This window comes from Hevea brasiliensis, chromosome 4, assembly GCF_030052815.1.
Source record: "Hevea brasiliensis isolate MT/VB/25A 57/8 chromosome 4, ASM3005281v1, whole genome shotgun sequence".
NCBI classification, from domain to species: domain Eukaryota; kingdom Viridiplantae; phylum Streptophyta; class Magnoliopsida; order Malpighiales; family Euphorbiaceae; genus Hevea; species Hevea brasiliensis.
In genome coordinates this window covers 5,268,383-5,340,471 of record NC_079496.1, presented here as the reverse complement: position 1 = coordinate 5,340,471, position 72,089 = coordinate 5,268,383, and the positions used below count along the sequence as shown (strand labels likewise).

The window sequence follows — 72,089 nt, the reverse complement described above, 5'->3', positions numbered from 1 at the left end:
GACGGTATTCAAGTGGATCCCAAGAAAATTGAAGTCAGAATCGATTGGCTTAGGCCTACAACAACGAGGTGAAGTTTTACGGGTTTAGCCGCTACTATAGGCGTTTTGTACAAGATTTCTCCGAATAGCGGCTCCCTAACTAAGTTGACCAGGAAGAATGTTCCATTCATTTGGACAGATGACTGTGAGGAGAGTTTCCAAAAGCTTAAGGAGTGTCTAACCACTGCCCCTGTGTTGACACTACCTGTGAATGGTGAAGGATACACCGTGTATTGTGACGCCTCCAGAGTTGGCCTAGGATGTGTTTTGATGCAGAATGGAAATGTAGTGGCTTATGCTTCAAGGCAGCTGAAGAGGCATGAGCAGAACTACCCCACCCATGATTTGGAAATGGCGGCTGTAGTCTTTGCACTAAAAATCTGGAGACACTACCTGTATGGTGAAGTGTGCGAGATATACACCGACCATAAGAGTTTGAAGTACATCTTCCAACAGAGGGACTTAAACTTGAGACAGAGGAGATGGATGGAGCTTCTGAAAGACTATGATTGCACCATCCAGTACCACCCTGGGAAGGCCAATGTTGTAGCAGATGCCTTGAGCAGAAAATCTTCTGGCAGTTTGGCGCACATTTCAGTAGAGAAGAGACCATTGATTTAGGAGGTAAATGAGTTGATGGATCAAGGTTTAATCCTAGATCTTTCAGATAAGGGGGTATTGTTGGCTCACTTTTCAGTGAGGCCAGACTTGAGGGACAGAGTTAGAGTTTCCAGACCAACAATTGATGAAGATCATAGAAAGAGTACAGCAAGGTGAAGGTGGTGAGTTTGGGTTTGCCAATGATGGCGCCCTAGTGCAAGGTTCTAGGATATGTGTGCCCGATGTGGACAACCTCAGGAATGAAATCATGCGAGAGGCACACTATACACTGTACAGTGTCCACCCAGGTTCCACCAAGATGTACCATGATGTGAAAGATAGCTATTGGTGGAATGGCATGAAGAGAGACATTGCAGACTTTGTGTCCAAGTGCTTGACTTGTCAGAAGGTGAAGTTTGAACACCAGAGACCGTCGGGAAGTCGCAAGAGCTCCCTATCCCGAATGGAAGTGGGAAATGATTACTATGGATTTTGTGGATGGTTGCCTCGTACCACGCGAGGATATGATTCGATATGGGTAATTGTAGACCGCTTGACCAAATCAGCTCACTTCTTACCCGAAGACTACATACTCGTGGCACGGTATGCGGCTCTATATTCGAGAAATAGTCGATTGCATGGAGTTCCGACTTCCATAATATCAGGGCTGATTCACTTCTCGGTTTTGGAGAAAGTTGCAGGAGGCTCTTGGCACACAGTTGAACTTCAGTACAGCCTTCCACCCTCAGACAGACGGACAGTCCGAAAGGACAATCCAAACACTGGAAGACATGCTTCGCATGAGTGTCTTGGATTTTGGAGGTCAATGGGATGAGCAGCTAGCTTTAGTGGAGTTTGCCTATAACAACGATTATCACTCCAAAGATAGGATGGCACCCTATGAGGCACTATATGGAAGAAAGTGTAGGTCTCCTCTGTGGTGGACAGAAATGGGGGAAGCGAAGGTGCATGATGTAGACCTAGTGCAGTACACTTCAGAGGTAGTTCCTTTAATCGAGAACGATCAAGACAGAAGAGTTATGCACAGACGGAGGGATGTGGAGTTTGCGATGGCGACTATGTATTCCTGAAGGTTTCTCCAATGAAGGGAGTCATGAGATTTGGAAAGAAGGGCAAGTTGGCACCTCGGTATATTGGACCTTTTGAGGTTACGGATAGAGTAGGAGCAGTTGCCTACCGGTTGGAGCTACCACCCAACCTCTCTCACGTTCATCCCGTGTTTCACATCTCCATGCTCAGGAAATACATTACCGATCCTTCTCATGTACTGCAGCCGGATGTGATAGAGCTAAAAGAGAACTTGACATTTGAGGAGCAGCCTGTAGCCATAGTGGACTACCAAGTGAGACAGCTGAGATCAAAACAGATCCCTATGGTTAAGGTTTTGTGGAGGAGTCAGTCAGTGGAAGAATGCACCTGGGAGTCAGAGCGGGACATGCGTAGCAAGTACCCTTACTTGTTCAATGTATAATCATGTCCTTTATTCTGCCTTGTGTAAAAAATTCGAGGACGAATTTTCTGTAAGGGGGGAAGAATGTAACACCCCGAAATTTTAATTTTTATGAGTATTTTGATATTTTAATTTTATTTAAATTTTAGGAATTTTTTTGAGATTTTTCAGATTTTAAAAATCGGGTTCGATTTTCCGAAAATATAAACTTTGATGATTTTTAAAAATTAATTTAAAGACCACGTGGCAAAACTAAAAATATATTTGGTGTCTACGTATTTTTCTCGAGTTTTGAATTTTTCAGAATTTTTGGACCTCGTTTTCCGAGGCGTAGTAAAATTCAAAATTTTGTGTCTGAATCGAACCGCCGAATCGAATCGGATCGGACCGGCCGAATCGGACCGGTCTCTTCTCTTTTTCTTCCTCCGCGCGACGCTCCTCCCCTCTTCTCTCTCGCTTTCTCTCTCTCCACCCCACCACCGGCCACGAAAACGCGCTGAACGCCCCTGCGGCGCGCTCCAGCTTCCCAGCCAGAATCCGGCCGATCCGGCCACCGATTGACCGGTCTTGTGTCCAAAATCATCTACTCGAGAGCTTTCCATAGACACCAAGAACGCCGAAATCCATCGAGCGGATTGTCCGATTTTTGCTCGGGAAGATTTTAGCCCATTTCGACTTTTGGGCTAGATTTCTAAAACCGTGAATCCCACAAGGAAACCGAGGCCACCGACGCTCCATTCGTCGAGAGCTTCAACGACATAAATTTAATTTTTCCGACACCGTTTTGATGGGTCCCACGAAACTTCGCATGTATTTTCGACCATTAAATGAGCTTAGAAAATTCTGAAAAATTTATGTACTAACCCCGTGTTATGGGCTTCGTGTAGGTATCCTCGATTCGCGGAAATTCGGCGATTGGAATTTCGGGCTAAAAGTCTCCGAATTGACCGAGGTTTTGGCGAGCCCCATTGTCGACGTCGGCGCGTTCGAAGCCGAATCGGCAAAGGTAAACCCGAACCTTGTTTTTTCGTAATTTTCTAGTGCTTAAATAGGATTAAAAATCCATAAAATATTCGTGGTAGCTTAGAAAATTACGATTCTTTTGCAATAGCTTAGTAATATTGCTAAGGACCATGGGCAAAGTTTTATAATTTTTAGAGCTTGTTTGGCGCTTTTGCAAAATGATCAATAATAAGGACTAAATTGAAATTTTGCGTATTGTGATGGATGATTGATTTGATGGGCGAGGGGCGTGTGATATGATTGAACTATTGATATATGGATTGTGAATATAGAAGTGCGTTTTTGCCCTTTTGCGGGTTGGGTAGGTCCTAGGTATAGGGAGACTCTGGATTTTCGACTTAGGACGTGATCTTTTTCTTTTTTTGTATTTAGTAAAATTTATTAAATAGAGGTAATGTAATTGTCGTGAGCTGACAACCTTCTTCCTCCGCCCACCGCCACGTAATTTGGCATCAAGATTGTTAGTAAAAAATTAATTTTAATTATAATTTAGATATTATTATATGTTCGGCAAGATGCCCATGCATCACTTATATGAATATATTTATGTAGTTAAACTCTAGGCACGAATTATGTTGCATTCATAACTGTTAATGTGCCATGAGTGTTGTTGTGGTAATTTGGAGCAGTGTGCGTGCGTTGTCGTGCGTGTGATGTGGTGTGGACTATGGATAGGACGGGGTAGTCACGGCTTGAGTTCTTGGACGTTCCTTCGAGGGGTAGTCACGGCTTGAGTTCTTCGCTGGGACCCTCGATTTGGTTTATTAAGCGAAAGTCCGGCTTGAGTTCTTCGCTGGCACCAGGTTGGATTTAAGAGAGCTGTATAGGGGATCAGCTCCCAATATATTATGATTGATGCTACAGGGTGTGTGAGTGCTCCAAATTACCTTTTTGATGCTATGATGTGAATATGATGTTGATGTTGCATTTCACTCTACAGGGTGCATTAGTTACAGATAGTTATAGAGATTATGGTTAAAATTGATGTTTTACTCTCTGAGTCGAACGCTCACTCCTGTTCAAAAATTTTTACAGGCCGCAGGAGGATATTTTATTCTGGGTTAACCTGCTTTTATACTTCGCAGGTTGTTTATCGATATTTGTGTAATTTTATTTACTCCTAGAATTTTCGCATGTGTTAGCAGTAATTATTTGAATTTGGTCTGTAATATTATTATCATGTTGGACCTGTAAACTTAATATTTTAAGTCTGTTTTGATGGATTGGATGAGGGAGCTGAGCTCCCATTTATTATTATGTTGATGAGTATGTGGAGGGTGAGCTGAGCTCCCCAATGGATTGTTTATTGTGTTTACAGGTCGGGTGAGTCAAAAACTCCCCGTTGGTAAGTCCATTTTATTGTCGGACTCTGTCCGTTTGTTTTCTTGAATTTGGGCCCAATGGGCCTTAGAATTGGGTAAATGAACAGTTAGGCTTACTACGGGCCTCGGGGGCTTTAGGCTGGCCCAGGTCCTAGTGCCGGTCCGGCCCATAGGTTGGGTCGTGACAGTTACTTAGTTCACATAAACCATACACTTACACTATGTAAATATATACACTTGCATATAAACAACATATAGTTTATATCTAGTTTTTTATTTCATTTTTTTATTAATTAAGTTTTGCATTCATTTTAGGAATCATGCATAAAAAAAATAATAAATTTCTACCTAATTCTTAGAAGATTGAGAATCATTTTGAAAAGAAATTAAGCTTGCCTCTAGATGAGTTTGATGGATTGAAAGTTTTGGATTGGTATAAGGTTATAAGATTCTTATCTAGGTTTATATCTTCTTAGCCAAGGGCCACCCAATTAATTACATTGAGTTTTAAGTGCTTAAAGAAAACTTTAGAGTAAGAAATAACTAATTGTTTCTCTCCAATCCTAGAACAAGCCTTTTAGACCTTTGGTAGCCGTCGATTCCACCAGAAATTAAATTAATTGAAGTTACCAGTTATAAAATTTGTAATGGCCCGACCCACTAGTGATATTGTCCGCTCTGGGCCGAAGCCCTCACGGTTTTAAAATGCGTCAATAGGGGTTACGAACCACCAACTTATGAACCTAGCATCTCTCCCGTGTTTTGTCGATGTGGGATTTGCCTAGGGTGTTACAATCCACCCCCCTTATGGGACTCAGCGTCCTCGCTGAGGTTTGCCCCACCATCGTTCAAGGTTGCACGCGGAGCAGCTCTGATACCACAAATGTAATGGCCCGACCCACTAGTGATATTGTCCGCTCTGGGCCGAAGCCCTCACGGTTTTAAAACGCGTCAATAGGGGTTACGAACCACCAACTTATGAACCTAGCATCTCTCCCGTGTTTTGTTGATGTGGGATTTGCCTAGGGTGTTACAAAATTATTTTTGCAGTAAGTGGTAAATCCAGGTCGAACCCTAGAGACTGAATTACTAAATTTCGTGTACTTGTGTAATGAAAAAAAGAAACAAAGGTTGGGGGGGGGGGGGTTTGTGAAACTCTAAATCAGAAGAAATTAGAAATTAAAGAACTAAAATTAATTATGAAACTCTCAAATTAAACAAACTTCAGTCCAAGGTAATTCACATTCTAATGCATGACTCGATCATAGACAAAAGAAATACAATTATTTCTTATTGAATACTTAATGTAGATTTACCAAACAGCGAGGTAAAACCCCTAACTTCCCTGTACTCATCAACTCAAGCCCAGCACTCTTATTGACTCTAATTATTAACTGAATTGGTATTAAGAAATCCTCATCAAATTAATAATTGCTTTAAGAAAAGGAAGTAGTTAAGCTGAATAACAATTTATGAAGCATAAATCATTTAATTCATCATATTATTTCCTTAGGTTATTATCGAAAACTTGGATCATAATCAATAAAACCTAATTGCTACTCACGTTCAAACTTACACAATAATTACGGATTATGAAGACAAACTAGCAATTGATCTCATCAAACAATTAACTAATAGGCCTTTTTAGCAAATCATTCAATAGATAAAAACAATGAAATCATAAAACAATAGATATTCAAAAAGACATAAATTAAATTAAGAACCTAGTCTCACAAATCATGCATAAGAACTAGAATCCCTTGAATTGAATAAAGAACTTAGCCGCTCATGGCTTACAGAAAAATCAAGAAATAATGAAGAAATCTACAACTATGGATGTGAATAGAGAATGAAGGTATTTTTGATGTCAAGAGGCTGCTGAATGATGTGTATCAGCTACTGCCCAAAGATGGCTTTATAATTGAAAACCTAATCCCAAAGATAAGAACCAAACTTAGAAAAGTTTTAAAATTCAAAAGAGACAGATTCGCAGCTCTGCAATCACTGCCTTTTTCAGCCACTTCCCTTTTGAATCTGCCTCTGCCTTCTTCAGGAAAGTTGTAGCCCTATTTCTTACCTTTTCAACGGGTACTCATTTGCCCAAATTTGAGGTCTACAGCCCAAGTTATGGCCTAAAAACTGAGACTGATTCTGACAGAGTATCTAGCCCAAAATGACGACTTCATTACCATTTTTGATAATTAAAACGGCCTCATCTCGCTTCCAGCCCTTCATAGAAGTTGTAGAGGCGGCTCTTAAGGTTCAATTGGGCTTGGGCTTGCTTCATTTGGACATCTGGAACTCCAAATACAAAATAAATACTGAAACTGGTTGTGACACATCAAGTCTGGGCTTTTGCAATAGATCCATAGCTCATTTTATCAACCTTGGAGACTGATTTGGGCTTTGGTCCCTCTTTATCATTTGTACTGCTCTATCTTAGCTTTTCAATGGATTAAACAGCACTCAATTTAGAGACCCACAACTTTAGAAACACCTAAAAAATATAGCAAAAGTTAAATGCTGAAAATTTCTCCATTTAACACAATTATTCCAAAAACTATCTAAAAATATGCCTAAATGATAAATACACTTTAATTAACTGAATTATGCATAAAAACACACTAGAAACACTAAATGTAATGGGAGTAAAATTAATAAATTATGCACTTATCAACCTTTTGAGGCGAAATCTTAGTATTCACTTGAAAGAAAAATGATCAAGACATTTTTTGAATTTTAAATCTACATTTTTAGCCTTAACCAACCCCACTTTAAAATTTCCCCTTTGAAACCAATTTGAGCCTTCATTTATACCCCTTATTTCCTTGGTACCCATAGCCTACCTAGCCATAAACCTAAAAACTTACCTACCCCTTATGAGAATAATTTGTTTAAGTTTTTTATTCTTAGTAAAAAAAAAAAACGAGAAGTATATAATAATTGAATGGGGGAAGTACTAAAGTAAAATTGGCTAGCAATCATATCATGTTATAAAAATTATTTGCCACTAAAGTACATAAAGAAATGAGTTTGGGGGTGGATTAAAAAGGGATAATTGCAATGCAAAATTCAATATTATTTATGTAGTTCCTAAAAGAGTTTCGAAAATTGTATGCTAGCATTGGTGATTTATTGTAAAGTTCTTCCTCCCATTTGATTCTAAAATAAAATAGAATAGAATAAAATAAAATAAAATAAAATAAAATAAAATAAAATAAAAGTGTATCTTGATCTTTTTAACAATTTAATTATTCTCATATTTGCTTCCCTTTTACGTTTTCTTTGTTAGCCACATTGTTAACCCTTAGCCCCATTACAACCATTAAAAGTCCTTTTGATCTCTTGATTGTGTTTTGCTACATTAATGGAGATTGGATTAGTTGGTTTGCTCATGGGATTGGCACATTACCCCTCCATTTAACTATTTCCATCATCATTTGAGACACTTTAGTTTATGGATTGTTTTAGAGCCTATTTGAGCATGATTTCTCTATGTAATTGATTGGTTTGGGTTTGATGGAATGAATAATTAACCTGAGGCTAAGTGGTGATAACTTTGGTGAGAATTGAATTCCTTATACCTTGAAGATGGGTATATGGTTTGTTGGTAGCTAGAGGCAAATTTGAAAGGTTGGATGAGTAATTTTCATGAATATAAGAAAAAGGTACCCCAATTGCATATAATTGTTTTTAATTTGCTTAAAGACAAGCAAAGATTTGAGTTTGAGGGAATTTGATAAACCTATTTTATATAGGTATTTTAGGGTAGTTTTGCATCCATTTTGCCCCTTTTTAGTTTAGTAATTTTATGCTTTTTATGCTTATTTTAGTTAATTTGTTAATTTTAGCTTCATTATATTTGATTTTTGAAATTTTAATGTTTTTGATAGGTTTTAATAATGTTTAAAGGCAAAAAGGTCCATATAGAATAAATTCAAAGTGAATTGGAAGCTTAAAGTGGTATGAAAAATTAAGAAAATTTACTTAAGGAAGAAGACCAGCCAAGATTTTCAAGGGCTTTAACATGCCCCGTGTTAAAGGTCGTGTGAAGAAAAGAGTCAGCCAGCAGGAATTCACATGAGGCATGTAAATTCAACAATAGGTCATGTAGACAAAGATTTTGGAACAAAACACGCCGAAAGTTTCAAGGACTTTAACATGCCTCGTGTGGCTGGTCGTGTAGACAAAGATTTTGGAACAAAATCTGTCGAAAGTTTTAAGGGCTTCAACATGCCTCGTGTAGCTGGTCGTGCAAAATCTAAAGGCTCCCCATCTGAATCAACATGAGGTATGTGAAAAATAACTTAAATCAACATGAGGCATGTGGGATGGTGCTGGCAGATTTGCTGACATGGAAAAATGTTCTCTTTTCACACCTTTTGTCTTTATCCATTTAGAGACTATTTTTAGGGCAAAGTTTGAGGGGATATATAAGCATCATATTCTCATTTTTACCAAAAGGAGAAAGAGAGAGAAAAATCAAAAGATGAAGGAAAGAAGGAACCACGCCATTTTTGGAGGAAGAACACCTGCAGAGTGACGTTTTCAGCTTCCATTTTCAGAGATTTAGGTTCTTTTCTTCTGGGTTCTTTTATTTTTAGTCTTATTTTCATGTTTTCTTGCTCTATTTCATACTTACCACTTGTAAATACAAGCATGAGTGAGTAGATACCTAGGATTTCAGAGTTGGGTATAATGATTTAAGTTTTATTTGTGGATTTGGACTAGTTTTAACCAGATTTTAGTATCTATAAGTTTTGATTCTTATCTTGCATGCTTATTTACATACCCATTATTGGTACCCTTTGGGTTTTGTTCTTAATCTTATATTGAAGGACTGAGAGGTAAAAATCTATGATAGATAATCAAGATAATGAATTTAATCACCTAGTGTTAGAAATAAACTAGTAGGTTAAGAGGAATTTCAAGTTGATTAAAGAGCTTAAGGGGTTTTGGGTAATTAAACATCGCATGAAAATGGGGTTTAGTTTCCTTTATTTAGTTTGCTTGAAAGAGAAATTAAAGGAAATCAGAATCAACTTCCTTCAAACTTGTATTTCCCTTAATCTTGATTTTGCCTATCCAAATCCCAATGAAATTTACTTCATAAACCTCAACTCTGAAATCAATTTTTATAATTAATTAATTAAATCTTTAATTACTTGCTGAAATTTTAGTAAATTAGTATAGTGCTTAGAAATTTAATTGCTTAATTCATTATAATTTTCTTATTTTTTCAATTTAATTTTCTACTTCTTTTACTCTAATTTTTGGCACATATTATCGATAGCCTAAATAATCGTGACTTTTATAGTTTGGTACTCAAACAATAAATTTTTGTGGGACCATATCTTTTCTTTATTACTTGAACGACCCGTATACTTGCGGAGTATGCAATCAGTCATATTCACAGGCAATTAAACACGACTGTTGGAAGCAAGCTATGCAATCTGAGATAGATGCTTTGGAGCAAAATAAGACCTGGGAGCTTACTGATTTACCAAGTGGTAAGGTGCCTATTGGGTGTAAGTGGATTTACAAAGTGAAACTAAAGGCAGATGGGTCTTTTGAAAGATATAAAGCCATACTTGTAGCTAAAGGCTATACAAAAACTGAAGGTATAGACTACTTTGATACCTTTTCTCCTATAGCCAAAATGACTACTGTGCGATTGTTATTATCTCTTGCTGCTGCAACAATTGGTTTCTTCACCAACTAGATGTAAATAATGCATTCTTGTATGGAGATCTTCATGAAGAGGTTTATATGGCCTTGCCTCAAGGATTTAAGGCTTCTAAGCCCAATCAGGTTTGTAGATTACTTAAGTCTCTTTATGGCTTGAAGCAGGCTAATAGGCAGTGGTTTTCGAAACTTTCGATTGCCTTACTCTCTCTTGTATATTCCCAATCTAAGTCTAATTATTCTTTGTTCATCAAATCCACATCACAATCATTCACTGCTCTCTTAGTATATGTTGATGATGTTATTCTAGCAGGGAATAATATCATAGAAATCATTCAAGTCAAGCATTTTCTTGATGATTCCTTTAAAATTAAAGACTTGGGTGACTTGAGATTTTTCTTGGGCTTAGAAATTGTAAGAAATTCTAAAGGTATTCTTATTAATTAGAGAAAACATTCCCTTGAGATCTTATCTGAAACTAGCTACTTGGCTTCTAAACCAGCCAAAACTCCCATGGAATGTTCTCTTAAGCTTCAAAAGGACACGGGAGATGTTCTTCCTGATCCTTCTTCTTATCGAAAACTAATTGGGAGACTCTTATACTTAACTACTACCAGACTAGATCTTACTTTTGCTATTCAACAACTTAGTCAATTTGTAGCCCAGCCTACTACTTTGCATCTTCAAGCTACAAATAGAGTTCTTCCCTATATAAAGGCTTCTCCTGGTCTTGGTTTGTTCTTTCCAACAAATTCCTCACTTCAATTAAAAGGCTTTTGTGATTCTAATTGGGCAGGGTGCATAGATACAAGGCGATCTGTTACTGGTTTTTGTATTTTCTTGGGCAACTCTCTAATTTCATGGAAGTCTAAAAAAACATAGCATGGTGTCTTGATCTTCTTCTGAGGCTAAATATAGAGCCTTAGCTTCTGTGACTTGTGAACTCCAATGGATTAGATATCTGCTTCATGATCTCCATGTTCCTTTCACACAACTAGCATTGATTTACTGTGACAATCAATCTGCCTTGTCTATTGCCGCTAATCCTACATTTCATGAACGTACCAAACATATTGAACTTGATTGCCATATTATTTGTGCAAAATCTCAATAAGGCCTAGTTAAGTTGCTGCCTATTTCTAGTTCTACTCAGATAGCTGACATTTTCACAAAACCCCTGGTTTATACGCCATTTCACACTTTTCAACTCAAGCTGGGAATGTTGAATATTTATTCTCCAGCTTGTGGGTGGGAAGCAAAGCAGTTACGAAGCAATGAAGTTGAGAGCTAGAGTTCAACTAGAAGTTACTGAGCTGTAATTACTTTATTCTAAAAAATATAGTTTGTTAGAATTATTTAGCACATGTAGCTTGTGTCTTAAGATGTAATATAGCAGTTAGCAGTTAGTTTTCTTTCCCGCTTTTATTTTTTCTAGCTGGTGTATAAAAACATATCTTTGGACCTTCTATCAACAAGAATGAATTACAATTTCATTTCCAGAAACTTGTTACATGAAGAAGTGGTGAAATTAAGATAATTGAACACCTTGCTGTTACAGGCGATCCACAATAATGGCATAAAAAATAGTTTGTCAAAACTTGAATTGGACATAGCCACTAGGAATATCTATTCGGCGAATAGATTATACACAAGAATTAGGAATACATATATCCACGCCCCACCAGTCCACCAATATAAACTAGTTTTTTATCTGTTATTTATTTTTTGCTTTAAAACATAATTTAATATGTTTTTTTAATATGAATCGCTTTCACTAGCCAGTCTTTGTCCAAGATGAGATTAGCCAACGCCAATAATTATCAACCTCTACCACCAGGACCATTTGAACACCTTTTGACCCAAGCTGATTTCAAGCCATTAAACACAACCCATACTCACCTTTCATAGTAGGACAACACCCAATCCAACGAGGAATTATTAGGTGCACCCGGTGCACATACACCTTCTCTCACAATCATGTGAGACTCACTTCCTATATAATAGGAATGACCCACTTTCTGTTAGAGAGGGAGTACTATTTTTTAGGGGCAATTGACAAAAAAAGTGTAATAAAAAATATAAAATACTAAAAAAGGGTGAGTTTGAGACTAATTACCAAAAAGGGGTAAATTTTGCTGAGGTGGAGAAGGTGAGTGCGGGACGCTAATTATAATAGCGTTTTTAAGGTCCGGACGCTATTCAAAATAGCGTCCGGGGGAAAAAAATTGAAAAAAGAGCTGGACGCTATTCAAAATAGCGTGCAGCTCTAAATTAAAGGTTGGACGCTACTTATAGTAGCATCCAACCTTTTTTTTAATTTTTAATAATTTTATTTTATATTTTAAATAAAATATAAATATTATTTTAATAAATAAAATTATAATATTATATATTATAATATTTTTATTATGAATATTATTTTTTAATTTAAAATAAAATTAAAATTTAAATTAATAAAAAATTAAAATTAAAAAATAAATAATTAAAAAAATTTAAGAAAAGTTGGACGCTACTATAAGTAGCGTCCAACTTTTCTTTAAATTTTTAATTATTTTATTTTATATTTTAAATAAATTAAAAATATTCTTTTAATAAATAAAATTATAATAATTAATATTATATATTCTATAATATTTTTAATTATTTTATTTTATATTTTAAATAAATTAAAAAAAATAAAAAATTATAATAAAAATATAAAATAAAATAATTAAAAAAAATTAAACTATAAATTGCGTCTAATTTTTTTTAAGCCTTTTTAATTATTTATTTTTTTTATTTTAATTTTTTATTTATTTAAATTTTAATTTAATTTTAAATTAAAAAATAATATTGATAATAAAAATATTATAATATATAATATTATAATTTTATTTATTAAAATAATATTTATATTTTATTTAAAATATAAAATAAAATTATTAAAAATTTAAAAAAAAGTTGGACGCTACTTATAGTAGCGTCCAACTTTTCTTAAATTTTTTTAATTATTTATTTTTTTATTTTAATTTTTTATTTATTTAAATTTTAATTTAATTTTAAATTAAAAAAATAATATTGATAATAAAAATATTATAATATATAATATTATAATTTTATTTATTAAAATAATATTTATATTTTATTTTAAATATAAAATAAAATTATTAAAAAATTAAAGAAAAGTTGGACGCTACTTATAGTAGCGTCCAACTTTTTTAAAATTTTTTTAATTATTTATTTTTTAATTTTAATTTTTTATTTATTTAAATTTTAATTTAATTTTAAATTAAAAAATAATATTCATAATAAAAATATTATAATATATAATATTACATATTATAATTTTATTTATTAAAATAATATTTATATTTTATTTAAAATATAAAATAAAATTATTAAAAATTTAAAGAAAAGTTGGACGCTACTATAAGTAGCGTCCAACTTTTCTTAAATTTTTTTAATTATTTATTTTTTAATTTTAATTTTTTATTTATTTAAATTTTAATTTAATTTTAAATTAAAAAATAATATTCATGATAAAAATATTATAATATATAATATTACATATTATAATTTTATTTATTAAAATAATATTTATATTTTATTTAAAATATAAAATAAAATTATTAAAAATTTAAAAGAAAAGTTGGACGCTACTATAAGTAGCGTCCAACTTTTCTTAAATTTTTTTAATTATTTATTTTTTTATTTTAATTTTTTATTTATTTAAATTTTAATTTAATTTTAAATTAAAAAAATAATATTGATAATAAAAACATTATAATATATAATATTATAATTTTATTTATTAAAATAATATTTATATTTTATTTAAAATATAAAATAAAATTATTAAAAAATTAAAGAAAAGTTGGACGCTACTATAAGTAGCGTCCAACTTTTCTTAAATTTTTTTAATTATTTATTTTTTTATTTTAATTTTTTATTTATTTAAATTTAAATTTAAATTAAAAAAATAATATTAATAATAAAAATATTATAATATATAATATTATAATTTTATTTATTAAAATAATATTTATATTTTATTTAAAATATAAAATAAAATTATTAAAAATTTAAAAGAAAAGTTGGACGCTACTTATAGTAGCGTCCAACTTTTCTTTAATTTTTTTAATTATTTATTTTTTTATTTTAATTTTTTATTTATTTAAATTTTAATTTAATTTTAAATTAAAAAATAATATTGATAATAAAAATATTATAATATATAATTTTATAATTTTATTTATTAAAATAATATTTATATTTTATTTAAAATATAAAATAAAATTATTAAAAAATTAAAGAAAAGTTGGACGCTACTTATAGTAGCGTCCAACTTTTCTTTAATTTTTTTAATTATTTATTTTTTAATTTTAATTTTTTATTTATTTAAATTTTAATTTAAATTTAAATTAAAAAATAATATTTATAATAAAAATATTATAATATATAATATTACATATTATAATTTTATTTATTAAAATAATATTTATATTTTATTTAAAATATAAAATAAAATTATTAAAAAAAAAAAAAAGGTTGGACGCTACTATAAGTAGCGTCCAACCTTTAAATTAGAGCCGGACGCTATTCAAAATAGCGTCCGGCTCTTTTTTCAATTTTTTCACCCGGACGCTATTTTGAATAGCGTCCGGACCTTAAAAACGCTATTATAATTAGCGTCCCGCACTCACCTTCTCCATCTCAGCAAAATTTACCCCTTTTTGGTAATTAGTCTCAAACTCACCCTTTTTTAGTATTTTGCATTTTTTATTACACTTTTTTTGTCAATTGCCCATTTTTTAGTGCACCGGGTGCACCTAATAATTAGCCCAACCCAACATTGGTTGCAAATCCCAATAACCATTGACCAGATTAACTCACGAAGAATACCACCACCAGCAATGTAATTTTTACTTTCGAAAATGTAGAGATGGCAAGATCTCCTAATCTCACGGGATCCACTCCGCCTCGTTTCAATCGGGGTGGGTTTTTTAATATTTGACCGAATTTTGGATCGGATTTCGGGATACTCTAAAATATATATCACCGGGAATGGCGTAGTATTTAAACACCCTGCCCCAAAATTCGTCCCAAACTCACCCCAAATATATATATATAATCAATTAATAGTAAAGATATAAAAAAATAAAAGTTAAAAGAAAAGGGACTTGGCGAGGCGGGGAGGGAAGGGGACGAGGATTCTTGTTTTTCAATTTGGTGAAGGGGCGGGGGAGAGGGGACGAAGTATGGGGCAGGATCGGGAACACATTTATTAGTAATGGGACGAAAACATAAATAGTATAAATCACGTTCGATCCGCCGGTTGCTATTACTACAAAAAAATAATAAATCATTTTTGTATGGTTTTGGGCGGACTAGGAGCCTTTGGGTCTTGGGCTTTTATAAAAATCAACCCTTTCAACCTCACATGTTTCTTATTGTATTTTTTGAAACATAGAATTTATATAAAACGATAAATTTTGAAAATTTATATAAAAAAAATAATTCTATTTCATAATCAATTATCAAATTTTACAAAAAAAAAGATTAAATTATAATACATCATGTGTTGTATATATATTTCGTATACCCATTTATTGTGTAAATTTATATTTATTGTGAAAAAATTAATACAAACAACTATCTAAATGCGCATATATATTAAAAATATATATATATAATTAAATAAAAAGTAAGTATAGAAAGATATTATCATAATAAAACTTTTCTTCAACTATGCAAGGATATTAATTAATTAAAGGGAAAAATCTGCATGAGTATGGTAGGAGAAATATATGGAAGCTAAGCTATCAAAATATTAATTAATTTGACATAAAGCTTATTTTTCCAATAAAAAAAAAAAAGAAAACCAAAGCTTAATATTTAGTACAGGAGAATGATAGATCCCAAAGCCAACAAAATCACTGAAAAAAAAGCAGATAGCAGGGTTACAGATGATGGAACACAACCCTTGTCCTTCGGTATCATCATCCCTTCAATTATAGAGTAATTCACGGCCAAGATATAAAATGAGAGGAAAACTTGCGCAAACAACTCGTCAAAACCACCGGCAACGATCATTCTCATAATGCCCACAAAAAATGATGATATGTTCAAGATTATTATGGTAACCAATGGAGCTAACAACCTCGTTGAAGTTTGGAAATGGAATTTTCCTATTTGGTAAAGCTTAACTTGATCATCGTCCTCCACTTATTGGTTGGCAAGAAACTATCTTCCCTCAAGCCAAGAATCTTCATAATAGCATCTAAACTTGCATATACATGGCATGTAACTGACTTTATCATCCATATCCTTTGTTCGTTTATCATTAACTGGATTGACCCTTCTCCGGTGAAGAAGCATTCTTATAGATGTTTAACAAAAGCAGATATATAAATGAACGAGAATATGAGAAAGAATGAATTTGAAACCAATGACAGAAAAGGAAAAGATCGATGTAATTAAAACAATAAAAATGATATAAGTCGACTCTGATATTAACTAGGAATAAGTGAGGTTAAGCCCTAATCTTTTTTTTTTCTTTATATATATATATATATATATATATATATATATATATATATATATATATATATCAAGTGTTTCAAAAAAAAAATGATGTAAACATCAAGATATATGAAGTAAGGAATTGAATTATAGTGAAGATGTTACCTCAGGGTACAAATAGATGCCACTAAGTAGACACAGTTGAGGGATGGTTGCAAAACAGCACAGAGACAAGCAGTAAAAAAGAGGAAAAAATGCACATTCTGCGTAGCACAAGCTTTGATGAAAAGACATTCTTGATGGTCCATATATGAGAGGGCAGTACTTTGAGATGCCAACTCCAAGTAGTCCTGAGCTCCATCTTGTGTTCTGAATCAATAGGTCATTTAAATTTGTAGGCGAAGTGGCCAAAACCTGTGGCCTTGCAGGGCTAAGATACACTGATTTCCAGCCTTTGCAGTGTAATTTTAGCCCCGTCAAGAAATCTTCTACCACAGTATTGTACATGAAACCAACCTGATACCAACCCAAGAAAGACAATGGTATTACAGATACGATTCAAGTCAACAAATAACAATAGATTCCTTTTTATGCATTTACTTTGTCACCCCATTTTGAGTCATCTTCATGCTTGCAAGAGGCTAAAACTTTGGTATCTTCTAGCAATGAAGGGTAATCGTCAGCACCCTTTCTCATGCTTCTAGGCAGCTGGTAATCTAGGCCAAAAGAATTTTTAACCTCCTTGAAGTCTCTAACTGTAATTTGAAAAGCAGGTTATGCATTAGAATTACTGACCCAAAAAACATACTCTTCAGAAAATGCGTTCTTATACATTCTAATTAAAAAGAAAGCAAAGAGGTATTCTGTCTTAAATCAATACCTTCACGAATATTGCTAGCAAATTATGACTCTCTCTTGATCTAAAAGTTGGTACCGGATAAGATTGGGCCCTGCACCCCATCCATGCCATGCCATTGCAACTGAAATGGTGATTAAAATATATATCCAACAAAAGCATTATCTTTGAGTAATCTGAAGCTTTAAATAATTTAAACTAATTATTAAACTCCTTTCACAATCTCAAATTCATTTAATCTAAATCAAATGTGATGCGTCATATTTTTAATAACTTTAAAAGATCTGAACTTATTTATAATTTTCGTACCCTGAACGCTGCTCTAATAGTATTATCATAAATATCATTAGGTCTGATATTGCGAAACGTATGAATGCCATCGAGGAAGAGATTTTGGGATCGAGGCGGAAACACATGGCTTGCCTAGCCGAGGTTGGATCATTACAGTACATGTCTCAGTCCAGTACTAATACGTATGGGGAATTGCTTAGTACACCTGAAATCCTGAGCCGCAATAACATCAAGTTAAAGAACCCGATTAAATATAGAATACAGTGCCATGTAATACACCTCCATATCCTTATAAATCTTAAATATAATAATTTTTTATATTAAAAATATTTAAAAGAAGAAAAGAAATTAGGAGATAGATATTTAACTAATTTAACTTTGATTTATTTTACTTGAGAATAATAGACTTGGCCACCCTAAAGAAAGAGAGGGATTTACAAGGACGTTAAGGGCTCCAGCTTTGAAATGGTGAGGATGAGAGGGCCTTTTCTCACGAGAAACATAGACGAGCAGGGGCAGCTTAACATTGTCTTCTTCCAAAGTATCACCTATCACCTGCCAAATAAAAAATAGTAATAATAATAATTATATTATATTATATTATTAAAGGTTTCATTGTACTATGTGGCATGGATCAATTCTAGCCGTCCATGAAAATAAAAGTTAAAGCAATTAAATCCACATTCACTGTAAGTTGGAACGATTAATCATCGGGACCCATGTTGTCATATTAGTCATTAAATTAAATGATATTAAATCTTAATCGGATCAAGTAAAAAAAAAAAAAATCTTTTTGGGGATCACGAGATTTTGAATTTAAGTTTAAATAAGAATTGAATAAAAAAAAACGTGCTACTTGACTAAGGCATGCAATTACTAATTGTGGACACATCTCAACATCTAAAAGATTTTTAATTACCGTCGTCCTTAAGTTAAAAAATTATTTCACTTTGGTCACTTGCCTTCGATTTGTTATTGAATAAATTTTTAACTTTAACATTTATTTCAAAAAAAATCTCTTTGAACTAGTTTTCGAGTTATAAAAAAAATTAAATTACTTTTTTATTTCTTTCTCATAAATAAAATTATCATTTTATTTTATTTTCATTCTCTTCTCTATTAATTTTATTATCAAATTAATTAATATTTTCTCTATCTCATTTCAAGTTGATATTTTAGAATTTTCTTATCTTATTTTATTTAATATTTTAAAAAATTAATGAAACATTAATTATTTTTATTTTAATTTTATATCTATCTATTATTATTCCTAATACACTTATTATTATTTTTTTCTTATTACCTTCCTGTTATGTCAAAGGTATTGTAAGAATACTTTACTCAATTACGTTTTTTTTTTATAAAAGTAAAAATATTCAATTATTTTCTTAATTATTGTATAAAAGCTTTAAAAAGCATTTAAAATAGAATGGGAAGTAATTATTTATTAATAAAATTATTTTATTTATTAATACAATGATTAATTATGCATGTATTATTTATTGATTACTATTATTATTATTAAATATGTAACAACTCAAAATGTAAAAATAAAATTTTTAGATTTAAAACATCTTTTAATTAATAGTAATTTCTTTTTTTTCTTTTTACCGAAACCTACTGTTACAATTCAAGTGAATTTTTCTAAAATAAAGTTAAGAGATTTTTTAATAATAAATTAAAATTAAAGGACAGAAATGAAATAGCTCTTAAAATTGACAGACAACGTAAAAATTACTCCTTAATGTGGCTTTCTTTTTCTTTCTCTTTCTATATAATTAAAGTGTAAAATAATAATTCTTTAGTTAATTATAAAATATTTAAAAGGAAATTTTATTATTTTTTTCTCTAAATTTTATCATTAATGACACTTAAATTTCTATTTTAAATTATTTATTCCCTAACTTTTACTTCTATTAAACTTTAGGTCATTCTATCTAAATTTTCTATTAGTTAAAGTCATTTTTCATAATGTAATAGAGAAAAAAAAAATTCTTATATTTACCGACACCTCTTCAATACCCTCTTCTAAATCACAATCCCCGTGACACCCCTTATCCATCTACAATATAGCCGAGCAAGATATGCCGCACAGTGTATCGGAACACCATATTTTATCTCAATTATTTTTATCCTTCCTTAATTTATTTCTTCAAGGTTATGAAGTGTAATTTGTGAAATTTAACTCATTTATTGAAATTATAAATTCATTTGAGGTTTTGAAAATTTTATAGAAAATTCGGCAGAGTGCCAGCTAAAAATGGAGAAAACAGTTCTTTGGAACCTGTGAAAAACACTTCCAATACATTTTCAATATAACACCCTTATTTGCATAGCCTGGTATATTTCACTATTCAGGTGACCGGTGTCGGTCCGGATAATTAAGAGAAGTAGAACCACATTTAAGACAACTAGATAAGCCCTGAACATAAATAATTAGTAATTGTCAATTAGTTAAGTATAAATAAGAAAAACAGAACATAAGAGGTTAAATGAGCTGAGAGTCACAGCGATGGGTGACCTTCTCAGGAAGGACTATGAAGTCAATTTAAACTCAAATTTTGAATAGTAAAATGCAACGCCGCGGTCCTTAGGACCATTGTGAACATAGTTGAAAAGAGAAAATCACAAAAAAGAATTGTTAACAGGTCAAATAATTAGGTCATAGGTCTGGAAGAAATGTTGAATAACTAGCAAACCGGATTGAACCGGCGAGGGGCGATTTGGTCAATTCACCCCTAGAGCTGACTCCTGACCTAACTGTTCAATAAAATCAGAGAAAAGAAAATTTTGAAATATAGAATTAAATTAAAGAAGTGAGAAAAAAGAAAGGAAAAAGAAAAGAAAAGAAAATAAGATTAATGACATCACCCCATGACATGAGCATGACCTCATAAATAAATTACCATTTATTTTATTTATTTGACTAAGTCCAACAAAGAATAAAAATAAAATTTAAAAGTTATCTTCTCCATTGTTCCCATCACTTTCCTCTCTCCCTTTTATTTTGTATTCTTTCCACCATTGATGAACCTAAAAGCTCTTACAAACCTTAAATTCTCACCCTAAAATTCATAACTCTCTCAACAAAACTTTGATAATCAAGCTTGGACAAGAGATTGGGCACAAGAGAGAGAAGAAAATTTGAAGAATTAAAAGGATAGAAAAGCTTCACACAAGGTTAGAGATCTAAACTTGAAAATTTGTAGTTAAATGATTATGTTTTAGTTTAATTAACTTAGAAAGTAACTTAAAATCATAACAAAACAATTGTTGAGGGACCAAATAGAAATTCGTCCAGCTAGGATTTAGGTTTGAGGATGGAAGATTTTGATACAAATTATGAATTAGTTAAGTATGAATAAGTGTATAAATATCAAATATGCATTTAGAATTCAACAAATGAATTAAACATGGAAGTTAAGGTTTTGGACCTAGGGCTTTGGGAGGAAAAATGTGAGTGTCGCAAGGGATTTTGCGGTCGCCTGAACGAACCCTCACCGAAGTGGAAAAGAATGAGGAGTTGCCACCTTAGTTTTGAGGGAAACTAAAGAAAACCATTTGTGAAGACAAAGTGAAATAAAACCACTTCAAAACAGAGATTCTAAGTTCGGGGTCCGTAAACGGGTGGGGAAGGTGTTAGGCACCCCACCTCGTCTCTTAATAAGGGTAAGTAGATTTAACTTTGCATTCTTTATAAATTAGTTAGGAGGGCTTGAATGGAAATGTTAATCCTTTTAACAAAAAGGAATATTTGATTTTTCACTAAATTCAGATAACCCAGATACATAAGTAAATGAGACAACCTTAGTGAGTTATTGTTGTATTGTTATTTTGTTTGAAGGGGGCTATTTGGTTAAAATTCAATTTGAGAAACGGATAAGAACTCTCCTCCGATCTCTTTTAATATTTATTAAAATTTTAGCTTGAAGATCGGATAAGGACTCTCCTCTGACCTCTTTTAATATTTATTAAAATTTTAGCTCGAGGATCGGATAAGAACTCTCCTCCGACCTCTTTTAATATTTATTAAAATTTTAGCTCGAGGATCGGATAAGAACTCTCTTCCGACCTCTTTTAAGTTGTTTGTTAAAGTTTTAGGTGAGAATCGGATAAGAAACCCTCCTCCAATCTCTTTTAAAATTATTTGCTGAAATTCTGGTTGAGGATCGGATAAAGACTCCTTTCTGCTCTCTTCTATTTAAACGGTAGTCGGATAAGGGTCTTTCCGATCTCTCTAAATTCTACCTATCAAGAGGACCTAAGGCTAAGGGTTCTGACGTTCAAAGGCGTCAAGGGGGGCCTGAGCAAGACTTCTTTAGCTTATTGGTACCTTTGGACTGGACAGGGGATACCAAACCGAATCCTCCGACCTTCTTATATGGTCACCTCACCAGCATTTTTCGATAGCCGATCTATTCTATTTAGTTATCCAGGGTTTGGTTTTACTCTATCTTATGACGTCTTGCCCAATGATCTATTGAGTTATTCTAGTGACTCGGCTTCACCATTCTCCTGACTTATTATTTAGACCTTTCATTATTCCAAAGGGACTTCTTAAGTTGCTGTTACCTACATTTCATCCAACCACTTATACATTACTCGGGACTAGATGACTTGCGTTCAGAAATAATAAAGATTAATAAAGGTATGGATTATCCGACACGGAAATAAACTAGAGCACAACCTTTCTTTGTATTTTTTTAAACGTGATATGAACTTAAAGAAAGAAGAAGAAAGGAAATACGTAAAACAAGAACTAAACTTAATACAATGGCAATATGAACACTGACCTGTAAGGAGTCGAATCTAGTGAACTAACTACAGAATCACAAAATGCAATAAGATTGCAAGTTGATAGCCGAGAGACTAACGTTCGCCTTGGAACAAAGAGTACTTCACTAAATGCAATCGAGTCAGAATTGTACCCGAGTTTAATTGAGATTGAGCATGGACGATGGAAGTGAAAATAAGGATAACAAGGAACTGAAAAATGTGAACGCTGCGGGATGATGAACGAGCTGAAAATGGAAAGTTTCAGTGTTCAAAATCTTTTTAAGAAAACACTTCAGAAAACTGGTTTCAAAAGTTCTTCTTATGAAAGCAGAGTAACGATCTGAATTAAATTTCAGAGTTCTTCCGCTATAGTAACTACTTCCCTTCTTTCTTTTTTTTTTTTCGTCCGTCGAACAGTTTTCATGCAGGTATTTATAGGAACCGGGTGCTCCCTGTGAAGGCTCAGGATCTATTTTGAGGGAGATGGAGGGTCAGGATTTCGAAGGACATGATCTGAGGCTCAGGAATTAAAGAGGATCAGAACGGACGGCTGAGATCCCCTTTAGAATATTTGTCATTTTCTTCTTCTAATCTGACGGTCCTAAATTCTCTTGTCCGGGGCGATCCGAGGGCTGGGAGTGAAGGGCGCTGATCTTGTCGTTTTCTTCTTTGATCTGAGGGCTCCGAGCTCGTCCTTACAAGTAAGATCAACGGTGGAGATTAGGATGTACAGCGCTGTCCTGACGTACACATGTTAGAAATGCGGGCGATTCTGGGGCATGCAGTTGAGATTTCTCCTGTAACGCTTTAACTACCTTGGCTCTGATTATGACGACAGCGGTAGGTGCCTTATTCTCTTTGTTTTCTGCTCTCTCTTCTTTTCCGATCTTCTTAACATGATCCTTCTCCGATCTTTTATACCGACCTCCCTTCTTCCGATCTGTATCGTTCTGGTCCTCCCCTTAATCAGGTCCGGTCTGGTCAAAGCATTAATTCCCCTCGATTCCCAAAACGTCCGCTTCGTTTTCTGCTTAGCAATAAATGCTTGATCTCCCCCTATATACCCCTGACCAAAAGCTTTCTCCATTCGATTTTCCTCTTTTCCTCCTTACTTTCCTGCTCTAGTTGTTCCGGCAGTTGTTCAGGCCATGATTGTGGTTTTTGATCTTTTTCCGATGGACCTTTTTATTCCCCGACTGAAAATTTATGATCCCGGTGATCGAATAATCGAAATGACCTCATCTGATGATGGTGAGAGAACTGGACTAATTAAACGATCTGGATCGCGGACCTCGATCGTGCCGATCTCGAATCATTCGACCGATTCAAATGGCGAACTGATTTCGAGCGAGAAGACTGCTAATATTCCCCTTAACACCAGCGACTGCCCCTTGGCGTTCATCTGGCTCCTCCCCGCACTGGGTGTTCCGACAACGGCTCGGTTTCGAGCGGTAACATTGATGATGACGTCTCTTATCTTCATGGGAGTCATAGTCACCCCATCTGAGCTGTACATCTATCCGATGTCAACAGCTGGTCTCCTGGTCAAACACATCTTTTGACTCAGCCACGAGACTAGGCTTTGACATAGGCCTTTAGATGGGATGTTCCACCGGTCTCTAGAGATCGCCCAAATGATGTATTTTATTTTTAATGTAATCTGATCTCTAGAAATCACCGAAATGATGTAGTCCAATTTTAATGCAATCCGATTTCTAGAGATCGCCCAAATGATGTAATCCGATCTTTTGGAAATAAAGATTTTATTTTGTCAATTATCATCTTATTATTATTGCATTAATTATTTTTCGATCTCTAAAGTATTTACCCGATCTGACCTTTAATTTAAATGACCCTAAACCGATCCTCAATTCAAAAGATTTATCTTAATCTGCCGATCTCTAGTTAGCCGATCTCTTTATGGAATCTTGGGAATATTCGCGAGACGTGTGAGAACAGCTGGCGAGTCTCGCTATCCGATGCATTACCTGAAACCTCGCGAGCATTAAATGCTCGGACAAGTATAAATAGGGGTGGGGTTAGCCAGTTACTCTCTTATGTCATTTTCAGTCTCTTGCGAACAACTTCAAAATTCTCTCGTTTTCTCAAATTCTTCTGACACCGATCAGACTCCGGTAAGGGCTTTGATGTTTCTTTTAGTTTAAATTCTTTATTTCCTTTGAAAATGAGCGGTGCCGAAGGTCAGAGAGCGACGAGCCCCCCTTTTATTCAGTTCTCGTGGTCGTCTGATGAAGTAGAGGTGGTAGGACCGATCGGACGACCTGAACCTCCTCCATTGTCTGCTCGCCGTGGCCAGCGAGATCTTCAAGGCGAACACATTCTTCAGGGAGAGAGAATCTTCCCATGGACGAGCTGCCATCGGTCTTGCAAGAAACTGACCTGCATTCGTTCAGCCAGGAGTACAACATCGAGCCTGATTCGTACGAGCTCATCCGGTGTCACGGTGATCTTCGTGCCGATCACTTCTTTGAAGAGAATGACATGATCATGGTATACGAGGAACAGTTAAAGGCCGGTCTACAGTTTCCTTTGGATGACTTTTTTAAGGAAGTTTTGAAATATCACCAAGTGTGCATCACCCAAGTTCACCCGAACTCGTGGCGGATCTTAGTAGCCTTCCGAGGCCTATGTCGAGCTAAGGGGCTCCGACCTACAGCTAAAGTGTTCATTTGGCGCCAGACGCTAACTCGTCGAAAGGACGACGAGTATTGGTTCTTCCAAGCGAAACCACATTGCGGGCTTTTCACCGATCTGCCTTCCTCCCTGAAGAATTGGAAGAACCGATTCTTTATCCTGAGGAGCAAAATTCCGAACAGCTTTAAGGGCTTCCCCCGCAGCTGGCTGCACCAGGGCCCCATACTTCCGAAGCGCATTACCTTAAATAGAGAAGAAGACCTGATGGTAATGGAGCTAAAGGATCAGGCGGGCAGAGAGAAGTTTTCTTGTCTGGATGCGATGGATCGCCGAATCGCACTGCGGACAATGGAGTTGATCACCGGCAAAGATCGCGAACTTCGGCTCTCTGACCTCGGCATCGGTATTTTCTACATCTCAGATCTCAGGACCTTAGCGATCTCACTGACCTCTTCTTTGTGCAGGTATGGCAAGCGGCGAAGCCTCCAAGGAGAGCAGGAAGCGAAAGAGGGAGATCTCCCGGAAGGTGCAAGAGATGAAGCGAGCTGAGGAAATGCAGACACCCAGGCATGAGCCTGGAGAAATACAAGAAGGCTCGTCTCAACCTTCGGGACCGGTGGTCGTAGAAGTGGTCCAATCCCCTCCTCTCCGGGAAGAGCCGCCTCCACCTCCTCCAGTTGCTCCGAGCGCAGAAGAGGGTCCTTCTCAACCTAACGTGAGAACCATCTCCCGCGGTGCCCAAGTCTTAGTCCACTCACTGGAGAAGAATCGTACGGTTCGAGAGAACCCTGGTTTCGCCAAGGTCTTGGCGTCCTCTATCTGTCTTCAAGAAGATTGGGATAGGCTGTCTCCGGATAACCTTGATGATATCTTGACCCGATCCATGAGCCTGAACGTGGAGTGCCTAGTGAACCAGCACATCATACGGGAGAAGGCGCATCGCCTGGGTAAAGAGGTCGAGAGGATGGGTCATGAAGCAGCTTCCCTCCGATCTCAACTTTCATCCGCTCAGGGCTACATATCTCAAATTGAGGGGCGAATGAAGTTCTATGAGGACAAGCTGGCCGAGCAAGCTCATGTTCTGGCTGAGCGAGATCATGCTCTTGAAGAAGTGCAAGCGCTCTGAGCCGATGAAGCTGCTCAACTTGCTCACCTTGCTGAGGAGCTCAAGGCGAAAGAAGAAGAGATAGTGACCGGAGTGGCCGGCGCTTATGTGAATGCTCACAGAGATCTCCTGGCCGAGCTTAAGAAGCGTTATCCTGAGGAGGACTTCTCTTGGATGGCCAACCTGGCTCCCGAGGATGAAGGTGAGGATAGCGAGGAGGAGGCTGAGGGTGAGAGAGGAGATGGACAAAATGTAGATCAGGCTGGGGGTGATCCCCCAGCCGAATGACTTGTACTAAGTCTTGAAATGAAATGGAATGGAATGCCCTTTTTTGTTCGATGAATGGTTGTGATCGAAAAATTTCTAAATTATTTAAACACTTGATTGTCTGAGTATGTTGAAATAACTGAAAGTGATTATTAACCTAAGTGTGAGAGACACAATGAGCATGAGGTCGATAGGAAACCAACGCTAGACAGGACTTGATTAAAATTGTAAATTTGGCTTGAACATTTAAGATCGGGACCATCATTAAACCAGAATGGAACCTTTGATCATTCCTAAACTTTTGAAAGGGAGATCGGCAATAAAACTGGTAACAAAGGTCTAGTGTCAGTTTAATTTCGTTTATCGAAAGAGATCAGGAATATACTAGGCTGGTCAGGAAATTCGACAATGGGTTTGAGAGATCGGTGAGTGATTTAATAGACCGGTAAGGCTTTGACTGATGTGAGGACTTAGCATCGATTCAATTCCTTGTGAGGAGAGATCGGAAATGTGACCATCTAGTCAAAGAGAGATCAGAAATGTAATTGGCTGTCAAAGGGAGACTTAGTACTGGGGATCGGTTTCAAAGTTTATTGATTCTGGGGATCGGCCAAAATATGGTGTCGACAGCTGCCCCTCTTTACATAATTTCTATTAAAGGGAAAAATTTTCTCGTGTAGGAATTATGTAAAGATTCAGACCCATATTTTGGACGATTAGGTGTTCGAAGTTAGGGAACTAAAGCATACCTAAGTTAGTGACCTAGAGATCGGCAACAGAAGTTAAAATACTAGAAAATTAAAATCAACTTGGATCAAGAAACCAGAGGTTGATAACAGGAAATTTAAATTGCATGAAATTAAAATCAAGGAACCAGAGGTTGATAACAGGAAATTTAAATTGCGGGAAATTAAAATCAACTTAGATCAAGGAACCAGAGGTTGATAACAGGAAATTGAAATTGCGGGAAATTAAAATCAACTTAGATCAAGGAACCAGAGGTTGATAACAGGAAATTTAAATTGCAGGCAAATTAAAATCAACTTAGATCAAGGAACAGGAAATTTAAATTGTGGGAAATTAAAATCAACTTAGATCAAGGAACCAGAGGTTGATAACAGGAAATTGAAATTGCAGGAAAATTAAAATCAACTTAGATCAAGGAACCAGAGGTTGATAACAGGAAATTTAAATTGCGGGAAATTAAAATCAACTTAGATCAAGGAACAAGAAATTTAAATTGCGGGAAATTAAAATCAACTTAGATCAGGGAACCAGAGGTTGATAACAGAAAATTTAAATTGCAGGAAAATTAAAATCAACTTAGATCAAGGAACCAAAGGTTGATAACAGGAAATTTAAATTGCAGGCAAATTAAAATCAACTTAGACCAAGGAACCAGAGGATGATAACAGGAAATTTAAATGCTGGAAAATTAAAATCAACTTAGATCAAGGAACCAGAGGTTGATAACAGGAAATTGAAATTGTAGGAAAATTAAAATCAACTTAGATCAAGGATCCAGAGGTTGATAATAGGAAATTTAAATTGCAGGAAAATTAAAATCAACTTAGATCAAGGAACCAGAGGTTGATAACAGGAAATTGAAATTGCAGGAAAATTAAAATCAACTTAGATCAAGGAACCAGAGGTTGATAACAGGAAATTGAAATTGCAGGAAGATTAAAATCAACTTAGATCAAGGATCCAGAGGTTGATAACAGGAAATTTAAATGCTGGAAAATTAAAATCAACTTAGATCAAGGAACCAGAGGTTGATAACAGGAAATTGAAATTGCAGGAAAATTAAAATTAACTTAGATCAAGGAACCAGAGGTTGATAACAGGAAATTGAAATTGCAGGAAAATTAAAATCAACTTAGATCAAGGATCCAGAGGTTGATAACAGGAAATTTAAATGCTGGAAAATTAAAATCAACTTAGATCATTGAACCAGAGGTTGATAACAGGAAATTTAAATGCAGGAAAATTAAGATCAACTTAGGTCAAGGAACCAAAGGTTGATAACAGGAAATTTAAATGCTGGAAAATTAAAATCAACTTAGATCAAGGAACCAGAGGTTGATAACAGGAAATTTAAATGCTGGAAAATTAAAATCAACTTAGATCAAGGAACCAGAGGTTGATAACAGGAAATTTAAATGCAAGAAAATTAAAATCAACTTAGATCAAGGAACCAGAGGTTGATAACAGGAAATTTAAATGCAGGAAAATTAAAATCAACTTAGATCAAGGAACTAGAGGTTGACAACAGGAAATTGAAATTGCAGGAAAATTAAAATCAACTTAGATCAAGGAACCAGAGGTTGATAACAGGAAATTGAAATTGCAGGAAAATTAAAATCAACTTAGATCAAGGATCCAGAGGTTGATAACAGGAAATTTAAATTGCGGGAAAATTAAAATCAACTTACAAAGCAAGTCTAATCCCGATACGAGGAATTCTTCCCTGACGAAGTGTACTTAACAGGAATCCAAAGGCCAATGATTAATGGAGGATGAGTTACAAGACTTGACCTATGACCCCATTTCTTCAAATGCCCCACTTCAGTTTTTCTGACTTTCTCCCGAAAAGTGTCCTTGCGAATTTTCACTTCCCTTTCGTCTATTTGACTAGAAGCGCCCTTCCGGGTTTTCACTTCTAGTTTTTTTTTTTTTTTTTTTTTTTTAGGCTCGCTCTTTCAGAATGCCCTTTCGGGTTTTCATCCTTCACTCATTTTACAGAAAGCGCCCTTCGAGGGTTTTCACCTTCTTTCACACATTTTGCTAGGAGCGCCCTTTCGGGTTTTCACCCCTACCCCTTTTTCTCCAAGTCATTCCCTGCAAATCTCATAGTAAAGTACGTGAGGTTATCAATTGTCAAATCCTAATCTTATGGCAAAAATTTTAACTGATTAATAGCGCATTGAATAACGAGATTGCAGAAGGATAATGTTAAAGAATGAGTATAAGGGAAGGAATGAAGTATGATTTTATTACGGTTTTAATAAAAACAAAGATAGAGTTTCAAAGGAAAAGGGTACAAGGATAGATCTCACATATTCCTTGTAAGCTTTGAAGTCCCTTAACTGCCATTATTTCTAGTACTCTGAAGTCTCATGCCATGACGGTTTATTTCCCTTCTTGGTTTCGTACTCCTTTCCTTATTTCTCCCTTTTGGTTCTTGGGATGCCCTTTCGGGTTTTCACCCCTAGATTTTTATTTTTATTTTTTTATTTTTATTTTTTTTTAGGACGCCCTTTCGGGTCTTCATCCTTCACTCATTTTACAGAAAGCGCCCCTTCGGGGTTTTCGCCTTCTATCACACATTTTGCTAGGAGCGTCCTTTCGGATTTTCACTCCTACTCTTTTTTTTTTTTTTTTTTTTAGGCATAGTATCTCTTGACGGTGTCAGCATTCATTGGTCTTGGGAATTCTTCGCCGTCCATGTGGGTCAAGATCAAGGCTCCTCCAGAAAATGCTCTTTTAACTACATAAGGTCCCGTGTAGGTTGGTGACCATTTACCCCGGGGATCATTTTGATTTAGCAGCATTTTCTTCAGAACTAGGTCCCCGGGTTGGAATTCGCGTGGGCGAACGCTTTTGTCAAATGCCCTAGCCATTCTCCTCTGGTATAACTGCCCATGACATGCTGCTGCTAACCTTTTCTCATCCAGCAAGTTTAACTGATCCAACCTTGACTGGATCCATTCTGACTCATCAATCCCCGATTCCTTCAGAATCCTTAAGGAAGGAATTTCAACTTCAATAGGTAATACTGCTTCCATCTCGTAAACCAGTGAGTATGGAGTTGCCCCGGTTGAGGTTCTTACAGAAGTCCGGTATGCGTGAAGAGCGTAGGGAAGCATATCATGCCAATCCCTATATGTGACTGTCATTTTCCGGATTATCCTCTTGAGGTTTTTGTTTGCAGCTTCCACCGCTCCATTCATCTGGGGACGGTATGGGGAGGAATTGAGATGTCAGATTTTGTATTGATCACACAATTTCTGAATCTTTGGACCATTCAAATTTTTAGCATTATCAGTGACGATTTAATTGGGGAGGCCATGCTGGCAGATGATATTGTTTCTGAGGAATTTGAGAAACGTGTTCTGTGTAATATGCGCGTATGATGTTGCTTCGACCCATTTGGAAAAATAGTCGATTGCTACCAGGATAAACCTGTGCCCATTGGATGCCTTAGGGTTGATGGGACCAATCACATCGATGCCCCACATTGTGAAAGGCCATGGTGAGACGAGGTTGAACAATTTGTGAGGTGGCACATTTATCGGATCTGCGTAGATCTGACACTTATGGCATTTCCGGAAATATTCGATGCAGTCCTTTTCCATGGTGGTCCAGAAATATCCCCGTCGCATGATTTGCTTAGCCATCATATGTCCATTAGTATGGGTGGCACAGTTCCCTTCATGAGTCTCAAAAAGGATTTTCTTCGCCTCCTTTGCATCCACACATCTCAACAATTCGCCGTTGGAGCTCCTTTTGTATAGGATTTCTCCACTGGGGAAGTATCCCAATGCCAATCTCTGAATCATCCTCCTTTCGTTCTTGCTCACCCCTGGAGGGAATTCTCTGGTTCTGATATAAAGCCAGATGTCATGGTACCAAGGTCTACCATCAGGTTCTTTTTCAATCATGCAGCAGTAAGCCGGTTCACTTCTTGCTTTAATCTTTAATATCTGAGTTATCTGCCCTTCTTTCATTTGAGCCATAACAGCTAAAGTAGCTAAGGCATCAGCAAATTGATTCTTGTCTCTACAAAGATGAGTGAAAGAGATTTCCTCGAATTTCTTAATCAGCTTCAGTAAGTACGTCTGATACGGGATTAGCTTAGGATCCTTAGTTTGCCATTCTCCCTTGACCTGATAAATAATCAGGGCTGAGTCTCCGTATACCTCCAACTTCCTGATTTTCATTTCGATGGCAGCCTGTAGACCCATCACACAAGCTTCGTATTCCACGATGTTGTTGGTGCAGTCAAATCTCAACTTGATAGCTATCGGATAGTGTTTTCCATCCGGGAATATCAATACAGCTCCAACTCCATTACCGGACAAATTGACAGCTCCGTCGAAATACATTTCCCAAACATCGACTGGCCCCTCTTTTTCACAGTCTACTTCATTAATATGCTCATCAGGGAACTCAAAATCCAGAGCTTCATAATCCTGGATAGGGTTTTCTGCTAGGAGGTCAGTAATCACGCTACCCTTCACTATTTTCCGGGTCATATAGACGATGTCATACTGGGAGAGTATGACTTGCCACTTGGCTATCCTTCCTGGCACGAATGGGCTTTCGAATACATACTTGATGGGATCCATTCTGGAAATGAGCCATGTCTTGTGATTCAACATGTAGTGCTTGAGGCGATTCGCTGTCCAAGCTAGTGCACAACAAGTTTTTTCTAGGAAAGAATACCTTGACTCACAATCATTGAACTTTTTGCTCAGGTAATAAATCGCTCTCTCCTTCCGGCCAGTATCATCGTGTTGCCCCAAAACACATCCCATTGAGTTTTGCTGGACTGCCATATACAGGATCAGAGGCCTTCCCGCCACTGGTGGAACCAATACTGGTGGGTTGGACAAGTACTGCTTGATTTTCTCAAAAGCCTCTTGGCAAACTGAATCCCATTGAGTGGAATTGTTCTTCCGGAGTAGTCTGAAAATAGGCTCAGCCTTAGCGGTGAGATTAGAAATAAATCTCGATATGTAGTTCAACTTTCCCAGAAAACTGCGCACCTCCCTTTCTGTTTTTGGGGATGGCATTTCTTGAATAGCTCGAACCTTGTCTGGATCAACTTCTATTCCCCTCTCACTTACTATGAATCCCAACAACTTTCCAGATCTGGCTTCGAATACGCATTTGGCAGGGTTTAGTTTCAGCTGGTATTTCCTGAGTCTTTCAAATACTTTCCTCAGCACCCGCACATGGCTTTCGTCTCCCCGGGATTTGATGATCATATCATCCACGTACACCTCCACTTCTTTATGCATCATATCGTGGAATAATGTAACCATAGCGCATTGGTAAGTGGCGCCGGCATTCTTCAACCCGAAAGGCATGACCTGATAACAAAATACCCCCCATTGAGTGATAAAAGCTGTCTTCTCCTTGTCCTCCCCATCCATTGGGATTTGATTGTACCCCGATGCCCCATCAATACACGAACACCTACCTAATCCCGCAGCATTGTCTACTAACACATCAATGTGGGGGAGAGAGAAATCATCTTTTAAGCTTGTTTTATTGAGATCCCTGTAATCGACGCACACCCTAACTCTCCCGTCCTTCTTCATTACCGGGACAACGTTAGCTATCCATTGGGGGTACTTGACTACTTCCAGGAACCCAGCATCATACTGCTTCTTGACCTCATCCCTAACTTTGAGCAATGTGTCAGGATTCATTCTTCTTAGCTTCTGCTTAACCGGGATTGTCCCTGGAATTAGGGGGATTTTATGCATCACTATCTGGGGGTCCAGACCAACCATATCATCATAGCTCCAGGAAAATACGTCCAAGAATTCTCTGAGCAAACTGATCACGTCTCTCAATTCCTCACTCTTCACAACCTTAAGTTCCCTCTTTACTTCTTCCGTGCCTAGGTTTATGGTGCGTGTTTCATCGCCACAAGGCACTAGGGAAGGTTCATCCCTTTCATCGCTTTCTTCTGTGAGCTCCACCTCAGAATCACTTGAAGTAATGGCAGTTATGGGGGTTTCAAAATTAACCAGAGGAATTTCCGAGTCTATTGAATTATTAGGTGTTAATTGATGAATGGTTCTGAATGAACGAAAATAGAATATATTATAAGGATGGAATTCAAATGGAGAAAAGGATTGGAAATAAATGCGCTATTAATTCATTAAAAATTTATGACATAAGAAAAGGGTCCATTTATAATGTTACACTTGTCATCATGGACAAAATGATCAAGTGTAGATAACCAAAGGTACTTTACTCGAAATTAAGTACAGGGATGTCCTCTGCTGTCCAGTTGTCCAACTCTTGCCCCTCAACTATCGGCGAGACCAGAGCCTCATATAAGGAATCTAGGTGGATGACGTCAATGGATGGTTCATCAGGTGATTCTTCAACCTCTGTCGGATTTTTCGATGACCAGTTTAGAGAAGACCTCTGTGATTCTCGGGACTACCTTCCTTTTTCCCATTTTTTGGTCAAACCTTTGATCTCGAAGCATTTTCCTCATCCAGAATCGCCCATCCATAAGGGCATCTTCCTCATAACCCAAACCACAACGGCCTACCTTCTGGATAGCCGATATAGGTTCAATGATTTCTTGCAATGCGGTTCCCAAGCCTTTGCTCTCTTGATACCCATTCCTTGACATCACTTTGGCTACCATAGCCATAGCCCCCTCCTTTCCGATGTCTTGTAATTCGAGGGCTTGGAAAGAACTTTCCAACGACTCCTCAGTAGCTTCCACGTAAGGAAGTGATTGTGGCTTGGTGACTAATATGGCTTCTTCCCCTCTCACCGTGATGATTTTGCCGTCCATGATGTACTTTATTTTCTGATGCAAAGTTGAAGGAACAGCATTTGCGGAATGGATCCACGGCCTCCCCAGCAACATAGTGTAGGCCGGTTCAATATTCATCACCTGGAACGTGACATTGAAGGTACATGCGCCAATTTAAAGTGGCAAGTCAATATCTCCCAATACTTCTCTTCTGGTACCATCAAAGGCTCTTACCACCATAGCACTTTGACGTATATTTGATTGATCGACTGGCAACCTTGCCAAGGTAGCACTAGGTAGTACATTAAGGGTTGATCCGTTATCAATAAGGACCTTGGCTACTATACATCCCTTACATTTCACTGTCACATGCAGAGCTTTAGTGTGCCTTAAACCCGCAGGGTCTATCTCGTCTTCCGAGAAAGTAACAAAACTGGATGCTTGGATTTGTCCCACTATCTTCTCAAACTGCCCCGGTGTGATGTCGGGGTTTACAAAGGCCTAATCCAGGATTCTCTGTAAGGCTTGTCGGTGTACTTCTGAGCTCAGGATCAGTGATAATAGTGAAATTCGGGCAGGTGTCTTTCTCAACTACTCCACCACATCGTACTCACTCTGTTTCATTATTTGAAGCATCAGCTCTTCCTCTTCTTTATATCCGGCAAGTTCTACTTCCTCTGTCTTCTCAACCTCCTCTTCTGTATTCTTTAGTGACTCTCCCATTTTTACTTTCCCTTTCCTCTTTTCTTTCTCTTCGTTCCCGTAACACCTCCCACTTCGAGTTATGAACTCGACTTCTTGCTCAAGCGAGGAGGATTTTGTGGCAGCGACGGGCTGAAGATTAACTTGGGGAGTAGTACTGGTTATAGGTCCTGCATAAGTCATTTTAAAATGCTCATTAGGAGTGAAACATGGTTTTAGTGGTGCCGAAAGTGAGGCAAGATTAGGAGCTGATGTACTGTTTGACGCTCCTTGAGTGAAAACTTGGAAATTATAGTTCCAAGGGACAGCGTGAGTATTGGTGACAGGGAGCTGAGGAGGAGTTCGGATAACCATTACTGGCGGTGAGGCTACTGGGGGTGAGAAGGTGATTCTGGGTTTAGAGGTAGAAGCATTTTGGCTATATCTAGTTGTGTTCACTCCCCCTTCCGTCTTCGACCTTGTCCAGCATCTCAGAACTTTGAGGGATAACAAGTTCTGAACCTCTTGCTTGAATCCCTCACAATCCCGCAGCTCATGATCAGCTGCCCCTCCATGGTAAGGACATCCCGTATTCTTTACTGACACTGATACCTGAGGGCAAAGGTAGCCTTCCCTCATTGCCACGGCAAAAATTTCCTCAAAGTGAGGAATCAGCTCGTCTACATCCGGTGTCGACCTTTCTCCGTCAGACTCTATCATATTTACACCATTGCCCGCATTATGGTTGGGCAATGGGTTTGAGGTAACATTAGGGAGGGAACCATTTCCCTCAATTTTCAGCCATCCGTTCCGGATTAAAGCGTGCACTCTCCCCCTAAGTGCCCCACAGTTGTCAATTGAATGCCCTTGTGCTCCTCCATGATACTCACAACGGGCAGTGGCATCATACCACCTGGGATATGGAGGCTGAATTGGGTCTAGGGGAACTGGTACTATCTGGTTTATACCGACAAGGTACCGGTATATTTCACTGAGCGGGAGGGGAAGAGGAGGATCAGGGTTCCTTGGGGGTCTTGGGTTGTTTTGTGGTGGTATCGGTTGAGCAGGAGGAGGAGGTGGTCTAGGTTGGTAATTTGTAGGTAGGGGGTATTGTGGGCGCGGGTGTGGATAATTTGGGAAAGGAGGCGGAATGTTTGCGATGGTTTGGCCGTGAGGGGAAGGATATGGCCGGTAGTTATTTTGGGGAAGTGGGGAGTAATTATTCTGCCGGGTGATGGAATGCACATCACCCTCCTTTTTCTTGCCAAAATTAGCAGTCCTCTTTGCAGTGTTCTCAGCCAACTCCTGCAGTCGTCCCATTCTTAAATTAGCTTCAATTCTCTCACCAGCCTGGATGATGTCTGAGAAGCTGTTAGAAGTGTTTCCAATCATCAAGTTGAAGTAAGGGGCTTTCAAAGTCTCAATGAACAGAGAGCATAGCTCATTATCGGTCACCGGGGGGTGTACTTCTGCCGCCTTTTCTCTCCATCTCTAGGCATACTCCTTGAAGCTTTCCCTGTCTTTCTGTACCAAGTTCTGGAGGTCCCTCCTTGTGGGGGCCACATCGCAATTAAATTTGTACTGTTTTAAGAAGGCATCAGCTAAATCCTTCCAGGAGCGCAGTTTGCTCCTGTCCAACTGAATGCACCACCTCAGGGCTGCCCCGGAGAGGCTCTCATGAAAGAAGTGGACTAACAGTCTGTCATCATCTGTCAGAGCGGACATCTTGGTGATATAGGTGGCCAAGTGAATGCGAGGGTCTGAATTCCCAGTGTACTTGTCGAAATCAGGGACCTTAAACTTGGGCGGCACCACCACATCAGGAACCAATCTAAGCGATGCCACATCGACTGAACCATACATATTCAGTCCTTCGATTGCTCTCAATCTCTCTTCTAGAGCAAATAGTTTCTCGTTTTCTCTCGTCTTATTTTCCCCTCCCATTGCATGAAATGCTCCCCCAGTTGGGAGATGAGGGGTGGAGTGAACTGGAGGGATTAGAATTGAAGGATATGGGTCAGTGTTTGGAACGGTTGGGTAATGAGAGTAAGGTAGGTCATTATTTATGGTAGCCGGATTGACAGTGATTATCGGGTCCGGGATAGGTGACTGAAAGGTGAAAGAGGTTGAAGCTTGGTGAGGATCCATTGTTGTAGGTGGTGGGGGAGGTAGTGGTAAGTTAGGTTCCGAAGTAGGTTTATTCTGGGACATTTCCCTCATTAGTCTCATAAGTTCTGAGACCTGATCCTTCAATTCGGAGACCTGTCCTTGTAGGTTCTGTACTTATTCCTGATCTTTCATTATCTTCTTTGTTCGGGATCTTGTTAAGTACACTCGCTTGGGCTGAACCGTGTGCTTGGTCAGACTTGCCTTGTTTGAAGCAATTTTTGATTTTCTGTAAGGAGTAAAAAAAGTTTTAATGAATTTCGAATTTTGTAAAAAAAAACTAAAAGTCCTGGTCCGGACGAAGGATACAGTGGCATTTGGGAGCCAGAATGTAATCTGCAAAAGGATGATAGCATCAACTTTATCATGACATCGTTCGATAGTCTGACTGTGAATGACTGGATTGAATGTGCATTTATGATACCTGTCCATATAGCACATCCAATTTTTCACATAACCCTAGCGAGGGAGTTCCTACGGGAGTCATATTATTTATTCACAATTTTGCTAAACGGTGGTCCAAAAATCATTTCATTAACTGAATAAATTGTACACCGTATTCTTTACATCGGCCTAGGCTCTGGGAGGTTCTTTATAATGAGATGACATTTTCTAAGATACTCATATAACCTTTCTTCTTGTTTGGCAGGGTCGAATGCTTTCAGAGCATACTCGGATTCAGGTAATAGTTCTTGCTTTCCCTGTGCTATCATTCTCTCCAGCTGGTCGACATTCTCTTTCAGCTTTTGATAGAGGGCAGCTTGTCTTTCTTTATCTTTCCTTTCCTTAGCACACTCTTTTAGAATATCGTTGATGAGTAGTGCCTGTTCTTTCAATTCGAGTTTCTTCTTTTTGTTTTCTTGTTTATACTCTTCAACGAGTATCTCTTGGTATTTCATTTTTTCCTGAAGCTTACTATTCTGTACTTCTACTTCTTTTACCACAGCTTGGAGAGAGTCTTTTTCCTTTTCCCACCGTGCCTCTCGCTCTTCGAACTCCATCTTTCTGGCCATTGCCTCTTCCCTGAGTCTTCTTACTTTTCTTTTAAGGTTCTGCTGTTGGTCCTCCAATCGTTTTATTTGTTCTTGCAGTTGTGAGTTCTTGGTATTTGCCTTTTGTAGTAAGTCAGCCGAACGATTATCAGCTTCTTCTAATAGGATGTTTTGGCGAGGGTCGCTATCTTCGAATTCTGCAGTTGAGTGTTCTTGGTCCCTGTCAGCCCTCCATTCAAGATAATTGTGTGTGGCATTTGGACCCTTAGGCGACCTCTCCATCAGAGAGATGCTTTCCCAAGATCTGCGAGATATCTTCAATCCTTCCTCTTCCTTGAGCTCATGGTAGAAATGACCTTGGTGGTATTCTTCAATGTTGATTCTGGACTGAGTTGAGCCAAACTGCCTCATTACCAATGCCGGAGTGTAACTTGTGTATCCAGTCACTCCGATTAGGGATACTGATTGATTACCTCCCATGCTGATCAAAGCGGATTGGCCCGACGTCCACAGTTTCCTCCAACAGTAATCATGGCTATTGAAACTCAAAATCCGTTCCTGCCACTGCTGTTTATTCTTCGGACTGATTATTAACCGGGTCATCTTCTCGACGGGAGGCTGGTCAAGATACCAAGTCAATCGCTTTGTCTCCACAGGACACATGTGACTGATAATCCAGAAGTACAACAATTGAGAACAACACTTAATGGTCCCTTTGCCCTGTTGTCTGCAGTAGGTAAGGGTTAATAAGGTCTCCGCTGAGTGCCGATCGGATTGACCTCCACCTTTTCTCGCCTGAATACTTCCACCGTGCTGCAGGTTATGATTCCCAAAAGGTCCCGGGAACAAAATCAGGCCATAGATTCCCAAGGCGAGTGCCACTGAAGCTCGATCCCACTGTTTCTCTTGGAGGTATTGATCTAACCACTTCTTAAGGTAGGTCCAATACCATCCATGCGTGTTCCATTTGACGGTTTCTTTTGCCTTTACTTCTTCTGGGGAAGTACCCAACATATGTGCCAATCGTTTCCAGGTCTGCCTATGCTCGAGGTGTAGGTAGATCCGTTTCTGCGTTGAATAAGGAATCTCTAGTAATGCCTGATATTCTTCCATAGTGGGAACTGTATCAATATCATTGAAAGAGAATACCCGTGCCAGGACTCCAAGCCGACAAAGATGGCCTTTAATGCCGAGATTTGGACCTTGACTCGCATTAAGGTTGCAATCCTCCCGTACTTCTCCTCAAATTGTGCCTTGACCTGATCGGGAAGTGAACTCCAACCATTAGACAGACCCTCGAGGCTGTTCATTCTGACCTCAATTTTGCTCAGATCCAATGAAGGCAGTAAGCTAGCATGTGCCTTGGGAACATCGTTTTGCGGGTGTATTGGACTATGAGCTGATTTGGACCAAAGTTTAGCATTTTGAACTTCTTTTGCCTACTGCCTCGAGGATGCCATGATAAAGTTGATGCCTATCCTTTTTACAGACTTTTGGTTTGGTGATGCCTGCGGGAAAAATTCGTTAGCAGGATAAATTTGGGTAATTTTGAATTATACTGTTGACAGGGTGACACATACACATTTATCAAAGTAGGAAAATGTGTAGGTGTTTCAGTAGAATTCAAGATTACCCTCACAAAAACGAATAAAAAGAAAGCTGAGGCAGAATAGGGTAAGAGTAAGTATGCCCCTTTTGTCTTAAAGTAAAGGAAAGTCCTAATACCGGCTGGGTGCTATCTAGTTGGACAGTTCTATCTTACAAGGTAGCTCGCTACGGCTTCCAACTATCGTGATAGTTTAGCTCAGGGTCTAATTTTCTAAAAGCCACAGGTTCCCAAATTGCCCCTACTGTAAACAGTAGAGGCCCATTCTATAACCATGATATTATCGGGAAAATTCCACGGGTATCACAGTGAATAGAACAAGTTTCAATTTGAGCAGAAGCCTTCACGGATACTAACAGGGTAAAACCCACGGGTACCGCTACATGACTCCCTCTTATTTTCCTGAAAGGATAAGAAAGCCCGGGTATAGGGCTGAAGTGTGTAAGGACATCGTGTGAGTGTTCAGTGTGTGAAGGGACATCTTTACCTCTTCCCAATTCAGGGGGATTTTATTTTTCCCATTTTTCTTCTTTTTTCAAACGAAGAGCACTGTAGGGAGTAAAACAAGCAAAACAAGCGAAACAGTTAGTAGAAATAATCAACGATTAACGCATAAAATATTGCCGGGTGAGCCCACCTAACTATAATTGGATCGAAAAATTAAATCTACTTTTGGACCTCTAGACCGGGGTTAAGTCAATCACGCGATACCCAGTGGAGTCGCCAAGCTGTCGCAAGGGATTTTGCGGTCGCCTGAATGAACCCTCACCGAAGTGGAAAAGAATGAGGAGTCGCCACCTTAGTTTTGAGGGAAACTAAAGAAAACCATTTCTGAAGACAAAGTGAAATAAAACCACTTCAAAACAGAGATTCTAAGTTCGGGGTCCGTAAACCAGTGGGGAAGGTGTTAGGCACCCCACCTCGTCCCTTAATAAGGGTAAGTAGATTTAACTTTGCATTCTTTATAAATTAGTTAGGAGGGCTTGAATGGAAATGTTAATCCTTTTAACAAAAAGGAATATTTGATTTTTCACTAAATTCAGATAACCCAGATACATAAGTAAATGAGACAACCTTAGTGAGTTATTGTTGTATTGTTAATTTTGTTTGAAGGGGGCTATTTGGTTAAAATTCAATTTGAGAATCGGATAAGAACTTTCATCCGATCTCTTTTAAAAATTTTGGATTGAGAATCGGATAAGAACTCTCCTCCGATCTCTTTTAATATTTATTAAAATTTTAGCTTGAAGATCGGATAAGGACTCTCCTCCGACCTCTTTTAATATTTATTAAAATTTTAGCTCGAGGATCGGATAAGAACTCTCCTCCGACCTCTTTTAATATTTATTAAAATTTTAGCTCGAGGATCGGATAAGAACTCTCTTCCGACCTCTTTTAAGTTGTTTGTTAAAGTTTTAGGTGAGAATCGGATAAGAAACCCTCCTCCAATCTCTTTTAAAATTATTTGCTGAAATTCTAGTTGAGGATCGGATAAAGACTCCTTTCTGCTCTCTTCTATTTAAACGGTAGTCGGATAAGGGTCTTTCCGATCTCTCTAAATTCTACCTATCAAGAGGACCTAAGGCTAAGGGTTCTGACGTTCAAAGGCGTCAGGGGGGGCCTGAGCAAGACTTCTTTAGCTTATTGGTACCTTTGGACTGGACAGGGGATACCAAACCGAATCCTCCGACCTTCTTATATGGTCACCTCACCAGCATTTTTCGATAGCTGATCTATTCTATTTAGTTATCCAGGGTTTGGTTTTACTCTATCTTATGACGTCTTGCCCAATGATCTATTGAGTTATTCTAGTGACTCGGCTTCACCATTCTCCTGGCTTATTATTTAGACCTTTCATTATTCTAAAGGGACTTCTTAAGTTGCCGTTACCTACATTTCATCCAACCACTTATACATTACTCAGGACTAGATGACTTGCGTTCGGAAATAATAAAGATTAATAAAGGTATGGATTATCCGACACGGAAATAAACTAGAGCACAACCTTTCTTTGTATTTTTTTAAACGTGATATGAACTTAAAGAAAATAACATACATAAAGAAAGAAGAAAGGAAATACGTAAAACAAGAACTAAACTTAATACAATGGCAATATGAACACTGACCTGTAAGGAGTCGAATCTAGTGAACTAACTACAGAATCACAAAACGCAATAAGATTGCAAGTTGATAGCCGGGAGACTAAGGTTCGCCTTGGAACAAAGAGTACTTCACTAAATGCAATCGAGTCAGAATTGTACCCGAGTTTAACTGAGATTGAGCATGGACGATGGAAGTGAAAATAAGGATAACAAGGAACTGAAAAATGTGAACACTGCGGGATGATGAACGAGCTGAAAATGGAAAGTTTCAGTGTTCAAAATCTTTTTAAGAAAACACTTCAGAAAACTGGTTTCAAAAGTTCTTCTTATGAAAGCAGAGTAACGATCTGAATTAAATTTCAGAGTTCTTCCGCTATAGTAACTACTTCCCTTCTTTCTTTTTTTTTTCGTTCGTCGAACAGTTTTCATGCAGGTATTTATAGGAACCGGGTGCTCCCCGTGAAGGGTCAGGATCTATTTTGAGGGAGATGGAGGGTCAGGATTTCGAAGGACATGATCTGAGGCTCAGGAATTAAAGAGGATCAGAACGGACGGCTGAGATCCCCTTCAGAATATTTGTCATTTTCTTCTTCTAATCTGACGGTCCTAAATTCTCTTGTCCGGGGAGATCCGAGGGCTAGGAGTGAAGGGCGCTGATCTTGTCGTTTTCTTCTTCGATCCGAGGGCTCCGAGCTCGTCCTTACAAGTAAGATCAACGGTGGAGATTAGGATGTACAGCGCTGTCCTGACGTACGCATGTCAGAAATGCGGGCGATTCTGGGGCGTGCGGTTGAGATTTCTCCTGCAACGCTTTAACTACCTTGGCTCTGATTATGACGACAGCGGTAAGCGCCTTATTCTCTTTGTTTTCTGCTCTCTCTTCTTTTCCAATCTTCTTAACATGATCCTTCTCTGATCTTTTATACCGACCTCCCTTCTTCCGATCTGTATCGTTCCGGTCCTCCCCTTAATCAGGTCCGGTCTGGTCAAAGCATTAATTCCCCTCGATTCCCAAAACGTCCGCTTCATTTTCTGCTTAGCAATAAATGCTTGATCTCCCCCTATATATACCCCTGACCAAAAGCTTTCTCCATTCGATTTTCCTCTTTTCCTCCTTACTTTCCTGCTCTAGTTGTTCCGGCAGTTGTTCCGGCCATGATTGTGGTTTTTGATCTTTTTCCGATGGACCTTTTTATTCCCCGACTGAAAATTTATGATCCCGGTGATCGAAGAATCGAAATGACCTCATCTGATGATGGTGAGAGAACTGGACTAATTAAACGATCTGGATCGCGGACCTCGATCGTGCCGATCTCGAATCATTCGACCGATTCAAATGGCGAACTGATTTCGAGCGAGAAGACTGCTAATATTCCCCTTAACACCGACGCCTTTGGCGTTCATCCGCTCCTCCCCGCACCGGTGTTCCGACACGCCTGGGCTTTCAAGCGGTAACATTGATGACGACGTCTCTTATCTTCATGGGAGTCATAGTCACCCCATCTGAGCTGTACATCTATCTGATGTCAACAGCTGGTCTCCTGGTCAAACACATATTTTGACTCAGCCACGAGACTAGGCTTTGACATAGGCCTTTAGATGGGATGTTCCACTGGTCTCTAGAGATCGCCCAAATGATGTATTTTATTTTTAATGTAATCTGATCTCTAGAGATCACCGAAATAATGTAGTCCATTTTTAATGCAATCCGATCTCTAGAGATCGCCCAAATGATGTAATCCGATCTTTTGGAAATAAAGATTTTATTTTGTCAATTATCATCTTATTATTATTGCATTAATTATTTTCCGATCTCTGAAGTATTTACCCGATCTGACCTTTAATTTAAATGACCCTAAACCGATCCGCAATTCAAAAGATTTATCTTAATCTACCGATCTCTAGTTAGCCGATCTCTTTATGGAATCTTGGGAATATTCGCGAGATGTGTGAGAACAGCTGGCGAGTCCCGCTATCCGATGCATTACCTGGAACCTCGTGAGCATTAAATGCTCGGACGAGTATAAATAGGGGTGGGGTTAGCCAGTTACTCTCTTATGTCATTTTCAGTCTCTTGCGAACAACTTCAAAATTCTCTCTTTTTCTCAAATTCTTCTGACACCGATCAGACTCCGGTAAGGGCTTTGATCTTTCTTTTAGTTTAAATTCTTTATTTCCTTTGAAAATGAACGGTGTCGAAGGTCAGAGAGCGACAAGCCCCCCTTCTATTCAGTTCTCGTGGTCGTCTGATGAAGTAGAGGAGTGCCTGGTGAACCAGCACATCATAAGGGAGAAGGCGCATCGCCTGGGTAAAGAGGTCGAGAGGATGGGTCATGAAGCAACTTCCCTCTGATCTCAACTTTCATCCGCTCAGGGCTACATATCTCAAATTGAGGGGTGAATGAAGTTCTATGAGGACAAGCTGGCCGAGCAAGCTCATGTCCTGGCTGAGCTAGATCATGCTCTTGAAGAAGTGCAAGCGCTCCGGGCCGATGAAGATTCTCAACTTGCTCACCTTGCTGAGGAGCTCAAGGCGAAAGAAGAAGAGATGGTGACCGGAGTGGCCGGCGCTTATGTGAATGCTCACAGAGATCTCCTGGCCGAGCTTAAGAAGCGTTATCCTGAGGAGGACTTCTCTTGGATGGCCAACCTGGCTCCCGAGGATGAAGGTAATGATAGCGAGGAGGAGGCTGAGGGTGAGAGAGGAGATGGACAAAATGTAGATCAGGCTGGGGGTGATCCCCCAACCGAATGACTTGTACTAATTCTTGAAATGAAATGGAATGGAATGCCCTTTTTTGTTCGATGAATGGTTGTGATCGAAAAATTTCTAAATTATTTAAACACTTGATTGTCTGAGTATGTTGAAATAACTGAAAGTGATTATTAACCTAAGTGTGAGAGATCGGAAAACACAATGAGCATGAGATCGGTAGGAAACCAACGCTAGACAGGACTTGATTAAAATTGTAAATTTGGCTTGAACATTTAAGATCGGGACCATCATTAAACCGGAATGGAACCTTTGATCATTCCTAATCTTTTGAAAGGGAGATCGGCAATAAAACTGGTAACAAAGGTCTAGTGTCAGTTCAATTTCGTTTATCGAAAGAGATCAGGAATATACTAGGCTGGTTAGGAAATTCGACAATGGGTTTGAGAGATCGGTGAGTGATTTAATAGACCGGCAAGGCTTTGGCTGATGTGAGGACTTAGCATTGATTCAATTCCTTGTGAGGAGAGATCGGAAATGTGACCATCTAGTCAAAGAGAGATCAAAAATGTAATTGGCTGTCAAAGGGAGACTTAGTACTGGGGATCGGTTTCAAAGTTTATTGATTTTGGAGATCGGCCAAAATATGGTGTCGACAGTGAGAATTTATTAAATGATGTGTTTGACCTTGTTGGAGTTGGGAAATGGTCATTTGTGACCAATTGAGGTATGTTGGAAGTGTTAGAATTAAGTTTAAACTTGGAGTGATTAGGGTCATGCTGCAGGCAGTAGGAACAAGGTCCTTTTTAAGGACCAAAACTAAAAATTTACAAGCCCAATTGGTGTGAAGCCAATTGGGAATAAAACTAGACACAAAATGATACATTTTTTTATTTAGGAATGATGCCCAAAAAGTGACCAAAACCTAGTGAACAAATTGACCAAATCCAAACTTAGGCAGTCTGACCTGTACAAAAATGATCAAATGAATAGTGTTTGTTCATTTGGCCATAACTTGGGCTAGACAAGTCTAAATGTCTTGAAATTTTACCAGTAGAAAGTTGAGATATAGACCTAAAACTTTTATGAAGAACACAAACTCAAATTATTCCCTTAACTAAGTCATTTAGCCACCCAAAATTGGCGACTTAAAACTGCCAGAACCAGAATTTGCTCAGAAAATTTGGGTAAGTCCAATCCGGCAGTCATGATTCAAATGGCTATAACTTGAGCTACAAAACTCCAATTGGAGTGATTCAAAAAGAAGAATAAATTTAAGACAATAAGGAGCAATTTCTATGAAGAAAACTTAGCCAAATTCTAACAGCAAAATAACCAATGGAACAGTGCAACATAAGATACCAAAACTAAAAATTTACAAATTTACATAGAAGACTTAAGTTTTGAGAAAACAACCAAGACCAACAAAATTGATGACCAAAATGTGGTATGTGAGTATAGTTGGAATTCCCATACCTATTAAACCTTAGAAAGCCAACAAATTGACTTGAATAGTATCATGAATAGTAACCCCAAAATATAAAATTTAAAGAACGTCAAGTTTAGCATATTAAAGCTAGGTATAAGTGAATTTGAATTTATTTTTGGATTTATGATGAGTTGTGATACTGAAACACTGTAAAACTGTGTGTTTTAATGGAAAAGAATACCGGAAAAGAACCCGAGGGATCGAGTCAAGGCCAAGAGGCGACTCGCTTAAAGTTTGCGCACAACATCAATATGCTTTAAAAATTCATTTACAAAGTGCATGAAATGTGTATTATGCTTTTGCTTTGAATTGTTGAAAGTTTATTTGTGTATGTTTGAAATGGAAATAAATGTTTCGTAAATTGTTAAGATAAGTTTTGAAACCACAGTGTCATGACCATATATTTGAACACTTCACTAGCATGACTAGTAGGGGAAATCAGTTTTGAATTTTGATTCCTTCTCTGGCTGAAGTGTTGAGGTGTGTGCCAGTAGAAGAAGAAAAAGAATGGGTTCCCATATATTTGAGCTAGCTAGCCTTGTGTTGTGACTTCTCCTTAGCCTCCGGCTATTGAGATTATATTTATTTCGAATGGCATGATATAACTGTGTGTTATTATGTAAATGGTTTTGAGACTTTGAAATAAAATTATTTGAATTAAAATCTTGTAAATCATGTTTTGTATTGATATCGCATGTTCAATTTAATTTTTGAATAAATATGTTTTAAATTTCAAAGAAAGATTATTTTAGTATGTTGTGCACCACTGAGTCCTAGTACTCAGCGATAGCTGTTATTGCTATCGCAGATATAGAAACTAGAAAAGCAGCAGAGTGAGCTGCTGAGGATTGTAGAGCAACCTACCCTGAAATTTTGTTGGGTATATATTTATACTATGATTGTAAAAACTATTTTGATGTATGTAACTGTATGGACATGTAAAATTGGTTATGAGCAGTTGTATAAAGTTGCATTAAGCTTGTAATAAATTTTGGTTTGGTTTGGATTTTTCCTAATGTAAATTTTTGTAATGATGTATATAAATTGTTTTATCTTTAATGAAATATGAATGGAAGTATTTTGTTTTAATTTGAATGAATTTGATTAATAGGATTTTAATGATTGTTAAATTTTGAAAATTGAGAAATGATGTTGAATTTGGTTGAGATGGCTGTGGAAATTGATGAAGTTGTTGAGATAAAGTATTGGAAGTGCTTTTTACAGGTATTTGAAGAACTGTTTTCTTAAAATACAGACGACACTCTGCCAAAATTTTTATAAAATTTACAAAAAAATAAAATGGGATAAAAATTTTAACTAGTTTACAAAATCTAAATAAATATTTTAATACCTATTAGAAAATGCTCACCACTTATAAAAAAAAGAAAATTATTTTAAAATCCCTTGTAGGGTACTTAATGAGTTATCGGTAGGTGAAGTTTGGTAGTTCATTAGATATTCTACGAGATCATGTTATGCCTTACAGAGGGGTAAGGTGTGACATTCAATCATTCTCAAACTCTATTATATCAACATAATCTCAATATTTCTCAACCATTTCTAAAAAATTCTTCTATTTATCATTCATTCATTTCATATGATAATCATGTATAAATCATAAATAAATACTAAATTTTCATTTATAAACACAAATTACAAATATTTGCATTAATACCAAAATATTTTACATGAGTTTCAACTATACATGAGAAAATAAAAGTTTAATTATAAAATAGAAATAGTACAAAATATCAAAATAGGACCTAATATCCTACTAATGCACTATAGTCTGTGAGGTGAAACGGACACTATGTAGATCTGTATATAAGTCTCACCCAGTCTGTGGTCTACTGGGCTCTCTATCAGTCTCTTTAGAACTTACGCGTAGCAAAAAGCAACGCGCTAAGCAATAAAACTTAGTGGTGTCAATAATAAAATAAAAAGAACTAAAAAGAAAATAAATATACAGTATATATGCTGATTTCTCATATAGACAATTTATTTGTAATATTATTCATATTGCATTGTTTATATTAGTTATTTACTTAAATTTATCCATTTCCATTTTAGTTGCTCAAGTAACCTATACTGGATGATTGGACTGGATAAATGGGTAAACTGGCACTGGGTATCAAGTACCTTAGGCCGTCACACCATCGGTCAGAATGTGTTTCCCGGTGTGCAACAGAACAACTATTAAGCTGTAATAAACATTGGGCACAAGGCCAAGTATCACACTGATATCAGAATGGCTAAAAGCCATAAAATCACAGAATGACACAATGCCATGTGTAGTACTACTAATAAAACCCTATTGGCATACCAACCTATACAAACCAATCACACTAGGCTTACTAGGGCAATTACACTTTTTAATTATGTAATTCTTTGAAATTGAAATTTTATGGTTACTATTCATTTCATTAGTCAACTAAAATATTGACTTTTTTATAGACAATAGGTATATTGGTTCTAATATCACCAACATACCACATTTTGCATTGTAAAGTTGTTGGCATTGGTTGCCAATTCCATTTCAAAGCTTAGGGTTAGTTATTTAAAATTTTCAGATTTAAAGTACTTGGTTTACTGTTCCATTGGTCAATTTTACAGTAAGAATTTGACAATATTATCTTCATGAAAGTTATTCCTTTATGTGTCTTCTTTAATTCCTTTTTTGAATCACTCAATTTGGAGTTTTCTAACTTAAGATATGCCACTTTGAGCAAGACTAGTCGGATTGGTATCTACCCAAAAATTTTGGGCAAAATACCATTCTGACAGATTTGGTAGTTCAAATTTGGCCAATAATTTCATTTGGTTAAATCCAGAATTAGAGTTTGTGTTCAGCATAAAAGTTGTTCTAAATTGTCTAAGCTTTTCATTGATATAAATTTCAGGTCAATTGGACCTTTCTATACTGAGTTATGACCAAATGAATGAACACTGTTCATTTGGTCATTTTGCCCAGGCAAAATGTGTGTTACCCGAATTTGATTAATTTTTTAGGGTATCCTAAGTTTGTTTTCTAGATAGAGTTCCTTCATCAAAGTCGTGCCATTATGTGTTTAATTTCATATCCAATTAGCCTTGCACCTATTGAATCTACACAACTCAAGTTAAAGCTATCCAGCCTTGCTGGACTCACACCCAGCCCTGCAGGTCACTCAAGGCAGCACCTCTAACCTCAATTCCCATGGCACAATTCACTTCAATTCCTACTCAAACATAATCAAATGGTCACTAATTGACCATTAGAATTTCCTTTCACCAATACATGAGCAAAATCATAATTTGTTGCCCAAACCCTAGCCCTAAATTTTGCTAAGTTCCAATTTCTTGTACCAAACTCATAAATTAATAATTGAAGTGATACATTCACATCAAGGGCAGCCTACACACTCCTTTAAATCAAAGAAATTCATCACTACACTAAGATTACCATGGCTATCGAAAATGTAGAGTGAGCATACCAATGAATTTCATTTCAATTCCTTATAAATCTCAACTCAATTCAACCCCCTAACGTGAACTTAAAGAAAAAAATAAAGAGATTGGACACTAACCTTGTTGTAGCTACTCCCATGCTTGCCAAAACCTTTCTTTTTCCTCTTCCTTTTGTTACCTAGTGGTGATTTAAGGTGTGAGGATCAAATTTAGTGAAGAGAGTAGGTGATGCTATGGTAGAAAATCAAGGTTTGATAAGCTCATGGAAGAGCATAAATGGTGGTTTCTTTCTCTAGGGAATTTCGGCCAAGAAGACAAATGAGGAAGATGAGGGAATTTTGTGTATTTATCTCCAATTTTATCTCTTAAATAAATTTGTTAAATGGTGATTGGTGGAAGGAATTTAATTGCATCATGCTTACACATGCATGATGTCATTATTAAACTTTTTAATTTCATTTTCTTTTCCTTGCTTTACTACTCATTTTTAATAAATTTTCTATCAATATTTATTCACATTTTATGTCATAATAATTATTTACTTAACTGAACTAGTCAGTCAAAAATCATCTCCAAAGACGAAATGACCAAAATGCCATCCATTTGACTTATTGAGCTAAATCGTCTTTGCCGTTCGAAAAATTTTTCTAAGCCTTTTATTGTCATTCTAATGACATAGAAACCTCAATGACTCTTTTCTGGAGTCCCAAAAATTATTTCATGAATTTTTCCCTGAGTTTAGGGTTTCTAGCTGCGAGGACCGCAACTTCCCACTGGGTTACTCATCGCTAGGGCACCGGCTCATTTAACTTGGTTGTATTTTATTTCTAAAATTTTTTCTACATTTTTCTTGTTAATATTTTAGTTAATTATGACTCCTTACTTTAGTCTAAATATTTTTCCAGACGTTTTAACTGTCCGGACCGATGTCAGTCACCTGAATAGTAGAATATACGAAATTGCTACAGTGAGGGTATTACAATCCCTATCTGCACATGGCTCCCCCGCCACTTCATCATTTCCTTACCCCTATACCTTCATAGATTTCGGCCATATTTTCAAAATGCAAAAAGCATGTGTTATTAATAGATCTATTAATTTTTTAGTAATGCATTTATCTACGCATTTTCTATGCTTCAGATCGAAGGAAAGGTACCTAACATAGTGGAAAATGGTACAACATAAATACAACTTTCTGTATAAAATGGTCTAAATACCTCAATTATTGGAGAGTGATTCCACCTTTTCCAGCTCTTTCTTTCTCCAAGGAAGCCATTTTCTCTTGCTCTCACTATACCTTGCTTCAAATTTTCATATTCTTCCTGATCACAGAAATTTATATTTAGGGTTTTTTTTTTATTTTGCAGAAAATATTTTTTATAATATTTTTTTATAATTTTTTTATTATTTTAAGCACTTAAAAAAATAGTTAATGGAAAATATTTTCTTATTCAAAAGAAAAAAATTAAATCATTTTTAAGATAAATGTCTTTTATTTTATCATTTTTCAGAATTTGATAATTTCATTAAAGTGTAAAAATTTTACATATAATATAAATGCATACCACTAATTTAACATTATAATCAAACAATAATAATTATTTTCCTAGAAAATATTTTTTTACTAAATAATTTTAATAAAAAATATTTTTCATATAAAATTTATTTTTCGCAAAATAATGCATGAGTATAACCTTCAGCAATACAACAATTCTAATTAATGAAAGTAACTTTATTAATTAGCAATTAATCTTTTACTTTACAAGTGTTTAGCTTGGGCAATAACCCCATAGTGTACTTGTTCAGATTATAGTTATTAAGTGAAAAGAAAAAGAAACTCCAGAAGGCCTTTAATTAGTTAAGTGTATCGGTTAGCTGGTTTCTTTAATAAATTATTAGCCACTGCAGACAAAACCATAATTTAGTTTCAATTAGCGAACCTGAATCTTTTCCCTGTCAGCTATGAACTGGGTACTCTTATGGTGGTTATATTCATCCTCACCACCAGAAAAGTAAGCGTTAGGACACCTTGTCTTGATTCCATATCTACTGCAAAATGGAAGCCACCACCTTGCAAACTTCCAAGCCTCTCTCATGCCATGCAAAGTTATAGCAGCACCACCATCATCTGATAAATACAAATGAAGCTTCTCCACCGGGTAATCCAATGCCATGGCGGACAAAACTGTGTTCATCACCTCCATGGTTGCTTGGCTTTTTATCAGGATCCGCTGTGCATATGAACACATCTATACCAGGGAGTTTGCTATCTTCGGGCAATCTTTCGGGAAATACAGTTCGAGAAACAGGTCTCCACCGAGAACCTAGGCCAAGGAGCCACATGAAGGAGAGAAGAAGCTCAGAGGCAAAAACTAGAAGCCATGGAACAATAGGTGTGGCTCTGATTTCAGGGTCTTGAAAGAGAAAGGAAGCTCTATAATAAACCAAGAAAGCTATGGCAATACAATGGACGAGTGCATGAGACCTGTTTATGATGGTGTAAAGCTTGTGGACATTATAATTGCAGATATGGAGAGGGAAAGAGTAGTCCATGCTTTCAGGTTTTCTCTGAATTGTGAGTTCGGATGGAGAGAATGTGTTGCTTCTCCCTTGAAATAATTGATGACGAAAAATCATGACCCTAAACAGGGGAAATTGACCGTACAAGGGTAAAAGGGAACAAAAATTACTAAAATTGAGTGTTTACTTGATCCGAACGAGAAAAGTCAAAAGTTTAAAAACGCTAATATCAGTAGCGTTTTAATGTCCAAAACGTGATTAATAATAGCGTTAAAAAATAGTAAAAAAGCTGGACGCTGCTTATAGCAGCGTTCAGCTTTTGTTTTAAATTTTTTAATATTTTAAATAAAATATAAATATTATTTTAATAAATAATATTATAATAATTAATATTATATATTATAATATTTTTATAATAAAAAATTATTTTTTAATTTAAAATTAAATTTTAATTAAATAAAAAATTAAAATATAAAATATTATTATAATAAAAATTTTAAAAAAATTCAATAAAAACCTGAACGCTACTATAAATAACGTTCAGCTTCTTATTTAATTTTTTAATTATTTAATTTTTATATTTTAAATAAAAATATAAATATTATTTTAATAAATAATAGTATAATAATAAAAAAATTATATATTATAATATATAATTTTAATTATTATGCTATTATTTATTAAAATAATATTTATATTTTTATTTAAAATATAAAATAAAATAATTAAAAAATTAAAAATAAAATCTGGATGCTATTTATATTTTTCATTTTAATTTTTAATTATTTTATTATAATAATATTTTATATTTTAATTTTTTTATTTAATTAAAATTTAATTTTAAATTAAAAAATAATTTTTTATAATAAAAATATTATAATATATAATATTAAATATTATAATATTATTTATTAAAATAATATTTATATTTTATTTAAAATATAAAATAAAATAATTAAAAATTAAAAATAAGGTTGGACGCTACTCCTTTAAATTTTTTTTAATTAATTTTTTATTATTTAAAGGAAAGCTGGACGCTATTTTGAATAGCGTCCAGCTTTCCTTTCAAATTTTTCATCCGGACACTATTATGAATAGCGTCCAGACCTTAAAAACGCTATTATAGTTAGCGTCTTGCATTCAACCCATTCAACTCAGCACAATTCACTCCTTTTTTGTAATTAATTTCAAACTCACCTGTTTTGAGAAAATTTTATTTTTGATTACCCCTTTTTGGTAAATAACCCCCTAAACAGTGAGAAATTATATCACACTCACTCAATATAACACCTATTTTTGTTTTTTTCCCGTTGGACTAATTAAAACACGAATTTAAAATTTCACATAAGATACTTATTTTATTGATATAAAAATAAAAAATAAATATAAATTTTTATATAATATATTTATTGTTTAATATATAATTTATTAAATATCAAAATAATCAATATTTAAATATATATTTTTATTTAGATAAAATTTAAATATAAAATTAAATAAGTTAAATATATATATATCAATTATTGAATTACTATTTCACATCAAATGCAATATGATATCATCATCATGCCATTCTATCATTTCACGTATGGCGAGTGGGCCAAACCGCATGGTCTCGCACGGTCTAAGCATTGGTCCATACTTGAAATTTTTTTGCATTTTTTAATTATTTATTTTTGCATGGCTATGCAAGAGATCATATTAAATGCTAAATCATAGTTCTCAAGTGAGTTCCATTGCACGGCAGTTGAAGATTTTTATTTGCAATAAAAACATATTGCTTAATTAGTTGAATGCGTGATATGAGAGATGTTGATTAGGGTATAAATAAATAAAAAAATCTTACTGTAAGGTAATTATTGCTTTTATGGGATGAAATTGTTGATAATATGAAAAGGGGACTAATCTTACATATTTGCTATTTGCAGAAAATTAACGTTTGATCGTTTCACCTTACTATTTGCAGGGCTTTTTTCTAAACCTCGCTAAGGATAATAACAGATTAGATTTTTATAAGTACCAAATCTGATTGAATCCTAATGAAATAGATTTAGATAATTTATAATCTGATTTGAAATAAGTTTAGATTTAAAATTTAATATTCATGATGGGTTCGAGTTTTATATATTAAATATCTATTAACCGAACTCGTTTATATAAATATTTAATTAAATATAAAATATATATTTTTTATAATAATATTTATAAATTTTTATATATTTTATTTTATATAAAATAGAATTTAAATATTTTATGGAATTATTAAAATTTTAAAATATAAATTATCATGATGACCCTGTAACGATCAGACTCCAACCACTAAAAGAATTATCTGCTTTGGCCGTAAGCCTCACGATTTTGTCCCATAGGTGGAATGGAGAACTTTCCAGGAGATCATCGATTAACCCTGAAATTCTTTCAACTCTTCAGGTCATTCTACCAAAAAGCGCCTCTAGTGATTGGTTCCTTATTTTATATATCATTACTTTTTAAACTCAAGACCATCTCCGTGCTTTACCGATTTGGGATTTGCCTAAGGGACCTTATTTAAATTTATAACACCCTTATCTCTACTGAATAATCACTCTTCCTTATCTCTACTGAATAATCATTCTTCCTTTGCTCTCTAAGACTGTGGAATCTAGCCAATCAAAGCTTTAAGATCCATCAAACTAATACCCAATTTCACCCTAAATTTCCTGCAAAACTAGTGAGTTGGGTGGGGTGAGCATAAACTACCCAGTGAGTTGGCATTTGCAATATTCATCATGCAACAAAAAGAAATATAGAAGAAATAAGCCAAATGGATAGATAATAATAATAATAATAATAATAATAATAATAATAATAATAATAATAATAATAATAATAATAATAATAATAATAATAATAAAAAATTAGAACAAGCTGAATAAAATAAATAATTAAATCAACATGCTATGCAAATTCTAGAATCTTCAAATCGCTCAAATTATATTTTTCCTAGTCTCCAAGTATTCCTCATAGATATAAAAATTATTGATAATTGGTACTTGATATCCAAAGAGATGCCGGAGTATTAAAATAGATATAAAAATCATAGCAATGCTGTGTCAAATCTAGCAGTGGTGGCTTCACACTCTCTATGGGCAGCCCTTTCCTACTACACTAAATTGAACTGCTGGCACCCCTCTAACGGGAGCAAATATGCTAAATATAATTTTATATCTCATAGTGATACAAGAGCATATTATGATTGTCAATACTATAGACCATCAAATTTATAAACTCCAATAACTAACTTCTGCCACACAAATCATTGCTACCCAAAGTAGCCAAACAATTTCATCATAAATGCCTACAATCTCATAATTCTTCTTATAATTCCAAAATATTAAATTACATCTGTTGAACTTTACTACTATCATTTATCTCTCTGTACAAGCTATTAATCTCATCATCATTTACCATTTATCTCTATTTCATAACCTCCAACTCTCTTTCTAGACTTGCTAGTATGCATGAAATATTGGAATGGCAATGAGCAATAATAAAATGGAATTAGATTGAACAATAAAGATGAATCAAATAATCAACAATAATATCGGAAGCAAATCACCATTTTCAATTTTCAAAGGATCAAGAATCAATTGAGAAGCAAATTCATGCCATATATTGTAAATGCTACTCACTTGACCTCATGATACCAACCAGCAAATATCACTTTCCAACCACTTAAAACCATAATTAAAAGCTCCTCCTAAAACCATAACAGTAATAAATCAAAATCAACCATAAACTTCCACTTTTCTAATTAAAAATGTGATAAAATTTACCAGCATTTCCATTTTAATTGGACTAAACTCTCCATCATAAATCTCAAATTTACAAGCCATTAATCATATCAATATTTTCAATGATCCAACTTATAGGTCTATAAAAATTATAATATTAAAAATAATACTCAATTCCATAATTTCCTTAATCATTAAAATATACTCATACACCGCAAATCCAACTAAAATCCACATATATATTTCTCAAAAAATATTCCACAATCACATAACAATTCAACAGCTTCATATCTGATCTCAAAATAATCTTAGTTCCATCAAAATCACTTATTCAACTTAACTTAACCATTAATACCCAATCTGGCAGCTTATGCATTCAAATTTGTATATAATGATCCAACAGTCAGATAAATCCAAAATTTTAACCATATATTCAAGACATCCCTATACAACATCGGTAAAAATTTTAGCATTCAAGTATCTCTACATCATGAGATATCAAAATATTCATCTAACCCTTTAAACTCTGAATTTTTCAGAAATTATTCTTAATCAGACAAATTATACAAAATAATTTATATCTCATTAACCACAAGTCTACAATTCACCAAATTTTAACACAGCAGCCTGAACATCCTAAAGATCATTTGTACTAAATTTCATAATTTTCTAAGCATGCTAACTATTTATTTTCCTTAAATTTCAATAACTAAAATTCAGAATTCCAATTGCAGATAGCCTGTGTTCAACAATGTATATCTCCAAATCCAACCATTGAAAACTTACCAAATTTTAACCATAACTTCTACACATATAGACCTTCAACATATCCAAAAATGAACAGTAAAGATATACCTAACTCACCTGGACGGAAGAGAAACATGCTGTCCCTACTAAACCCTTATTTCTGCTACTGTTCACCTTATTCTCCATTTCTCTCTTTTTAATTCTAGTATCCTATACTAAAATCCTTCTTTTTCCCCCTTGTTAGTATTCTTTCTTGCTAGAGAAACTCAGAAAAAATCTAGCACCATCTCCTTCTTCCCTTCTCTTCTTCTCCTTCTTCCCTTCTTTCTTTCTTTTCCTTTCTTTTTCCTCCTCTCCTCTTTCCCGATTATTCTTTCCATTTCTTTTTTTTTTTTAATAGAAACTGCTGGAGGAGTCATGTGGATGTGCAACTGCTGTCCACTCTTTTTTTTAACCTAATTTCATTTTGGTCCTTTAACTTTCTAAAAATCCTATTTTCTACCCTGAAACTTCTAAAACTTTTCTTTCAAGTCCAAGTTCAAATTAAATTTTTCTCCCCAAAACTTTATAAATTTTATTTTTATTTCTAGTAACAACCATATTTAATATTTTCTCAAAAATTAGGGTACTACAATTCTCTCCCCCTAAAAATGAATTTCGTCCTCGAAATTTCACAACTTAAGGAACCACAAAGTCTAATCCAAAACCACTACGCTTCCACTAAAATTAAACTCTTTTTTCCCATATATAGATACTATTATGCACAAATTTTGCATTCTTACTAAATCTACCACTAATTGTACTAAACTTATAGTTCCCCCTTTTTCTCTATCTCCACATTTAACATATAAGACATTCTCCCACCACTAACTAGTTCTTAAAATCCAAATATCATATATTTGTTCCCAGTCTTAGTAAAGTTAGCAACAAATTATCTTATAAACTTTACTATTTATATCTAATAGAATTATCTTCTCCATAACCATTATAAATTAAAAACACACCTACCTTAATCTTTAAGTAATTAACCACCGATTTATCCAAAACCCTTAAAATGTAGTCTACTTTATGCTATGAAAACAACTAACTAATCATTATTCCTTTCTAACATCTATTACTGTTTCACCATTACTATTTCACCATAAGTATAACACATTTATAGCATTCTATTTTTATAATTTTATGCTCTTCACTTTATACAACTACCACAGTTGAGTCATTCTAATAACTGCTTGTACATCGTTGTCATCAAACATCAAAATTCATTATTCAAGTCAACATTTGTTACACAAAGCTATACAACAGTCCCGTAATTCCCAAAGGATGCAAATTCCTTTTTAATACAAATATCATTATCTCCATGATACTTGTCAATCTAAGATTGATACACCATTTGAAAATTATATCCATTTCATTATTTCTCACTCGTAAATTTATTACTGACTAAGACTCCAAATTAATTTTCAAGGCATAGATTCCATTACACTCAGATATGTATCCTGTTAGATCTGCTGGCATCTCAGCTGTATATAATAAATTCTGACAACCTAAGAGCAATGCTGGCATCTTGGGCTCTATGATAACATTGCTAAAGGCCCAAAAGCAATAAAAATGCTGGTCATACACAATGCACAGAGTGGCCCTCAAAGAGCAAAATGAGCTGGCATCCACCTAAAAGAGCAAATGCTGACAACATGCAATGACTGTTTAATGATGCTAATGCAAATGCTGATGCTGATGCTGATGATAATGCTTATGCAGATGCAAATGCAAATGCTGCTAGCATCACTCTAGGGGAGCAATTAAAAATAAACTGATCATACGCATGTGCAGAGCTACCCCCAAAGGGCGAACCACCTAATATATGCTCAAAAGGCTATGTGTATATCAAGTGTTGTTCCAAAGACAATATAATACTGAAATATTAACCCTGTCATCAAAGGTGATCTCACAGGTACATAAAAGGATGTAACAAGGCTCTTTATTCACCTTAATCTTTCATAATCCTCATTATAACCAACCATTCTTTCTCATCATGTAAGCATAGGACTCCCAATAAAATTCAATGATCACACATTATAACTTCTTCTTATTGCTAATACTCTTATATTCACATATCATATTTGATATATTCATAAGGCCCGTATTTCTCTTGTAGTGCTCCATCAAGATATATGTTCTAGAATATAATATTTAAATAAAAATCTCCAGTTACTGATATATCTCATACTCCTTAACATTTTGAATTTACTAGAATCAACAACCACCATAATTGTCATTTATAATCATAATAACATCATGGCCATGTTGAGCCAATTTCTCATAATTCAAAAAAAATCATTGCCACCAAGTATATCATGATCACATAACTTATATAACTATAATTTTAAAAATATATCATCACTAGAGTAATTTAATTTTTCCAACTCGTATTTACTTTCTAGTTCACTCTATCACGTATTCACATTTTTACTCTCCATATTTATACTTGCCAAGTTTCCACTTTCAAATTTTCTTTTCTTATAATATCCTTCACAACTATATTTTAAAGTCTAATCCTCTCAACTAGGATTCCAAACTCACTCCTTAATTAAAAACAATTTCATAGCTAACACACTTCTAATTCAATATAGGGCTTCTAGCTCATAATATCACCTTACTAGACAAAATTCTAGCCCTTTAACTATTATCAATAACTAAAATCCCAAAGCTCTATTCATCAACAAGTTCAAAACTAATCTTTTACTTATATCCATATTAACCTAAACATTAACTACCAATGGTGTCTATAGAATCTAAACCTAAGCTCTGATACCATTAAATTTATAACACCCTTATCTCTACTGAATAATCATTCTTCCTTTGCTCTCCAAGACTGTGGAGTCTAGCAAATCAAAGCTCTAAGATCCATCAAACCGATACCCAATTTCACCCTAAATTTCCTGCAAAACTGGTGAGTTGGGCGGGTTGAGTATAAACTACCCAGTGAGTGGGCATTTACAATATTCATCATGCAACAAAAAGAAAAATAGAAGAAATGAGCCAAATGGATAGATGATGATGATAATAATAATAATAATAATAATAATAATAATAATAATAATAATAATAATAATAATAATAATAATAATAATAATAATAATAATAATAATAATAATAATAAATTAGAACAAGCTGAATAAAATAAATAATCAAATCAACGCAAATTCTAGAATCTTCAAATCGCTCAAATTATATTTTTCCTAGTCTCCAAATATTCCTCATAGATATAAAAATTATCGATAATTGGTACTTGACATCCAAAGAGATGCTGAAGTATTAAAATAGATATAACAACCATAACAATGCTGTGTCAAATCAAGCAGTGGCGGCTTCACACTCTCTATGGGCAGCCCTTTCCTATTACACTAAACTGAACTACTGGCATCCCTCTAACGGGAGCAAATATGCTAAATATGATTTTATATCTCATAGTGATATAAGAGCATATCATGATTGTCAATACCATAGACCATCAAATTTATAAACTCCAATAACTAACTTCTGCCACACAAATCAATGCTACCCAAAGTAGCCAAACAATTCCATCATAAATGCCCTCAATCTCATAATTCTTCTTATAATTCCAAAATATTAAATTATATCTGCTAAACTTTGCTACTATCATCTATCTCTCTGTACAAGCTATTAATCTCATCATCATTTACCATTTATCTCTATTTCATAACCTCCAACTCTCTTTCTAGACTTGCTAGTATGCATGAAATATTAGAATGGCAATGAGCAATAATAGAATGGAATTAGATTGAACAATAAAGATGAATCAAATAATTAACAATAATATTGGAAGCAAATCACCATTTTCAATTTTCAAAGGATCAGGAATCAATTGAGAAGTAAATTCATGCCATATGTTGTAAATACCACTCACCTGACCTCATGATACTAACTAGCAAATATCACCTTCCATCCACTTAAAACCATAATCAAAAGCTCCTCCTAAAACCATAACAATAATAAATCAAAATCAACCATAAACTTCTACTTTTCTAATTAAAAATCTGATAAAATTTAATAGCATTTCCATTTAAATTTGACTAAACTCTCCGTCATAAATCTCAAATCCACAAGCCATTAATCATATTAATATTTTCAATTATCCAACTTACAGGTCTATAAAAATTATAATATTAAAAATAATACTCAATTCCATAATTTCCTTAATCATTAAAATATACTCATACACCAAAAATCCAACTAAAATTCACATATATACTTCTCAAAAAATATATCACAATCACATAATAATTCAACAACTTCATATCCTATCTCAAAATAATCTTAGTTCCATCAAAATCACTTATTCAACTTAACTTAACCATTAATATCCAATTTGGCAGCTTTTTGCATTCAAATTTATATATAATGATCCAACCGTCAGATAAATCCTAAATTTTAACCATATATTCAAGACATCACTGTACAACATCAGTAAAAATTTTAGCATTCAAGTACCTCTGCATCATGAGATATCAACATATTTATCCAACCCTTCAAACTCTTAATTTTTCAGAAATTATTCTTAATCAGACAACTTATACAAAATAGTTTATATCTCATTAACCACAAGTCTAAAATTCACCAAATTTTAACACAACAGCCTGAACATCCTAAAGATCATCTATACTAAATTTCATAATTTTCTAAGTATGCTAACTATTTATTTTCCTAAAATTTCAGTAACTAAAATTCAAAATTCCAATTGCAGACAGTCTGTGTTCAACAATGTATATCTCCAAATCCAATTGTTGAAAACTTACCAAATTTTAACCATAACTTCTACACATATAGACCTTCAACATATCCAAAAATGAATGGTAAAGGATAGACCAAACTCACATGGACGGAAGAGAAACATGCTACTCTTGCTAAACCCTTGTTTCTACTATTGTTCACCTTATTCTCCATTTCTCTCTCTTTAATTCTAGTATCCTAGAATAAAATCCTTCTTTTTCCCCCTTGTTAGTGTTCTTTCTTGCTAGAGAAACTCAAAAAAAATATAGCACCATCTCCCTCTTCCCTTCTCTTCTTCTCCTTCTTCCCTTCTTTCTTTCTTTTCCTTTCTTTTTCCTCCTCTCACCTTTCCCGATTATTCTTCCCATTTCTTTTTTTTTTTTTATAGAAGCTGCTGAAGGAGTCACGTGGATGTGCAACTACTGTCCACTCTTTTTTTTAACCCAATTTCATTTTGGTCCCTCAACTTTCTAAAAATCCTATTTTCTACCCCGAAACTTCTAAAACTTTTCTTTCAAGTCCAAGTCCAAGTTCAAATTAAATTTTTCTCCCCAAAACTTTATAAATTTTATTTTTATTTCTAGTAACAACCATATTTAATATTTTCTCAAAAATTGGGGTACTATAGACCCGATTCTATAGGCAGGACTGACACTAGGACTTGGGCCAGTATAAAGCTCCTGAAGTCTGTAATAAGCCTTATTGCTCTCAAACCCATGACCAGACCCAAAAATTCAAGGCCCAATGTCCATAAAAAGATAAAAAAAATTATTATAAATTTATTTGGGGTCAACTCAATCCAATAACTACCAGAATTCTACTATTAGGGGAGTCTAACTTAACCTTGATATACAGCATGTACAAACTATTTTATACCATAAACTCTTCATTAATTAATATAATATATTCAAAAACTAATATCACAGTGGAGTTGTAGTAATTAAACAAATAGATAAATAAATAGACACAATAAAAACTACTAAATTAAAAAGCACTACAACCTGCGGAGAAAAATGCAACTTAGACTCGAAGAATAAACTCGCTCCTCCTGTAACCTAAAAAAAGATATTTAAACAGGAATGAGTATTCTACTCAGAGAGTTTAGATATTGATTATAAATGTAATTTCTATAACTACCTAAAACTAGCACAATCCTACTATGAAATGCATATCCATTACAAATAACAGACAATGCACCCAATATTCGCACAAGAAGATAGTTTGGAGCCACTCACGCACCCAGTTTATCACATTAATGCATAAATATGGGAGCTGATCCCCTATACAGCTCTCTCAATCCAAATCCCGCCAGCGAGCTGAACTCAAGCCGGACTTTCACTTAATTCCAAATATGTGGGCCAGCGAGATCAACTCAAAACCATACCTCACCCCGACTTTCTGTATCCATGAGGACCAGGTTCCAGTGAGACTAGCTCAAGTTGCGATTACCCGTCCAATCTATAAACATCATATGCCATATATAATATATACAAAGCTTCAAATTATCCTCAAGGCGGAAAACACAAATAATTATTAACAAATAAATAAGCAACAATAAGAATGCTCCTAATTTATTTAACTAAGTATGTAAATATATTTATAAAATGCATGAGCATACCAAAAATATAAATAATATTGTGAGATCAACTCAAAGCCGTACCTCACCCCGACTTTCCATATCCATGAGAACCAGGTTCCATTGAGACTAGCTCAAGTTGCGATTACCCGTCCAATCCATAACCATCATATGCCATATATAATATTATACAAAGCTTCAAATTATCCTCAAGACGGCAAACACAAATAATTATTAACAAATAAATATGCAACAATAAGAATGCTCCGAATTTATTTAACTAAGTATGTAAATATATTTATGAAATGCATGAGCATGCCAAAAATATAAATAATATTGAAATTACAAAAATAATTAATATCTAACTCTCAGACTGGTCGACTTGACTGCAACTGGTCTGGCTGAAAGGAGAAGAAGGCCGGCACCGATCACCTAAACATATACATTGGCCTCTATCAAAAGACTGACAAAATTAACTAATTAATTCAAACTATAGAATTAAAAATAAATCCTAAGGTCTTACCGAAATTTCGATAAAGTCTCCTTTTCTAAACTCTAACTTGGGTCCCTAACTCCTTTACAGTCTAAATAATTATTTTTAGTACTTCAAAAATTATAAAAATATTTCTAAAGATCCTTTACATCATCCTTAAATTAATGAAATTTATTTTACTTAATTTTTCTAAGTCAAGAATATTTTACAAATCAATCAGCTAGTTTAGGCAAGGTAAAAACTATACAACTTGAGTTTGGGACTACCTTTGCGAATTCTGCTACCTGAAACACGTCTGAAACGTCTGAAAATGTTGGAAATGACTATAAACATGATCACCTTCTAGGTCGGCCCGTCGGGTGCCCAGACCAAGCTGAAAACTCAGTATCGAGTGTCGATGAGCTATTGTCGATCCGCTCACACCTATACCAAGCTTATAAAATGTTAACAATTATCATATAATTATATTTAATTTATGGGCATCGAAAAAGGTCGAAAATCTGACTAAGCGATCTGGATCAACCGATGATCGTCTTTTTCAAATGGTGTTTGATCAGAGCAAGGTTAGTCTTATATCGAAGGTTTTGATGTGCTTAACTCAATGGTGCTCTCGAATTTCAGATTCAACAATTGGATTGGCCGAAATCTGGCTAGAAAGTGGTAAAAACCCATTTTTCTCTACCCTTGCCGGCATTGAAAATGGCCACCAAATCTAGCATGATTGGTCCCATTTGAAAGTACTTTTGTGACACCCCTTACCCGTCTACAGTGTAGCCGAGCAAGATATGTCATTCAGTGTGCCGGAGCACCAATTCATATTTCCATTACAATTTATCCCTTTTAATTTATTTATTTGCAATTTTTGATAAATCTGAATTTTTTCGCAATTTTTATAGAAAATCCTACAGAGTGCCGGCTATAAATTGGAAAAATAGTTCTTCTGAATCTATTAAAAACACTTCCAATATAATTTCCAAATCCAGACTCCATTATACACACATACCTCAACTCAATCTCAAAATCTCAATACTATTTTCAGAAATTTTTCTTTTCTGTTCACATCATCACTGGAAGCACATTCATAAATATTTCTCAACATTTCATTTTTCAACATAATATACAGAAAATTTCAATAACATGAAATTTCACATACTTACATTATCAAATAATTTCAACAGTTTATAGTTACAATCCAAAACTAATACAAAATACAAAATACAAAATGCTATCCAAAGTCCTAATGTCCTACCAAGTGCACTACAGATGTGAGGTGACTCTGGACTCCGAATACAAGTCTGAAAGTTCACCCGGTCTGATGTCTGCTGGGCTCCCTAGCTAGGTCTCCAGTACCTGCATGTGGCAAAAGCGACGCGCTAAGCAATTTTGCTTAGTGGTGACAATATAAAATAAAATAAAATAAAATAAAATAAGTATGCAGAATGTATGATTACATTTTTGGGTAAACTTAATTTCTGATATTTATTGCAGTATTATTCGATTAAAATTTGGTAAGGTTTATTATCATTGCCCGAGTTGAAGGAACGGAAGCGTGAAAAACACAAGATTATACCATTGAATTCAAAAATTTTCACCTAGGGTCACATGCACCATGCAAGATTTATTTTTAAAAGGCAGAACTTGAATTTCTAATTAATAGAAAAGGCTTTAGAAGCTGTTCAAGGGCTGCCATAGGTGTTCTTGGTGTGGACAAGCTAGAGGGACAACATCTGGTGTCCTGAAGACGAATCTCAAAGGCGCAGACACTGCAAAGACATCAAGAGGTTAGTGTAATCGTTCTTGATTTAATCTAGGGTTCTAAAATTAATCTGATTAATTTTAAAATCTTAAATGGCAAATACAGATCCAAAAACATATTAAAAGAGTTTTAATATGTTGTTTATCATTGAAATCAAATAGATAAAAATAAATCTTGCATGGTGCATGTGACCCTAGGTGAAAATTTTTGAATTCAATGGTATAATCTTGTGTTTTCACGCTTCCGTTCCTTCAATTGGTATCAGAGCCACTATATTTGCCATTTAGATTGTTGATTATATAATTTAATTGTGTGTTTGATCATGAGATCAAGAGATTCATTGCTGGTTGGATCATGAGATGTGGCGTCACACATGGTGAAGCCACCATTGGTGGCGGCAACAATGGTTCCATGGGTGGTTCAAGGTTTGGCTTTTAATTCTGCAATTGTTGTATGATCTAAGGCCTATTCTTTGACTAATTAAAGTGTTTAATTAGTTGTTTTAATCACACAATTAAATTATGATTCAAATCAGAATTTTAAAAAATTGTTTGAATGTGATTCAAGTCTGAATTTTAAAAGTTGTTTGAATGTGATTCAAATCTGAATTTTTAAAGTTGTTTGAATCATATTTAAATCTGATTTTTTAAAATTGATTCAATAAAATTCAGATCTGATTTTTTAAAAAATATTTGAATGTGATTCAAATCTGATTTTTTAAAAAATGTTTGAATGTGATTCAAATCTGAATTTTTGAAGTTGTTTGAATGTGATTCAAATCTAAATTTTTAAATTTGTTTGAATGAGATTCAAATCTGAATTTTTAAATTTATTTGAATCATATTCAAATCTGGATTTTTAAGTTGAATATGAGATATTCAATTTAATTTAAGTATGTATGTTTTATTTAATTGTTAAATAGTGATATGCATGATGGATGATCATGGACTATAAAAGACCAATGTGATTGGATTTATTTCTTTTATGTTTCTTTGGGATTGTAAATTAATTAATTTATTTTAATTTATTTTGGGCATGTATTATTAAGTTTGTAATATTTTTGGGTTGTAATTTTATTTGTTTAAGTTCTTGTAAATTCGCCTTGGTATGCCAAGGATTACTTTGTAATATTGGATTGCAAGAAGTTCAAGGAGGTCAAGAGCATTGGTGGGACCAGTGGGAGGAATTCAAGATCAAGTGTTGATTATGTACTCCTTCAGCAACTCTTGTAAAATGAATGAATGAAATGCACCTAGGAATGCCCCATTCAATTCTTGGTGGCTCAATTGAATCCCTTAGAAAGTCCATGATCATACCATATTTACTGCTTATCCATGAATGCATGAGATGTATGGGAATGTATGCAATTATATGATATATGCATGCTAAATGGATAATGTGCAAAGTAAGACCTTAATAGTAAATAGAATGACCATAAAATCTTCCAAACAAATGATTAAGTTGGAAATGCTATAATTAAAGTAATTATAACATAAGCCCTCCATTGGGGCAATTATTTTAAGAAATTTTAAATAGTTGCATGAGATGCAATTAATTTAAGAGATTTTCTTAAGAATAATTGTTAAGCATGAGATGTTGTAAATATGTAAATGGTTTGGTGGCCAATATTGGATGTACCTGAGGACATTAAAATTATTTGCATAATTACTGGCTCAATGGGATCAACTTAACTAATGCAAGATAAGTCAATAATGGATGTACCTGAGATTTTGAGCATTAGGGGCTAGGTAAAGGATTGAACCTCACATGAGATGTGATGGGCAAGGAGTTGCTCACTTATAGTTTATTGTAATTCCAATAATGGATGTACCTGAGGATGATCAATAGAATTATAAGAATTCAATCACCCACTAGAAATCCATCCAACTAGGATTTCCGTTTTCTACTTTGGAAGTGTAGGATTCGCTAAGTTAGTGGGAGGACCAATTTGATTAAAAGACCATAATCATTTTGGTTAATTACATGATACATTTACTAATTAATCTGGTTATTTTCTGCAGTTAATTTTCTGATAAAAATGAGCACAAAACAACCACCACCATCCAATATCCTTGCAAGCATACTTGATCACAACAGGTTGACAGGACCTAATCTGTCTGATTGGCTAAGAAATTTGAAACTTGTCCTGAACCATGAACATATAGGATATGTTCTAGATTCAAATGTTCCTGGTCCCTTACCTCCAGAGGCCACACAAGAGGAACATGATACTTTGGACAAGTGGAAGGAGCATGATATGAGAGCTAAGTGTTACATGCTTGCTTCCATGAGTAATGAGTTACAGAAGCAACATGAGAACATGCAGAGTGCTAGTGAGATCCTCCTTCACCTACAAAAGTTGTATGGTGAGCACAGCAGGAATGCTAGGTATGAGATATCTAGATAGCTATTCCGTATGAGGATGTCTGAGGGACAGAATGTTGGGGATCATGTCCACAAGATGATTCGGCTGATTGAGCAGTTGGAACATCTTGACTTCAACATGGATTTCCAACTACAAACGGATTTGATCCTTGATCCCTTCACGAGTCTTTTGGGAATTTTGTGACAAATTTCCATATGACTCAACAGGAATGCACCTTAGCTGAATTACTCAACATGCTGGTTATTGCCCAAAAGAATATGCCAGGCAATAAAGGAAAAGAGGTAGCTTTGGTTGCATCTTCTTCTGCTGGAAAGTCCAACAAGAAGAAGGGCAATAAGAAAAAGAAACCTCAGATTCCTTGTCCTTCCAAGAAAATAGCTAAACAGAAAAGGAAGACCAAAGCTGACAAAGGCAAAGGAAAGTGTTTCCACTGCCAACAGGAAAGTGTTTCCATTGCCAGTAAGAAAGTGTTTCCAACGGCGGTATAGCAATCTAAATGAATGCAATGCCATGGTAAAAACCAACTCAAGTTCAAAATATATTTGGCACTTAAGGTCATGTCATGTTGCAGAAGATAGGATTGCAAAATTGGAGAAAATGGGGATTCTATCCTCATTGGACTCTGAGCCTACTCCAACTTGTGAATCTTGCCTTGTGGCAAAATGACTACATCACCCTTTGTTGGACAAGGGCTAAGAGTGAAAATATGTTGGAGCTAATACATAGTGATGTATGTGGTCCATTTAAAGAAATGGCTAGAGGGGGTTTTCATTATTTTATTACCTTTACTGATGATAAATCAAGATTTGGGTATTTGTATTTGATGAAATACAAACATAAATCCTTTGAAAAGTTTAAAGAATTTAAATCTGAAGTAGAAAATCAAACAGGAAAGAGTATTAAAGCTCTTCGATCAGATCGTGGAGGTGAATATTTGAGTACTGAATTTGATGAATACTTGAGAGAGCATGGTATTGTTTCTCGGTGACTCCTCCAGAACGCCATACGGTGAATGGTGTATCGAAAGGAGAAATCGTACCCTATTGGATATGGTACGTAGTATGATGAGCTATCTTGATATGCCAATCTCCTTTTGGGGATTTGCATTAGAATCGACTTTATATATTCGAATAGGATTCCATCAAAATCGGTTTCTTCCACACCTTATGAGATATGGCATGGAAGAAAACCAAGTCTTAAGCATGTTAAGATTTGGGGTTGTCCGACTTATATCAAAAGTGAACAACGATAAATTGGAGACCAGATCGTAAAGAGGTCGATTTGTTGAATATCCAAAAGATAGTTTTGGATATTATTTTTTTATTGCCTACTTCACAAAGGTTGTGATAAGTAGAGATGCCACATTTCTTGAACAACGGTTTGTTCAAGAAGGAGGCAAAGGAAGGCAAATAGAGTTAGAATTGGAGAATTCGACCAACCAATGATCAGATGGATATAGATCCATCTAGTCAACCTATACCCATTGATGAAACATCTACACTGTTCCTCGTAGAACAACCGGTATCTCACCCACGGTGAGATATGGTTTTCTTCATGAAGAAGAACAAGAGTTGTCTACTCATGAAGAAGTAGATCATGGAGATGATCCACTTACCTATGAAGAAGCTATATCGGATATAGACTCTTCAAAATGGATTGATGCTATGAAATCAGATTGATTCCATGTATAAGAATCAAGTTTGGGATCTTGTTGACCCACCAAGGTATTGTACCTATAGGGAACAAATGGGTTTTCAAGAAGAAAATTGGTTACGATGGAAAGGTAGAGACCTATAAGGCAAGGCTAGTAGCGAAAGGGTTTCGCCAAAGGCAAGGAATAGACTATGAGGAGACTTTCTGCTTTGTTGCCATGCTTAAATCAATTAGGATTTTATTAGCAATAGTGCATACTATGATTATGAGATTTGGCGGATGGATGTCAAACACTTTTCTCAATGGATACATTGAAGAAAACATTTTCATAGAACAACCTAGGGGATTTGAATCCCAAGATGGTTCCAAGGTATGCAAGCTAAAGCGATCCATTTATGGGTTGAAACAAGCTTCGAGGAGTTGGAACATCCGTTTTGATGAAGCAATTGAATGCTTTGGTTTTATCAAAAATGAGGATGAGCCATGTGTATATAAGAAGGTTAGTGACAGTGCTATCACTTTCCTTGTCTTATATGTGGATGACATACTGTTGATAGGTAATGACACAGGTATGTTGACGACTATAAAGGTATGGTTGTCAAATACATTTTCCATGAAAGACTTAGGGGAGGCAACCTATATTCTTGGGATTCGCATCTATAGAGATAGAGCGAAAAGAATAATAGGTTTATCCCAAAGTCTATACTTGGAAAAGGTGTTAAAGAGGTTTAACATGCTTGATTCCAAGAGAGGATTGTTACCAGTGAGACATGGTATTCACCTTTCTAAAGAGATGTCTCCAAAGACACACGAAGAAAGAGATAAGATGGCCGTGATTCCATATGCTTGGCTATTGGAAGTTTAATGTATGCAATGTTGTGTACTAGGCGGATATCGCATATCTTTGTTAGTTTGACTAGCGGTATCAATCCAATCGTGTTTGGAACCTTTGGATAGTGTCAAGAATATTTTTAAGTACTTAAGAAGAACTAAGGATTTATTCTTGATTTATGGAGGTGGAGACTTGCAATTGGATGGTTATCACGATTCGATTTCCAATCGATATCGATGATAGAAAGTCTACCTCTGGATATGTGTTCATTTGTAATGGAGGTGCGATCGGTTGGAAGAGTTCCAAGCGAGCACGCATTGCAGATTCCACTACGAGGTGAGTATATTCTTTGCATCGAATCTTTGCAAAAGAAGTATTTGGATAAAGAAGTTCGTGAGAACTTACAGTAGTTCCTTCCATTGAGTCGCCAGTTCCACTACCTCGTGACAATAATGGAGCGATCATCTGAGCTAAGGAACTAAGGTCTCACCCAAAATCTAAACACATAGAAAGGCACTACCACATTATCAGAGATATAGTTGGGCAAGGCAATATAGCCATGCAGAAAATAGCATCAGCTGAAAATCCAGCTGATTCATTCACTAAGCCTTTGTCACAAGCTCAGTTAGACTGACATCTTGAGAAGATGGGTCTAAGGTATTGTAATGAATGGCTCTAGTGCTAGTGGGAGATTGTTAGTAGTATGCCCTAGAGCATATCATTTAGTATGTATCTTGTATATATTTTATTAATAAAATATATACAAGATACATACTAAATGATATGCTCTAGGGCATACTACTAACACGAGTAACCCATACTAGTTGACTGGACTGGATAAATGGATAAACTGGCACTGGGTACTAAGTACCTCGGACCATCACACCATCGGTCACATTGTGTCTCCCGGTGTGTAACAGAATAGCTAATAAGCTGTAATAATTATCAGGGATAAAACCTGAGTATAACAACTCCAATAACATAGCCAAAGGCTATTATGTCACAGAATGGCATGGGAGGCCATGAAACACAGAATGGCATGAAGCCATATGCAGCACTTCTAACAGAACCCTATTGGCATGCCAACCTATCCAAACCAATCTTGCTAGGTATACTAGGGCATATTACACTTTTAAGTTTCGCAATTCTTGAATTTCAAGTTTTGGTGTTACTATTCAATTCATTAATCAACAAAATGTTGACTTTTACATGGACAATAGGTACATTAGTTTTAATACTCCCAACATACCACATTTTGCATTCTAAAATTGTTGATATTGGTTGCCAACACAATTTCTAAGCTTAATGTTAATTGGACAGAATTTTCAGTTTTCAAGCTCTGTGTTTACTGTTCTATTAGTCATTTTTGCAGTGGGAATTTGGCAAAATGATCAACATGAAAGTTGTTTATTATTTTGTCTAGTTGCATTTCCTTTTTTGAATCACTCCATTGGAGTTTTATAACTCAAGTTATGGCCCAAAAACCACAACTGGCCAGATTATGATATTTCCAGAATTTCTTAACTGACCAAATCTACAGTTTTTGAATATTTTATGGTCATAATTTGGGTTAGGTTTCTTTATGAAAGTTGTTGGTCTATATCTCAGCTTATTGCTGGTAAACTTTCAGGTCAATTGGACCTTTCTACACTGAGTTATGGCCAAATGACTAAACACTATTCATTTGGTTATTTTGCCCAGGCAGAATGCAGGTCACCCGAATTAGGGCAATCTTTTGGTCAACTTGGTTTGGTTTTCTAGGCATGATTTCTTCACCAAAGTTGTGTCATTATGTGTCTAGTTTCATGTCCAATTTTCCTTGCATCAATTGAACATCTACAATTCCAGTTATTGCTGCCCAAACCTACTGGACTCATGCCCAGTCCTGCAGGTCACCAAGGGCAGCCACACCAAACTCAAATCCCACTATACAATTCACTTTATTTTTTATTCAAACAAAAACAAATGGTCACTAATTGACCATTAAAACCTACTTTCATCATCACATGATCAAAGTCTCATTTTCATCCCAAACCCTAACTTAAACATCATCAACTATGCATTATCATTTGCATTTCATGCATATGGAGGGCAGCCATACTACCATTTTAACTCCATAAAACTCATCACAATCATATCCCAACCAAGGCTGCCAAAATTAAGGGATGGCATACAAATGGTATTTAATAAATTCCTTTGTAATTTGCCCTCATTCATAGTCCTTAAACATGAATTTAAAGTGAAAACCAAGGTTAGGTC

The 72,089-nt window shown here is 35.4% G+C and overlaps 1 pseudogene; it reads right to left on the bottom strand.

Annotated features, from left to right (window-relative positions):
* Positions 1 to 15,913: 15,913 nt before the first annotated feature.
* Positions 15,914 to 51,902, bottom strand: LOC110633243 (cellulose synthase A catalytic subunit 4 [UDP-forming]-like; annotated as a pseudogene).
* Between the last annotated feature and the right edge of the window lie 20,187 nt (positions 51,903 to 72,089).